General features: G+C 32.4%; 1 protein-coding gene across 2 annotated transcripts; it reads left to right on the forward strand.

Annotated features, from left to right (window-relative positions):
• The first annotated feature begins 29842 nt into the window (after positions 1–29842).
• On the forward strand, positions 29843–50651 carry LOC120139075 (UV-B-induced protein At3g17800, chloroplastic-like). 2 transcript variants are annotated; one of them, XM_039154411.1, is made up of 5 exons: positions 29843–30280; positions 30831–31642; positions 36670–36677; positions 40294–40303; positions 50640–50651. In XM_039154411.1, exons 1-2 carry the CDS (start codon positions 29883–29885, stop codon positions 31612–31614), a joined length of 1182 nt encoding a protein of 393 aa, XP_039010342.1. In that variant the 5' UTR covers positions 29843–29882; the 3' UTR covers positions 31615–31642; positions 36670–36677; positions 40294–40303; positions 50640–50651. The 2 variants fall into 2 exon arrangements, with proteins under 2 accessions (XP_039010342.1, XP_039010341.1); XM_039154410.1 differs by lacking the exons at positions 36670–36677; positions 40294–40303; positions 50640–50651 and having other exon boundaries at positions 30831–31819.
• The last annotated feature ends 21438 nt before the right edge of the window (positions 50652–72089 follow it).

Consider the following 72089-nt stretch of genomic DNA (forward strand, 5'->3'; position numbering starts at 1 on the left):
TATAATCTTGTTTACTATATGGGTTCTCCTATGTTAAACTCTTTTCATGTTGTTCCTCAAGTGAATTCTCAGGTTCAACCTCATGGATATTTTTCTGCAGTTGTTCCTCTGGTGTTTAACCCACATGCAGCCTTTACTCAGCAATATTGTTCACTCGGTTTCTCAGTCGGTGTTTGCTGCACCCACACATTCGTTTATTACCCCAACAGTCACTTCTACAGCAGCTCAAACTCTTACAGCTGCTCAACTTCCTGCTGCTTCACCAGATATTTTAGATGATAATACGTGGTACCCGGACTCTGTTGCCACTCATCATCTCACAAATGATTTTTCGAATTTGAAGGTTGGGTCTACAAGCTCCACATCAGGTACAGTTCAAGTGGGTTAATGGTCAGCTCTTACCTATTAAGTGTTCTGGACAATCTTTTTTGCTTTCCAAAACATGTGAATTTTCTTTAAATAAAGTTTTGTTTATTCATATCATTACTAAAAATTTACTCTCTGTGTCTAAGTTCACTCGGAACAATAGGGTCGCTCTTGAGTTTCTGCCACATGCGTGCTGTGTTAGTGATTTAGACAGTCGACAGGTTCTGCTACAAGGTTATGAAGAAGAGGGTTTGTATAAGCTCGATATACATACTGGTGGTGTTCGATCGAATAGTAATAAAGTTTCTGGTGTTTCCAATGAATTGTGTCATTTGTTTGTTTCTGAACCTACTTTAGAAGTTTGGCATAGGAGGTTGGGTCACCCATCGTTGGACGTCATGAATAAAGTTTTCTCAAAATGTAAGATGTCAAGTTTGATTAATAAAGCTGCTGATTCCTTTTTGCCGTGTATTGCATGTCAATTTGGTAACGTTTGTAAGTCACCATTTGATGCTTCTTCCACAGTGTATGCTAAGCCATAAGAGCTTGTGGTTGCTGATGTATAGGGACCTGCCCCAATTTTATCTAATAAATTTAAATATTATGTTACTTTCACTGATGCATATACAAGGTTTACTTGGTTATGTTTTCTTCAATTTAAGTCACAGGTGAAGGCTGCGTTCTTGCAATTTCATAAAGAAGCCGAACGGCAACTTGGTGTTAAGTTGAAAGTTTTGCAAACAAATTGTGGAGGGGAGTTTGAAGCTCTTCGAGTCCATTTGTCGGAGCAGGGAATAGTGCACCAAAAGTCATGTTCACATATCTTGAAGCAGAACGGAGTTGTCGAACGTAAGCGTTGGCAAGTAGTTGAAGTAGGATTGTCTCTCATGGCTCAAGCTTCGTTACTCTTAGGGGCGTTTGGATGGGGTAATATATGATTCTCATGGGAATGAAATTTACATTATCCCGTTTGGTTAGTTCGAGAATCCCATTCCCGATAATGTAAGATTATCAATAGTGAATTTTTTGGGTATATTATCGGGAATGAGGTATTATCGGGAATGTCATTACCTCTATTTCCTTAGGTATTGTTGGATTACCGGTGTTTTAGATTAAAATGCCCTTAATTTTTTTTTTCAAAAATATCATTATTATGTCATTGAATAATAAAAATTCTACGAATGTTAAATTACAAATTTATTCTTAAATTATTTTAGATTTACAAAAAAATCTATAATTAAAATTTTATATGAAGTTCAAGGGTTAAAATAAAATTTTACCATTTCATTAAACTTTTTTATATTTTTAATTTTGTAAAAAAGTATATAATTTTTATGAATTTAAATTTTTTAAAGAAAATATATAAATATTTTCTAACTTGTTAAAGAACAAATATATAATAAGAACAATTTGGTCAAATATATATTCCAATAATCTTTTATTACTTTAACCAAAAACGGTAATCTTACATTCCTGCTAAGCCAACCAAATACAAAATACAACATTCACAGTAATTCTATTATCTGGTTATCTTACATTCTCACTAATAATCTTACATTCCATGAACTAAACGCACCCTTAGGGTGTGTTTGGTTGGGGAAATGTGAGAATCTCATGGGAATGGAATCCACATTCCCCTGTTTGATTGGTCGATAATGTTATTCCTGGTAATCTTACATTACCAATAGTAGATTTTTTGGAGTATATTACCGGGAATGTCATTATCTCCCTTTCCTTAGTTATTGTTGGATTATCGGCGTTTTGGATTAAAATGCCTTTAATTTTTTTTAAAAAAAATATCCTTATTCTGTCATTGAATAATAAAAATTCTACAAATGTTAAATTATAAATTTATCCTTAAACTATTTTAGATTTACAAAAAAAAATCTATAATTAAAATTTTATATGAAGTTCAGGGGTTAAAATAAAATTTTACACTTTCATTAAACCTTTTTATATTTTTAATTTTGTAAAAAAATTATATAAATTTTATGAATTTAAATTTTTTAAAAAATATATATAAATATTTTTAAACTTGTTAAAAAAATAAATATATAATAAAGACAATTTAATTAAATACACATTTCAATAATCTTTTATTCTATTAACCAAACATGTTAATCTTATATTCCTGTTAAATCAACAAAACATAAAATACAATATTTATAGTAATTATATTCTCTGGTAATCTTATATTCCCACTGATAATCTTATATTTCGTGAATCAAACGTATATTTAAAGTATTTGTCTTATGCTTTCTTTAGTGCTATTTTCTTGATTAATAGAGATACTTTTGCTTTGATGGGAATTTCTCCTTATGAAAAGTTATTTAACAAAATTCATGATTATTCTATGCTAAAGGTTTTCGATTGCTTGTGTTTTACCATGCTTAGGCCTTATAATAAAAATAAACTGCAATTTAGGTATGGGGAGTATGTTTTTCTGGGCTATTCTACCATTAATAAAGGTTACAAGTGTCTTGCTAAAAGTGGTCGTGTGTATATTTCTAGGTATGTGCGTTTTAATGAGAGTGTTTTTCCATTTTTGGGTAAAAGTTTGGGGTGTCTTCGTCTAGTTCTTTATCTGCTGTGTTTTCACGTGTATGGGGTTCTTTCCCCTGTTTCTTTACCTGGTTCTGTCTTATCTGGTCATAAGGGTAGTGCGTCTACTTTTGGTAAGGATAAGTTTGCTGATTGTGACAAGTCTACGCAGCTCTGTGTCTAGATCTGGTCCTATGGAAGAGTCTTATAATACTTTGGGTTAAGATCCATCCATTTGTGATTTACGTCGTGATCCGTTGGGTCAAAGAGAGTATGGTAATCTTGGTCATCGGGTTTCGATTTCATCTCCAGCTTTACTTGGTCATTCACATTTGAATAATCTGTCATTTTTTTCACATTCCATTTCTCCGAATACATCATCTTATACTTCAACCCTTCATCGTGTAAATAGCCATCCATTTTTTTTCACCATCTAGTTCCCCGAATATTCCAGCCAGTCATCATTCATCTTCTTCTCCGTCTCTTTCACCACCATCCATCACTCCACCACATTCGCTCACTTTACCCGCTCATCATGTGAATAGTCATCCATTTTCTTCACCATCTAGTTCCCCGAATATTCCTCCCAGTCATCATTCATCTTCCTCTCCATCTCTTTCACCACCATCCATCACTCCACCACATTCGCTCACTTCATTACCATCTTCTACATAACTGTTGGCTCCGGTTCCACAGAATGTTCATCCCATGATTACAAGAGCTAAGGCTGGGTTTTTTAAGCCTAAAGCTTATCTTGTTCAAGATACTACCAAGCCATCGACTATTTTTGAAGCTCTCGAGCAGCCTACCTGGAGAGAATCTGTTCTGGTTGAGTTATCTGCTCTTGTCGATAATGGTACTTGGGAGCTTCAGCCATTGCCAACTACGCGTAAGCCAGTTGGGTGCAAGTAGCTGTTCAAAGTCAAGAGGAAACCGGATGGAACTGTTGATCGGTTTAAAGCTCAATTAGTTGCTAAGGGATACTCTCAGGTGGCTGGGAGTGATTTTCGTGAAACGTTTAGCCCAGCTGTCCGTTCTACCACCATCAGAGCTGTGCTAGCTACTGCAGTTCTTCAAAGATGGCCGATACGGCAGATTGATATTAACAACGCGTTTTTGAATGGGCGTTGAATGAAGAAATTTATATGAGTCACAGAGTCGGCCACCTGGGTTTGAACAGCATGGCCATAATGTTGATAAGCTTGTTTGTTGCCTCAAGAAAGCTATCTACGGGCTCAGGCAAGCTCCTAGAGCCTGGTATAATACTTTGAAGGCTTTTCTTACGACAAAGTTGGGGTTTCTTGGGTCGAAAGCTAATTCTTCGTTATTCATTCGAAATAGTCATAAGTCCAAGCTCTTGTTGATGGTTTATGTCGATGACATAATTATTACGGGCATCAATTCTGATGAGGTTGATAGTGTGGTTCATCATATCAATTTAGAGTTCAAATTAAAGGACGTGAGGCAAGCTTGAGTTCTTTCTCAGTATGGAGATTCAACAGTGTTTGGATGGATTGTTTCTCACCCAGCAGCGTTATGTTGTTGAATTATTGGCCAAGACAGATCTCGTTCGAGCTAATCCTACTCCTATTCCTATGGTGGTGTCTCCTAAGCCGATTGCGGATGAGGGAGATGTGTTCCCAGACATTCATTAGTATTGAAGCATTGTTTGCGGACTATAATATGTTAACTTGACGAGGCCTGACATAGCCTTTTCAGTTAATAAGATTAGTCAGTACATGAACAGTCCATGTGAAGTTCATTGGCGTCCTATCAATGATAATAAAAATCGTTGTTAAAAAATCATATTGAGTTCTTTTTCTAAATTTATGACCACATTGATTTTTTTAGAAAAGTATAAGGCCTTAGGTACCCTTTTGCATTTAATTTTATACTCTCTTTTTTTATTCAGTTAGATATCTATATTTTACTTTTTGGTTCAAAATGATAAATAAATTTTCTTTGTTAAAATTAGATTATTTAGGATTTAAATTCATGCTGATCGAATAAACTTCGACGAATTCAAAAGATTTTGAAATTTTATAAAAAAATAATATTGTTGTGCAAATGTAATAATTAATTGGACCCAAAAACTAAGTACTAACTGAACAAAGAAAACAAGTTTATGCATTATTTTTTTATAAAAAAAAGTTAAATACAAATATCTAATTAGATAAAAGAAAATCTAATACCAGATTGAACTAAGATACAGAATTAAAAATAATATTCAAATAAAGTTGTAGATGTTAGCCATTGAGAATGCCCATCATCCGAAATGCACAAGTTTCTGTTATTAACGAATGGGTCATTTAAATTTAACTCATCTCCAGGTAAGTGTTTTCTCCAACAGGCAACAGCCTTATGTAAATATTTAGTAAATCCTAGCCCCAAGATATCAAAAAAAAAAAAACTATCGCCAATAAGCTAATGACTCATCGTCAGTTGTATCCCCGCCACTCGATGGTTTCTCGTTCACTGAAACAAGCTGAGTATCAAATATTAGCGTTGCTCCACCTGGGCACATAATCACAAATATGTCTATTTTATTTGATTATTATTATTATTTATATCACGAAACCAAGCTCCAAGTATAATAGTATTTGTTTCAGACACCTGGGATGGAGGGTGGGGGGTCTTCTCCAAATCCAAGCTTTGGTAGTATTTTCAACTTGCGCCTCTCACCAACGCACATCCCCAGCAGTCCCTGGTCCCATCCTGCACACACCATATCCATTTTCAGGCATCAATATATTCCATCTCCATGCAATGTAATAATGAACAATCAATCTTGTCTAGTCGTAAACCAAATGATTCATTTTCGGTCTGATGGCAAAAGGCTGGCTAATTGTTAAGCGGAATTCACCTTCCATTACTTGTCCGCTACCAAGCTCAAATTCCATGGCATCACCCCTGTCAAAATTAGTATCAAAGACCGTTCCATCCGTGAGCTTCCCCTGCCAAAAATGGAATTATATTTTATGTGAACCAAGAAACTCATAGGTAGTTAACAATTAAATCTGAAATAACGTAAGCATAATAATAACAATGTAAAATAATCGCAAAATAAAAAATATATCAAGATTTAATGTGAAAAAATCATTTCAAAATAAATCACAGACAGGAGGAGAAAATTCATTATGTCGAAAAAGAGTACAAAAAGATTTGCCTCCAAACGCGAGTTATGATTTAATCTACTTCTAAATCTTAATCTCTAATATCTATATAGAGGGATAAGTTTCTTGTTTACAACTTGTACAAAAAGAAATCTACTCAAACTGAGTTTCTTATCTCACTCAGCGACACTTGTCATCGTAGATTCTTTTTTAACCTCTGTTTTAAGTGAGTTTCTTTCTAATTACCTCGGGACCAATCAAAAGTAACTAAGATCACACACTAATAAAATTTAACCATACAAGGTTTTGAAAGCAGTATATCCCTCTAAATTATTCAAAACCGAACTCTAAATTCCAAAATCAAAAGTAACTTGTAAATCCCATACAAGTTCGTGGACCCTAATTATAATAAAAGTAAATGAAATTATTCAAAACGGAACTCTAAATTCCAAAATCCAATGAAGGAACATGCTAGAAAGTTGAAACCAATCGACATATAGAAACCTCAAAAATGTTTGGCAGGGAGAAAATGCACAATCAAATATTCGTCATCAATGCTTAAGGGTCAAGAAATATGATACGATACTCATGATCCAGCCGAAGCTATTGAAACATAACCGATAGCGTATTTTTACTCTCTCTCCTTTATGAGCTTGAAATTCACATGATGGGGGCTTATACTGTGAGAAAGAAACATAAAATGAGATCACGAATGCAAAGAGAAAAGAAACCAAAGAAGGGGGAAAACATAAACAAGAAATAGCAGTAAACTAATTTATCTGTACATAAAATTTAACAACATGAGCCAACTTAGAATTCACGCAAAAGGTTATGAAACGACACTAAAATCACCAAATTAGAAAGCAAAAAGTAAAACCTCATTCTGTATTTGAACTCTGCATCTCAGATTTCATGAGCGAAGTAACGGTCCAAATTTGTATATAAACTGCTATGAAAAACAATCGCACATGACATACATAGAGAGGGAGAGAGGTAGGATGTAGTTATCTTGTATAAAATTAAAAAGTTTTAAATTGATTTAGGACTACTAGATGAGCGTAAATTGATGAATGAGATTAAAAATAATAGATAATTTCAATTATCAGTTTACGCTCATCCAATAATACTAAATCAACGTAAAACTCTTTAATGTTTACGTCATATATTTATACGGTAGAATCCACCTAAACCCTAGAAATAAAAAAAATTACAATGATTTTGAACCATTACAAATTGATGTATGGTATTATCCGTTTTTATTTTTTGTAAAAATCTCTAAAGTTTCAACTTTTAATTTTTATCCTCAATTTACACTCATTTGATCAAATTATTCCAAATCAGTGTAATACTATCTCCATCTCGTAGACACCTAATTTCGTCCATTTCCATTTGATTTACATTATTATGTTATATAATATAGTTACAAATTATATTATATAATATGCATATTTACATTTACTTTATTTATTGTTACAGGCCCAAAGACCATATACAAACAAGTCTCAATAGCCCACATCAGCAACCCGTTTGGCAAACCCAACAAGTGACCTGAACAAGTTGCAACCCGGTTCCAGCAATACCCGCTGGAGCAGCCTACGCGAACTGAACCAAGCCAGCAACCCGACCCGGTTTGAAACCTTAGGGTAGATTAGGGTTTCAATTGTTCTCTACAGCGGCGCAAGCCTTTGTTCGAGGAGCCCTCACGCCTCCCTTGATCGTGTTTCACGGCGCCAACGTTGACAGCCACCAATAAGAAAACAAGCACGAGCATTAGAGTTTTACTAGGATTCAAACTCCTAAAAATATGATTCACAAAACATTATAAATAGCCGTTGTAACTCACTATTGTAACACACGAATTTGATACGAAATAAAAACATAAATTACAAGCAAATCGTAGCCAAGAACCGTGATTTTCGAAGAGAAAAATAAGTAGAAAAGGTAAAAGTCTGTACCTTTCTTGCTTTAGATCCTTGCATGTGTGTTTCTTTATCATTTTGGTGTGAATCAAACCCCAAAAAAACTTTTGGCCGACGAACATGGGGGGCTTTCGAGATCTTTCGTTTTAGATCTAGCCCCATGAGGCTTGGTTTTAACAAAATCGTTTTGGTTTTCTAAAAGAAGAGAAGAAAAGGTTTTTAAAAAATAAAAAAAAAATCCGACGAGGCGGCGTGTGGCCATTTCTGGGTTTACGTGGCGGCGTGTTCTTCGTTCTTGAAGAACATGAAGAACACGCATGAATCTAGCAGAGAAAATGGGGGTTTTGGTTTTTGATTCAAATGGGGTGGGTTAAAAATGAAAAATTGTTTGTGTTAATTGAGCTATATACTCGGCCCGTGGAGCCCCAACCGACCCGACCCGACCCGTACACGCATGACCCGTGTGTTTTCAAAGAGAATGGGGTTAATCCCCAAATCGGTCCCCCATATTTTTCACAGCCTTGTTTTGACCCCAAATTCATCTTAAATCGATCTTTAATTTTGATTTTCTTATGATTTGGCCACCCAACTTGCTTTTTATTTCGATTTAATCCTCGTATTATTATTATTATTATTATTATTATTATTATTATTTCATTATTTATATTTTTTATATATATACATACATTTTTAATATTTTATTTTTACACCTATTATTAATATATATATATATATATATATATATATATATATATATATATATATTTATTTATTTCTTAAATTATTTTTTATTTAATCATTTTTTATATAGATATTATATTTCATCATTATATATATATATATTAATATATATATATATATTATTTTTAAACTCTTTTATTTTTTATTTTTTCCTTTCTTTTTATTACTCTTTTATTACTATTACTACTACTACTACTACTATTATTATTATCATTATTATTTTGCTATTTTTTATATATCTTTACTTTTTTTCATTTTATTTATTTTTCTCCTTTTATTTTATTTGTTATTTTTTATCTTTATTTTTTTCCTGTTAACTCCTTTATGTTTTATTTATTTATTTATTTATTTATATTTTCTTCCTATTTTGTCTATTTGTTCATTGTGTATATATTACTATTATTACTATTATTTTTTGTTATTTAATTCATTTTATCTTTACTTTGTTTTTATTTTTAGTATCATTTTTTATTTTCTAATTTCATTTTTTTTACTTTCTTTATTTTATTTATTTTCATTTTCCCCTATCTAACATGTTTCATGACTTCTTAAGGGTATTTCAATCAATCAGAGGTAAGTTTTAGATCAATTTTTTACTTGTTTAATTAAACTTGCAATTTTCTTAATTTAAGACAACTGGAAATTACATAGTACCGAAAGGGTAGTTCAAGAGTGCTAACCCTTCCTTGACTATAACCGACTCCCGAATCCGACACATCTTTGGTAAGACGCGGATCAGGTAAGAAATAAGGTATCCGATCAACCCATATTTTTAAAATAAATGATTGATGGTGACTCCAATTCGTTTAATCTAAGTCGAAGCCCAATTCCGGGACCACCCGAAAGACAGTTCCGACAGCTTGGCGACTCCACTGGGGACAAGTAAGTGAGTCAGGCTAAGGTAATTTCCAGTTGTCTTTTTAATAAAATGGTAAGTTTAAATTTTAAGGTAATGTTTCAATCCTTACTACTTACTTCTGATTATATTTTTTTCGAATAAATAGTTGTACTGACGGTTTTCTCAATGATTTCAGCTTGTCAAAACTGGTTTTTCATCTAAGGCTCTAAACCTGAGCTCCAAACCCGTTTTTAAGTGGGGATGAAAGCGATGCTCTCGTGGGAATTTATTCTCCGTATGGGCCTAGCAAGTAACCTTCGGGATTCATATAACTTATGCTTTCGTGTAAATTTATTATTCGTATGGGCATAAGGGAATGTTTCCTCTCAAGTTTAACTTAGTCCACACAACCTTGTAATAGGCTTAGAACTAAAGGTCTGGCAAGCCCAAGGGGGCACCAGCAAGGAGAACTCAGGTACCGTTTTTTAGAACATAAACTGGGAGACTATAGGGAATTAGAGCCCATCCCAAAACCTCATTTCAAACCCTAGGATGCCTGAATTATTTCCTGCTTTATTTTTCTGTTAAAAGCATGTGAACTAGAGATTTATGCGGTTAGGACTTGTTCGAAATCAACTTATAGGATAGTGATCATGTCCGGGTAGGAATACTAAGCATGTGGATAGATATCATGTGGGGTAGGACTTTTATTTTCATGACTGTTTTGATTATTTTTACCTCACTAACTCTTTTTATTTTTGTTCTCTTTTATTTTATTTTCATCTTTTGCATCATTCATTCAAAAGAGGTGTTGATCCATCGAAAACGTGTTCGTTAAACATAAATAATTTGTATTAATGGACAAAGGGGTTATAATACAAGAGATGAAAAGCTCAGAAGTCCAGCTATGGCCAGAAAATACTCATAATGGACCGGGATTTACACTGTACACACAAAAGTTAACTTTTTGAGCTGGCAAAATGTTGCAGGGGCAAGACGAGAAAAGGTTACTGGCATGGGGAGTCCCTTCAAAGACAACAAGAACAAGATGGCGAAACACTAGCTAAGCTGGAGACCGCTGTGGACGAATTCAAGAAACAAACAGCTAAAATTCGGATATTTCCTATCGATAGAGGGCTCCAATGGTGTTTCCGTTATGGAACATACTCGTCAGAGAGTGAAAACCAGGGATAAAACCATTCAAGACTTCTTGGGACAAGTACAAAAAAGCATCTCAGAGAGGCCGGAATGGTTTGACAAAGTATTCAATCGGTGACAGACAAAGGCGGAAGACGAATCAACCTGTTAGAAGTTGTTCGAGGTATAGAATATTATACCCTTAGAATGTTTTTGTCTCTTAAGAAATAACACTTTTGTCCCCAATAAGGATTATTTATAATAACAGACACATTTTTGGATCAATGCCTCGAACATTTCATGCATCATGCATTTTTGCATATTTCACATTATTTTTTCTTTTCCTTGTTTTCATTACATCCACATTAACTAACAAGAGTTGGACACACCTCGTCCACATAACACTCGTTCAAACAGAAAACAACGGGAATTTTACGATGAAAGTAAGAAGACTCCCGAAGCAGAAATTTGTGCATCTAAGGGTACATCAAAAGGAGCCCTGACAAGTTAAAAGGTTGAAAATAGGGAGCAAGTACAGATGAAGGCCCTAATCCTCGACATTCTAGAAATATTAGGGCATCCTATTGAGGCTTTATTCCATTTTGCAGCATCTTATTTGGACTTGTTTTTTTAACTTTCTTTGTGATGATGTTTCAAAGAATTTATGCTGAGCATTGAATCAAATTTACAACTTGAAATTCTTTGAATATCAGCTGAATTAAAAAACTTTGTAAATAATTCAGAGTTACAGATCTTTGACAAAGTAACACGATTAAAAGCCGATAAAACAAAGGACTTTGACCTTACCCAGAAGATATGCTCGAACACCATACCTTTTTCTTGCAAAAACCAATAAACAAGAGGCTTGGTATTTAGTATGCATAGGAGCAGACAACATGGGGCATCCCTTGCATATGCCCTTATTATACTTTTGTTGAAGACGTTCAATGATGATAATGATCTTCACAGATGAAATAGTCGAGTAGGTGAATCAAGTTTAGATCAGTGGCTTGGAAATTGAACTCTAAAGATGAGATTCCTTGACTTTTAACAACACCTAGACTATAACAGGTTCTTCTTGACAAACTTAAGAAATTAGATCCGTATACTCAAATCATAATATTATATATATACAATAAAGCTTGAGTTGTCCCTCTAGAGCAATTGGTTAAACGCCCCAGCTTTATGGATAATATTCAGCTAGCCTGATAAAGGTGATTATAATATACATTAAAGTTTGAGTTATCCCTCTAGAGCAATTGGTTAAACGCCCCGGCTTTATGGATATTATTCAACTAGCCTGATAAAGGTGATTATAATATCTATATAATGATATTGAGCTGTCCCACTAGAGCAATTGGTTAAACGCCCTGACTTTATAGATCCAGCTAGCCATACAATGGAAAATTAAATAAGGAGTTTAGGTAAAGATGGACTAAGGGAGTTAAGGAACACCTGTTATAGTCAATCTCACACAAGCACTTAGGAATTTCATTTTTAGACCGATATTTATGCACTACCTTTGTTAGAGGAGCCTACACAGCTTGAACAAATGAAAGGTTTCAGAGAATCAAAATAGAAAGTCTAGCAATTGATTATGCATGTTGTGTCATTTTGTCCGCATCTAGTTAAAATACCAAGCCAATAAGGGCATGTTGCAGTGTCTAAAAGAAAATACGAAAAATGACATTTTGGTGGCTGAATCCTTAGAAAATAGAAAGCCAACCTATTGTCAAAGAGCTATAACTCTGAAAGAGGTAAAGAGCTATTGATTTTATTGATATTCTTTGAACTCATGTTTATGATTTGATTTGATTGTGAGCCTAGATTGAGGGGCAATGTTTTACATAATTTTTACATTTTTTTATCTTTTTTTCCTCCTAAAATAAGAGAATGGAGAAAAATATTTTCAAACAAGACAATATCGAATGTGAAAAGTCCTGGAAGCTGTTAAGGCTCATTTTGCCTTTATTGAAGAAAGAACGAACAATGCCAAATTTCAAGCATTTTTTTATTTCTGAAAACAATTAGTCTGAGAGACCAGATAACACTTGTGATAATATCAACAACCTGAGAAGAAAATGGGGCATGGTCGATCCCAATGACAAGACCATTAGACAAAATTGAGGCTCCATCCAAGAGAAAACAGAATTAATTCATGTTGTATGCATCTTAAACGTACTTAAGAGCATCACATTTATCATTTTTAGCATACATAATTTTTTTACAGCTTTTAGAGTCAAGTTTCAACTTCAAGATAAATGATACTCGATTCAAAAACAAATTCAAAAGTTAATGGTGGTTGCTCGACTTCACAGCGAAGGAGCGTATGTTAACAAACAACTTTCCAGTTTCATTCAAAGTCAATTTCAAATTCACAGCGAAGGATATTGGACTCGAAACAACACAAGATTGGATTTCAACTTCACAACGAAGGATATCTAATTCAAATCTCAACTTCACAGCGAAGGGGCGACTGTCTGTCAACAAACAACTTTCCAGTTTCATTCAGAGTCAATTTCAACTTCACAGCGAAGGATATTGGACTTGAAACAACACAAGATTGGATTTCAACTTCACAACGAATGATATCCAATTCAAAGCTCCACTTCACAGTGAAGGGGTGACTGTCTGACGACAAAACAACTTTCCAAGTCTCTTTCAGAGTCAATTTTAATTTCACAACGAAGGATATTGAACTCGAAGCGGCACAATTTACTCGAGATTGGATTTCAAATTCATAACGAATGATATCCAACTCAAAGCCAATTTGGTGAAACAAATACTTGGATTTCAACTTCACGACGAAGGATATCAAATTCAAGGCTCAACTACACAACGAAGGGACCATCCACGATTTCAACTTAACGACAAAGGATATCATGCCCACAACCAACCATCTCAAGATTGGATTTCAACTTCACGACGAAGGATATCTAATTCAAGGCTCAACTTCACGACGAAGGGGCCATCCACGATTTCAACTTCACGACGAAGGATATCGTGCCCACAAACAACAATGCAACCCATTGGATTTCAACTTCACGATGAAGGATATCCAATTCAAGGCTTAACTTCACAACAAATGAGTCATCTACGATTTCAACTTCACGACGAAGGATATCGTGCCACAAGCAGCAATGCGACCATTGGATTTCAACTTCAAGATGAATGATATCCAATTCAAGGCTCAACTTCAAAACGTAGGGGCCATCCACGATTTCAACTTCACGACAAAGGATATCGTGGCTAGAAGGGTTGTCTACCAACAAAAGACCTTCGAGTTCGATTACATTCATCTCAAATGCACATCATTTGCAGCATAGCTCAAGGCGAGAAGAGCTATCTGCCAACAAAAGACCTTCGAGTTCGATTACACTCATCTCAAAGGAACATCATTTGCAGCATAGCTCAAGGTGAGAAGGGTTATCTGCCAACAAAAGACCTTCGATTACACTCAGCTCAAAAGCACATCATTTGTAGCATAGCTCAAGGGATATCTTCCAAAGACCTTCAAGTTCGATTACACTCAACTCAAAGGCACGTCATTTTACAGTATAGCTCAAGGCAAAAATGGTTATTTGTCAACAAAATTATCGAGTTCAATTCTATTCAGCTTGATGACACATCAATCACACTACTTTCAGGTTGTAGTTGAGGTTTTTAAGTTGAGAAGAAGACATGGGTTAGCTATGCCTTAGTGTCAAGAAACCATCTTCCATTAGCATAGCTTAAGTCGAGAAAAACTATCTATCAACGAAGATTTTTTAGTTCGATTTGGAGAGTCTATCGACCACATGGTGGAGTTGAGGTGTAATACCCCAATTTTGGTTAGTGACCAAAATGTAACTTTTGAAAGTTTGGTGGTCAAAGTATAAAACTTGGAAGAAATTTTTAGGAAATTAAGTGGTAAAGTTCTTGAAAAGAATTTTATTTCATAAATAGATAGTTTACTCTTGAGAGTGGGGTTTTATGGAAGTATATTTTGAATTTGAAATTTTGGTAAAGAAAAATTAGAAAGGGTTAAAACCGGTAAGGAATCAGCAATTTCAAATTTAATTGGAATCTTACAAAAATTTGAAGGATGTTATAAATAGTTAGAAATATTATTTTAATATTTTGGATCAGATAAATTTGGTCTGAAAATATGGAAATTTTTAGATTTAATCGAAATAGTGGAATTTAGTGACTAAAATGCATGTTTTGAAATTTCATGGGAAAATTCAAAAATTTAAAGTCAAAATATTTCATCTTTGACTTTGAATTATGATAAGGATGAGTTGTCATGGTTTTATGGTAAATAAGAAGATTCATTAAGGGTAAATTGGTCTTATCCCAATTAAGTGAATATTATATTCATTTAATTGGATTATAATGTAAAATATTATGATATGCACCCAATATATCATTGCATTTGTTCATCTTCTTCTCCCAAATCAGCCGTGGGTTTCTCCAAAGGTAAGTGAAAATTCCAACTCCATTTTCAAGTAATTTGTTTAGGATTTTGTGTAAGTTGTAAATAGAAATTTGTTGTATGTGAAAAACTCTATCTTTTGGTACCAATATGGCATGGTAATCTTGTTGGTGTTCAAAGATCCTAAATTTAAGGGTTTGTGTTCATAAAAAGGGATCATGAAATTGATGATGGACTTTGATGTTTGTGAGATAGTAGATTCATATTCAAGCATGTGTGATGATTAGAACATGTTTGATCTTTTGAGAATTTGTTCTATGAGTTTTGATCATGGATTGTTTGAGTGAGAAAAATTATGGAAAAATTATATATGAGTTGGAAATGATGAAGGAAGTATTATACAAGCCTTAGAAAAAAATTGGGGATCATTTCGTAAGTTTTGAAAGTTGAAGATCAATTCGTAAATTCTGAAAAATGGAGGGATTGTTGTGTAAGTGTTATATAATTGATGTGTTATACTGGAATTTTTGGTATTAAAGATTTAGGTGATAAAATGGTGAAGGACCATTTTGAGTAAATTGGAAAAGTTGGTTCCAATACTAAAAAGAATTAATAAATGTTAAAGTATTTTATGGTGAATAGTTTGAAGCATGATTGTGGAATATATTTTGGATATATATAATTATGTTAGTACAATACTAACATATATAAGTATGAATATATATGTTGTACATATTTTGATTTACTCGGTGTTCAAAACGATTCGAATATAAAAGAAAAGGGTTATTGTGGACAATAGTGAGGCTTATTTTGGAAAATTATAAAGTGTCAAGGTGAGTGCAATATATGCATGAAATTATACATGGATTTTTATACATCATCAGGAAGACTTGCGATAAGTCAACCTTGTTTTATCAGCATGATATTATACCGTATTTTTTATAAATTGACATGACATCGATACGTCAGAGTATAAAATTATAATGTATTGATTTTTGGAAAATGTGATAATTTACCATGAATGCTATTTCGGGTATGAACTACCCCATTGTTAAATATTGATAATATACTTTTCCATGGATGGATCAAATAAAATAGATTGTATGCCCAAGTCAGTTATTGAGGGACAGGGTATAGTTGGCATGCCATAGAGTCCAGCAGCAGGCTGCATATTCGGGAATACACTAAAGGATACCTAGTGTATATGGTGGGAACGACCTTATGTGTCATATTCAGGACTGTACTTAAGGATACCTAGTACAGATGGTGGACACGACTTTATGTGTCATATTCGGGATAGCACTATGGTGCTTATATTTGACTCGTGTACCCAGGGTCCTCAGGGTTGTATATTGGGCTATTGTCTATGGTTTATGGTTTATTGGTTAATAAATGGTAAGTTTTGTAAATAAGCTTACGAGTTATTGGAATGAATGGCAAGTATTTTGGAAAGAATATTTTTATATTCAGTTATGATATTTTGATCATGGTAAAATTATGAATATATTAATAGCATAGTTTTATGGAATTGGATTTGAAATCTAAATTCATGCATGAATTTTATTGCACTATTTATTGTTTTAATTGCCTCACTAAGTATATACTTAGCGTGTGATGATTTTCACGCGTAGGTAAAAAGCCCGTAGAAGAATAGAGAGTTCAAGGCAATATCAAGCATCAAGAATTATATTTCTTTATCAGTAAGACATCCTAAAATGTAATGTAATCTTAATTAGTGGCATGTAATTATTATGTTTTATTTGCTTTGTTGAACAAAATTGGAAATAAGAAAATGGAATTTTATGAACTTATACGTATTTTTGCAATTACTGTAGCAGTTACTGTTCATTGCTACAATGACCACGTTTTAGAAATTTCCGGATTATAAAAGGGGAACCGATTCCCCTGCTACAGGGAATCGATTCCCCACTATTCACTGTTACTGTTCATGGATACTATTCACTATTCATATAAAATAAATCTTTTGAATTAAATTGGTTATAACGAAACATGATTTATATGATATGGTATTTTTATAATATTTTTTACCATTTTAAGAAAATAAATTTGAAATCGTTTTTGAAATGATAAAATGGTTTTAGAAATTCGGGTAACATTTATAATCTGTATAGGTATAATTATACGGATTATGGGTGTTACATTTATTGGCATCAGACCTACAGGTTTAGCCGATTCTAGGACTAAACCGAGGTTGTTTTTGAGTTAAAAAGTTTATACATGTCACTAGGATGTCAAAAGTACTGATAGTAGTATATATATTGTGATGATGCTTTTTAGGAGTAAAGTTACTCTTTACTAATGGACGATGATTTTGACTGTGTTCAGATGTCAGATCATCAATAATCGAGTAGGGTAGGCAAGAATGTTACTCCTGTACAGAGTGGGAGTAACGAGGTGAATCAGAATCCACTTAATGCTCAGCCGAATGTAGAGCTGTCTAATTTGAATCAACAGGATATGCCTGTTCATGATCGGGGGTTGTTCTTACAAGCACTAGACACTATTATTAAACGTAAATGTCAGTTCCGAAAGAACTAAGAAAGATGAGAGCACCTGAATTTTGAGGTGATTCGGATGCTAATCTGATGGCTGCTGATTTTTGGTTGAATGATGTCAAGAATATGCTAAACAGGATTCCTTGTGATGATCAAGGAAAATTGGAAGGGGTTGTGTCTTTATTGATGGAGCAAGCCAGTGTATGGTGGAATACAGTTGTCGCACGAGTTTCCATTGAGCAGGTCACATGGGAATTCTTTTTGAGGGAATTCAAGGAAAAGTATATTGGGGATGTGTTTGTCAATGAGATGATGCAACAGTTCCTAAATTTAAAGCAATCTGGCAATACAATTTATGAGTACGAATGTGAATTTCACAAGCTGAGTCGATTTGTTTCGGAGCTTATTCCGACTGAGAAATCTAGAATTGATAGATTTATTTCTGGATTGGATTCTCAGTGTAAGAGAATTCTGGTTTCACATCATTTCACTGTTTTTCAAGAAGCAGTAAACAAGGTTAAAGCTATGGAAAAAGTGGATCTTGAAGATATGGAGGCGAAGAAAGCTCCGACAAACAAAAGGTTTGGAAGCTCATACTCTGCACCTGCACCCTTTTCCAAACGCAACAAGGGCCAGCAACAGAAAAATTGTGCTTCCTCAGTATCCATGGGAAGGAAGATATTTTCTGGAGGAAAGTCCAAGCAGACACAAGCATCTTCAATGGGTACTAGAGGTTCAGGAGTACGAATTGTTCCAGAATGTGAGCATTGTGGAAAGAGGCATTTGGGTCAATGTTGGTTTACTGAGGGAAAATGTTTTCATTGCAAACAACCTGGTCATTTTAAAAGGGAGTGTCCAGAGTTATACCCAGATCAGTCCGTAGCAGGACCTCAGAAGGTCAGAAATGGAAAAGGTGGTAGGCCTCGTACGAGGCTGCATCTAATCGTGAAAGCAGAACTACTACAAGAGTTTATCACATCAAGACTGATGATGACAGAGATGCTCCTGAGATTGTAGCAGGTACCTTTTATCTATATGATGAACCTGTTTTTGTATTGATTGATCCCGGTTCTACATACTCATATATAAGTAAAAAATTGGTAAGAGATAGGGGAATCTTTTTAGAACCTATTTCTAGGGATATTGTGGCAATCAATCCATTGAGCCATAGTGTGAAAATCTGTCGGATTAGTAACAAATGTCCGATAAAGATACAAGGAGTGGAATTTCCTGCAAACCTGTTAGAATTACCTTTTGAGGAATTCGAGATAATCTTAGGCATGGATTGGCTATCTTCCTACTATGGTTGGGTAGATTATCGTCTGAAGAGATTGTTTTTAAAGAATACTACGGGTTCAGAGATAATATTTGTTGGAGAAAGGTTAAATCCCTTATCTAATGTGATTTCAGCTTTTACTTCTAAGAAATTATTGTCTCGGGGATGTTAGACAATTTTAGCAAATGTGTTAGATACCAGAACTGTAGAAATTAAGTTGGAAAGTATTCCAACTGTGCGAGAATATCCAGAGGTGTTTCCGGACGAGCTACCTGGATTACCTCCAGATAGAGAGGTGGATTTTGGGATTGATGTATTCCCAGGTACAACACCTATTTCGATGGCTCCTTATCGAATGGCCCCAACAGAGTTAAGAGAATTAAAGGCCCAATTGCAAGAGCTACTAGATCGAGGATTTATAAGACCAAGTATTTCACCTTGGGGTGCACTGGTGTTGTTTGTGAAAAAGAAAGATGGATCAATGTGTTTATGCATAGATTATCGACAGTTGAACAAGGTGACTATAAAGAACAAGTATTCTCTTCCGAGGATTGATGATTTGTTTGATCAACTTAAGGGAGAAGCTATTTTCTCTAAGATTGATCTTCGATCGGGATATCATCAGTTAAAGATTAAAGAGGAAGATGTTCTAAAGATAGCTTTCAGAACACGGTATGGACACTACGAGTTCGTAGTAATGCCGTTTGGGTTGACAAATACTCCAGCAACATTCATGGATTTGATGAATCGAGTATTTCAACCATATTTAGATCAATTTGTGGTGGTCTTTATTGATGATATTCTGGTATACTCAAAGAAAAAGATAGAACATGATGTTCATCTTCGTACTGTACTCGAAATACTTAATGATAAAAAGTTATATGCCAAACTGTCAAAGTGTGAGTTTTGGTTATCTGAAGTTTCTTTTCTTGGTCATGTTATCTGAAGTTTCTTTTCTTGGTCATGTTGTCTCGGCTGAAGGCATAAGAGTTGATCCTAAGAAATTTCAAGCAATATTGGAGTGGAAACCTCCAAAGAATGTTACAGAGGTCCGAAGTTTTTTGGGACTTGCTGGTTATTATCGAAGGTTTGTGAAAAACTTTTCGATGATTGCTTCTCCTTTGACCAAGCTCTTGAGAAAGGATGTTTCATTTGTTTGGACTGAAAAATGTCAAGAGAATTTTGAAGCTCTAAAGAAGATTTTAATGGAAGCACCCATGTTGGTACAACCGGAATCGGGTAAAGAGTATGTGGTGTATAGTGATGCATCTCATAATGGTTTGAGTTGTGTACTTATGCAAGATGGTAAGCTGGTAGCCTATGCTTCTCAACAATTAAAGATGCACGAGAGGAATTATCCTACTCATGATCTTGAGTTAGCAGCGGTAGTTTTTGCTGTAAAGATTTGGCGTCATTATTTATATGGTGAGAGATGCCACATCTACACGGATCATAAGAGCTTGAAATATCTATTGACTCAAAAAGAGCTCAATTTGAGACAGAGAAGATGGATAGAACTTTTAAAGGATTATGATTTGATCATTGATTATCATCCAGGCAAAGAAAATGTTGTAGCAGATGCACTTAGTCGGAAAACTTTTGCAGCTTTGCGAGCGATGAATGTGCGACTATTGTTGAAAGAAAATGGCGCATTATTGGCTAAATTAAAAATAAAGTTGATGCTTTTAGATCGGATAATAGTGCTATAAAGGAAAGATGGCAGATGCTTGGAAAAGATTTCACTAGTGGAAAAATGTGAGACTAAAGACTTTGAAATCAAGTCAGATGGATGTCTGTATTACTGAGGAAGAATCTATATTCCGAATGATGATGAGCTAAAGAAAGATATTCTTTCTGAGGCACATTATAGTCCACTTTCTATGCATCCAGGTGGGAGAAAAATGTATCATGATGTAAAGAGTTGATTTTGGTGGCCGGGTATGAAAAGAGCCATTTCTGAATTTGTTGCAACATGTCTGACGTGTCAGCGAGTGAAAGCTGAACATCAGGTGCCTTCGGGATTGTTACAACCAATTTCTATTCTAGAATGGAAGTGGGAGAGAGTTACTATGAATTTTGTTACAGGGCTACCATTGACATCAAATAAGAAGGATTCTATTTGGGTGATAGTTGACCGATTAACTAAATCGGCACATTTTATTCTGGTGCGAATGGATTATGCCTTGGATAAATATGCAGAGTTGTATATCCAGGAAATAGTTCGGCTACATGGAGTGCCAGTATCAATCATATCTGACAGAGATCCAAGGTTTACTTCTAGATTTTGGAATTCTTTGCATAAAGCTTTGGGTACTCGATTGAATTTCAGTACGGCATTTCATCCACAGACGGATGCTCAGTCTGAGCGAACTATCCAAATTTTGGAGGATATGTTAAGGGCATGTGTGATTGAGTTCGAATAATCTTGGGAAAAGTATTTGCCTCTAGCAGAATTTGCTTACAACAACAGCTATCAATCGAGCATTAAGATGGCTCCTTACGAAGCTTTATACGGAAGAAAGTGTCAGACACCATTAAATTGGTTCGAGTTGAAAGATCGAAATCTTGTTGGTCCTGATTTATTTAAGGAGGTTGAAGATAATGTGAGAATAATCCAAGATAATCTCAAGATTGCAGCTGATCGTCAGAAGTCTTATGCAGATTTAAAGCGAAAAGATATTGAATTCCCTGAAGGCGATAAAGTTTTTCTTAAGGTATCACCTTGGAAAAAGATATTTCGATTTGGGCACAAAGGAAAATTAAGTCCAAGATTCATTGGACCTTATGAAATATTAAAGAGAGTTGGACCGGTGGCGTATCAATTAGCACTACCTCCAGAATTGGATAAGGTTCATAATGTGTTTCATGTGTCGATGCTTAGGAAGTATTGATCAGATCCTTCACATGTCATTGCACCAGAGAAAATTGAAATCTGACCATATTTGACTTATGAAGAAGAACCAATTCGGATCTTAGCTCGAGAAATCAAAGAATTACATAGCAAGACAATTCCCCTTGTTAAAGTACTTTGGCGAAATCATAAAGTCGAGGAAGCTACGTGGGAAAGAGAGGAGGACATGAGGAAGCAATATCCTCGTATGTTTTCATCATAAACGTATTAAAAATTCGATGATGAAATTTATTTAAGGAGGGGAGAATTGTAATACCCCAATTTTCGTTAGTGACCAAAATGTAACTTTTGAAAGTTTGGTGGTCAAAGTATAAAACTTGGAAGAAATTTTAGGAAATTAAGTGGTAAAGTTCTTGAAAAGAATTTTATTTCATAAATAGATAGTTTACTCTTGAGAGTGGAGTTTTATGGAAGTATATTTTGAATTTGGAATTTTGGTAAAGAAAAATTAGAAAGGGTTAAAACCGGTAAGGAATCGGTAATTTCAGATTTAATTGGAATCTTACAAAAATTTGAAGGATGTTATAAATAGTTAGAAATATTATTTTAATATTTTGGATCAGATAAATTTGGTCTGCAAATATGGAAATTTTCAGATTTAATCGAAACAGTGGAATTTAGTGACTAAAATGCATGTTTTGAAATTTCATGGGAAAATTCGGAAATTTAAAGTCAAAATATTTCATCTTTGACTTTGAATTATGATAAGGATGAGTTGTCATGGTTTTATGGTAAATAAGAAGATTCATTAAGGGTAAATTGGTCTTATCCCAATTAAGTGAATATTATATTCATTTAAGTGGATTATAATGTAAAATATTATGATATGCACCCAACATATCATTGCATTTGTTCATCTTCTTCTCCCAAATCAGCCGTGGGTTTCTCCAAAGGTAAGTGAAAATTCCAACTCCATTTTCAAGCAATTTGTTTAGGATTTTGTATAAGTTGTAAATAGAAAATTATTGTATGTGAAAAACTCTATCTTTTGGTACCAATATGGCATGGTAATCTTGTTGGTGTTCAAAGATCCTAAATTTAAGGGTTTGTGTTCATAAAAAGGGATCATGAAATTGATGATGGACTTTGATGTTTGTGAGATAGTAGATTCATATTCAAGCATGTGTGATAATTAGAACATGTTTGATCTTTTGAGAATTTGTTCTATGAGTTTTGATCATGTATTGTTTGAGTGAGAAAAATTATGGAAAAATTATATATGAGTTGGAAATGATGAAGGAAGTATTATACAAGCCTTAGAAAAAAATTGGGGATTATTTCGTAAGTTTTGAAAGTTGAAGATCAATTCGTAAATTTTGGAAAATGGAGGGATTGTTGTGTAAGTGTTATATAATTGATGTGCTATACTGGAATTTTTGGTATTAAAGATTTAGGTGATAAAATGGTAAAGGACCATTTTGAGTAAATTGGAAAAGTTGGTTCCAATACTAAAAAGAATTAATAAATGTTAAAGTATTTTGTGGTGAATAGTTTGAAGCATGATTGTGGAATATATTTTGGATATATATATTTATGTTAGTACAATACTAACATATATAAGTATGAATATATATGTTGAATATATATTTTGTACAGATTTTGATTTACTCGGTGTTCAAAACGATTTGAATATAAAAGAAATGGGTTATTGTGGACAATAGTGAGGCTTATTTTGGAAAATTATAAAGTGTCAAGGTGAGTGCAATATATGCATGAAATTATATATGGATTTTTATACATCATCAGGAAGACTTGCGATAAGTCAACCTTGTTTTATCAGCATGATATTATACCGTATTTTTTATAAATTGACATGACATCGATATGTCAGAGTATGAAATTATAATGTATTGATTTTTGGAAAATGTGATATTTTACCATGAATGCTATTTCGGGTATGAACTGCCCCAATGTTAAATACTGATAATATACTTTGCCATGGATGGATCAAATAAAATAGATTGTATGCCCAAGTCAGTTATTGAGGAACAGGGTATAGTTGGCATGCCATAGAGTCCAGTAGTAGGCTGCAAATTCGGGAATACACTAAAGGATACCTAGTGTATATGGTGGGCACGACCTTATGTGTCATATTCGGGACTGTACTTAAGGATACCTAGTACAGATGGTGGACACGACCTTATGTGTCATATTCGGGATAGCACTACGGTGCTTATATTTGACTCTTGTACCCAGGGTCCTCAGGGTTGTATATTGGGCTATTGTCTATGGTTTATGGTTTATTGGTTAATAAATGGTAAGTTTTGCAAATAAGCTTACGAGTTATTGGAATGAATGGCAAGTATTTTGGAAAGAATATTTTTATATTCAGTTATGATATTTTGATCATGGTAAAATTATGAATATGCTAATAGCATAGTTTTATGGAATTGGATTTGAAATCTAAATTCATGCATGAATTTTATTGCACTATTTATTGTTTTAATTGCCTCACTAAGTATATACTTAGCGTGTGATGATTTTCACGCGTAGGTAAAAAGCCCGTAGAAGAATAGAGAGTTCAAGGCAATATCAAGCATCAAGAATTATATTTCTTTATCAGTAAGACATCCTAAAATGTAATGTAATCTTAATTAGTGGCATGTAATTATTATGTTTTATTTGCTTTGTTGAACAAAATTGGAAATAAGAAAATGGAATTTTATGAACTTATACGTATTTTTGCAATTACTGTAGCAGTTACTGTTCATTGCTACAATGACCATGTTTTAGAAATTTCCAGATTATAAAAGGGGAACCGATTCCCCTGCTACAGGGAATCGATTCCCCACTATTCACTGTTACTGTTCATGGATACTATTCACTATTCATATAAAATAAATCTTTTGAATTAAATTGGTTATAACGAAACATGATTTATATGATATGGTATTTTTATAATATTTTTTACCATTTTAAGAAAATAAATTTTAAATCGTTTTTGAAATGATAAAATGGTTTTAGAAATTCGGGTAACATTTATAATCTGTATAGGTATAATTATACGGATTATGGGTGTTACATGAGGAACTATTTTCCAGTCGTATTTCTAAACCCAGGCCTTTAAACCGAGAAGAAAACCGAGGTAGACTGCAATTTGAAGCCACATCCTGATTCCGAACTACGGCTTCAATTCCATGTCATTTCAAGATGAACTCAACTTTGCGACGGATGAGCCATTCGTAACTCAATTCGATAGGGATTTATTCTTAATTGAACTATCAAAATCAATTGTCAACTCCATCGAATGAAAATTTGTGTCTTTTTATCTTTGTCCTATTTTTCTTTCCACGAAAAAGGACAAAGAGGGCAGATGTATACACTTAATTTCGTCCACTTCCATTCGATTTACATTATTATGATATATAATATAGTTACAAATTATATTATATAATATGCATATTTACATTTACTTTATTTATTGTTACAGGCCCAAAGACCAAATACAAACAAGTCTTAATGACCCACATCAGCAGCTCGTTTGGCAAACCCAACAAGTGACCCAAACAAGTTGCAACCCGGTACCAGCAATACCTGCTGGAGCAGCCCACGCGAACCGAACCAAGCTAGCAGCCCGACCCGATTTGAAACCCTAGGGCAAATTAGGGTTTCAAGCTATTCTCTACAGCTCCGCAAACCTTTGTTCGAGGAGCCCTCACGCCTCCCTCGGCTGCGTTTCACGACGCCAACGTCGACATCCACCAACAAGAAAACAAGCACGAGCATTAGAGTTTTACTAGGATTCAAACTCTTAAAAATAGGATTCACAAAGCATTATAAATAGCCATTGTAACTCACTATTGTAACACACGGATTTTATACGAAATAAAAGCAGAAATTACAAGCAAATCGTAGCCAAGAACCATGATTTTCGAAGAGAAAAATAAGTAGAAAAGGTAAAAGTTCTTACCTTTCTTGCTTTAGATCCTTGCATGTGTGTTTCTTCATCATTTTGGTGTGAATCAAACCCTAAAAATCTTTTGTCCGATGAACAGGGGGCTTTCGAGATCTTTCGTTTTAGATCTAGCCCTCCCGAGGCTCGGTTTTAACAAAATCGTTTTGGTTTTCTAAAAGAGAAGAAGAAAAGGTTTTTAAAAAATAAAAAAAAATCACCGTGTGGCCATTATGGGTTTACGCGGCGGCGTGTTCTTTGTTCTTGAAGAACATGTAGAACACGCATAAATCTAGCAGAGAAAATGGGGTTTTGGTTTTTGATTCAAATGGGGTGGGTTAAAAATGAAAATTTGTTTATGTTAATTGAGCTATATACTCGGCCCGTGAAGCCCCAATCGACCCGACCCGTACACGCATGACCTGCGTGTTTTCAAAGAGAATGGTGTTAATCCCTAAATCGATCCCCCATATTTTTCAAAGCCTTATTTTGACCCCAAATTCATCTTAAATCGATCTTTAATTTTGATTTTCTTTTGATTTGGCCACCCAACTTGCTTTTTATTTCGATTTAATCCTCGTATTATTATTATTATTTCATTATTTTATATTAGTTATTTTGTTTTATATATATACATATATTTTTCAATATTTTATTTTTACACCTATTATTAATATATATATATATATATATATATTATTTCTTTAATTATATTTTATTTGATCATTTTTTATCTAGGTATTATATTGCATCATTATATATATATATATATATTATTTTTAAAACTCTTTTATTTTTAATTTTTATTTTTTCCTTTCTTTTTATTACTCTTTTATTACTATTATTATTATTATTATTATCATTATTATTTTGCTATTTTTTATATATCTTTACTTTTTTTTTCATTTTATTTATTTTTTTCTCCTTTTATTTTATTTGTTATTTTTATTCTTTATCTTTATTTTTTTCCTTTTAACTCCTTTATGTTTTATTTATTTATTTATTTGTATTTTCTTCCTATTTTGTCTATTTGTTCATTGTGTATATATTAGTATTATTATTATTATTTGTTATTTAATTCATTTTATCTTTACTTTGTTTTTATTTTTAGTATCATTTTTTATTTCTTATTTCATTTGTTTTTTACTTTCTTTATTTTATTTATTTTCATTTTCCCTTATCTAACACGTTTCATGACTTCTTAAGGGTATTTCAATCAATCAGAGGTAAGTTTCAGATCAATTTTTTACCTTTTTAATTAAACTTGCAATTTTCTTAATTTAAGATAACTGAAAATTACATAGTACCGAAAGGGCAGTTAAGGGTGCTAACCCTTCCTTGACTGTAACCGACTCCCGAATCCGACACATCTTTGATAAGACACAGATCATGTAAGAAATAAGGTATCTGATCAACTCATTTGTTTTAAAATAAATGATCGGTGAAGACTCCAATTCGTTTAATCTAAGTCGAAGCCGAATTTCGGGTCCACCCGAAAGACGGTTCCGACAATCTATATATATAAATGGAAAAAAAAATACTAACAGTCAGACGTAACATTTTCCGTAATACAATATGTGATATTAAAGCTAATGAGAGAGGCATTTCACAGAATTTGATTTATCTCCGATCAAATAACTACGAACAGATACTAGTAAAAAAAGGAGAAGAAATACCGTGACACCGATCTGCAGCTCCGTCACATCGCCCGACTTGTTGGCATTCGCTGAGGAATTTAAAAATGAAACCAATGATCAATTAATGAGTAAGCAAGCTGAATTTCTTACAAATTAAGAAGATCAAATCAAAAGACGAGAAACTTCAACACAGGATCAGTCTGGAAATGATGAGACCGTAAAATTAATATTCGGATGAGGAACTTGCCTAATGTAAAAAGAACCAGCAGGAGCACAATCAGAGAAACCTTCCAGACGCAGCTCATTCTCATTCTGTTTCACTCTCAAATTCCAAACACCGAACTCAGATTGATCCCTTCTGATTTATATAAATTTTGGCTTTGTGATTTATACGAATAAGAACAATATGAAGATACGTCCAATGGGTTGAAATGGTCTTCTTCTTGGGCTCTTTCAAGGCCTCATTTTATGCTTTGAATCTACATATAAGAACATCGGCATTGAAGCTGGCTGCAAGTGAAACTTGATCTTTTTGGACCTTTCCCTTATGAACTAACGTAAATCCATTTGTTTTGTGCACATCAAGAACAAACATAGATCCAAGTAATTGATTTTCTTAATCACAATCTAACAATTTCTTTAGTGCTCTAATTGCAACACATAAATATCTATTAATGTTATAGTTTTTGAATAGTTTTGATTATAATATTATATGCTCATACTTTTTTAATCTACGACAATTCACACCTTACATAAGCATTTATTTGAATTTAAATACTCTAACAAAATTAATATTTCTTTTTATTATTATAATCACTGAATAAATTCAATAATATTAGTTAATTCTCTAGAAAATTACAACTGACATCATATTACTCATTGTGGTATATAATATATTGTACCCTTTCAATATATATATATATATATAACAACATTATGTAGTTTTGAAATTTGAGGCAAAATTAATGAAATTTCCTCTATCTCTAAGCCTTTGTTGTCTCTAAGATTTAATATGGTGGAGATATGGTTGTCTTACGGACAGAGAGTAATTTTCATTTTAGATTTACAAAACACTCATAATTAATATTTTATTTAAAGTTTAAGTATTAAAAATAATTAACATTTTCATTAGTACAACTCAATAAATTTAACAACATTCTACGTTTTATTGACCAAAATTTAATAAAATGATAATATAAACGACCAAACTTTATATTTTTTTTTAAATTTAATGAGCGAAAGTGGAAAAAAATAAACAATCTTGTAATTTATTCTAAAATTTATATATTCATCTTCCTTAAAATTTTATAATTAGATCATATACATATGTATCTATAAGAATAAATCATTTTAAAAAATCATTCTTATCATCACATAATTAACTTATTTATTACTTATAATTATTTATTATAATCATAGTTAATGGTTTGTTGTAACATTTTACCTATTCTAATTATTGAAATTTGTGAAGTTTGGGGGGGAGGGGATTACCTGGTACTTATCAACTATCACAAAAACACAAGATGGAGTAACATAGCCTAACCGAACCGTACTTATCAACCAACCTAAGACGATATTTCAAATATTTTAATACAAAGGGAACCAAACTTGATTAACTGTAAGAAAATACAATACCATAGGTGCTGATTATATATATATATAAGCTGTGGGTGCTGTGCTGGTTTGTTTCCCTGCCATAACTGTGTAAAGTCTTATCCTTTTTTGTTCCTCTGCATCTTTCTCTTTATTGGTTCTAATCTTATCCCATCAAATACACTCCATTGATTCTCTTCTCTTTTACTTCTTCACATTCATAAATGTAGAAAATTGATTGAAGCTAAAGTTTTTTAAAAGTAATAATTTGATATTTTGGATTAAATTATCATAATATCTTCTTTAACCTTTTCTCTTTTTGGGACCATTATCCAGTTATTGGCCACTGTTCTCCCGATCACAAAAAATATCTTTTATCAAACACTGGTTCATTCATTTAATCATTTGCCGCCAACCCTTTCTCCATGTGTCAAGTTGCACAAACTTATACATCCACATCAAGTAACTCTAATAATTTTACTTTTCAGTTCTAATAGAGTAGACCTTTCTTATTGCGTATACTATATACTCGGTCATTCACCTATTACTTAAATTTTATTTTGATCATTCAACTATTATTCTTTTTAAAATCATATAATATAATATTACATTTTATTTTTGTTTTAGTCATTCGATGTTAAAAATTAACTATACTATTTACGTGGTATTTTTAATTATTTTATCAATATTGATGTGAAATTATCTTATGATGATGTTTCAGTATAATAACGATTAAGTGATTAAAATAAAAATTAAATAATGAGTGTGTGACCAAATGGGTAGTATATCCTATACTTTATTTTATAAATTTGTCAGTGAGAAAAGTTGAGAGCTTTAGGCCTACAAACTACGAAGTCATCGAAATCCTATCCAAATGGCTTCTTAGGCAAACACCACAAGAGCAGGATAAGCAAATAAGGCCTCAAGCTCTCCCTTCTTACATCGCATCTCTCCCATAATATCAGCATTTTCTCATTTTTGACAGTTGATGGACCGTTCTTTCTCTCTACATAAAGCTCCTTCTCTCTCCTCCTTTTTACCATCGTCGGTAAAATTTTGTCGTGGTCCCCAGGATTTAACCCTTCTGAATTCACCTTCCAACCGCCGATCACTTAGGACTGGCTTTACTTCGACTGTTTTCAATGACCGGAAGGTGGCCTCCGTCAGAGCCAGCGCTGGGGCTAGTCACTGTGACTTTAGCAGCTTGAACGCGCCTCTTGAGCCGAGGTCGGCTCCTGGGAAGTTTTTAAGCGGCGTCCTTCAGAACCAACGACAGGTCTTCCATTTTGCCGCCGCTGATGAGCTTAAGCGGCTCGCCGATGATCGTGATGAAGCCGTGGCTCGTATGTCTGTTTGCTCGGATTCTGATGAATCATGTCTTCACAGGTTTGTACAACAGTCTGTTGCTTTAGTATGCTACAAGGATTTTTTTTTTTGATAACTAGAAGTCTATCAAGTTTCATTTGTTCTCTAAAGGTGTTTTTTTATATTGATAAGCTGCGATTTGTTTATATTTGGGATTTGGTTAAGTTTTTTTTTCTTTATTTTCTCTTATGTTTTCCCCTTTTCTGCTTTTCATTTGTATGGAGAAACTTAATCAAGCTAAGCTTAATTTTTAGAAAAGAAGTTTATTGTATTTTGTGTTTTATAGTGATATCAATTATACATTTTGGCACAAAGGCATTTGTCTTCTGCTGAAAGGGAGCTCTCCAAAATCCCTGGCTTGGCATGTTTTTGCGATGCTTCCAGGCGATGGTTGTAAATATTATTAACCACCGATGAAGTAGGTGTTATTTTAACTGCCGTTATTATCACTCTATTATATGAGCTGCCTTTGGAATACCTCAAAATTTGTATGTTGAATCCTTTGACTCTGTTGATAGATGTGATAATCTTTTTTTTTTTTGACATAATTACTTTTTTTTTTAAATTCTAGAAGGATTGCCCTACTGAAAGAACAGGAGTGTCAAGCTGCTGTGGAAGATGTGATGTACATATTAATCTTCTACAACTTCTCCGAGTACAGAGTACCATTGGTTCCGAAGCTCTCCAGCTGCATTTACAATTGTAGACTCGAGATATTGCCTTCGAAAGACTGGGAGCTAGAGTCGATGCATAGCGTTGAGGTTCTGGAAATGGTTAGGGAACATGTCAGCGCTGTTATTGGCTTGAGAACAAACTCCAGTGTCACAGACAACTGGGCTACCACCGAGATCCAACGGCCCCATCTAGGCCGACTTTATGTGGCCTCCATCGTATATGGCTATTTTCTGAAGTCTGCCTCCTCTAGACACCACCTGGAACGATGCTTAACTTTTGTTCATCAAAAGCATCTGAACCAAAGGAACTCCCCGCAGTTTCTTGATCTTTTACCTTGTGGGATTAAGAGTCTGGTATTTGGCCATGCGAGCGACATGCAATCTGTTCCATTAGGTCAAGGGCCGGGTAGACAGGAAAATGATATCGAAGAGTTAAGGTGTTACGTTATGGGATTCGACCCTGAGACACTCCAGCAATGTGCCAAACTGAGATCCAAAGAGGCTGCGAATTTGATCGAGAGACACAGCTGTGCTCTCTTTGGTGAGGAGCAGACGGAGGAGGTGATTAAGACATCTTTTTCTAGCCTGAAGAGATTAGTTCTGGAAGCTGTGGCCTTTGGTTCTTTCCTTTGGGACATTGAAGAATATGTCAACACCGTGTATAGGCTGAAGGACAACTGATTTGAGGTGAAGGGGAAGTTATAGCAGTCGAGTAAAGTCCGTTTTTGTAGAGGATTCCGGTTATGTTTTCCCTACGTTATTGCTCTGGTTTGCCGGAACTCGGCATTCGCATTGTATAGTTATAAGTTGATATAATGGAATAATGCACAGTGAAACTTTGGTTGTTCATCAATGAGATCATTTCACTTGTTTGGGGTATTTGGTTGATAACAGAATTGAAGAGATGTTAAACCAGAGGTAGTTAATGTGCTTGCCGAATGTCGTAAGCACAACCAATGAAGTTTGTAGAATTGTGATGCATTAATTCAACATTCTTCATGGTCTGAGCAACGAATGCAAATATTATGCATTGTTTGGTAAGATCCCTGAAGATTGTTTTAGCTCCTATTGTGTCCAACCAAGTATGAAATGGATCTTGGGTAAAGTGGAGAAGAATTTTAGGTGCTGTTTATATATATATATATATATATATATATATATATATTTATAAAAAATAAATTAAAAAAATACTAAATTGAGTTTAAAATTTCACTTTCAATATATATATATATCCAACTTTAAATCAACTGTTAGATTTGCTTAAATAGCTTAAGTGCTCTCAAGCTTAATTGATATGGGTAATCCTATCTCGACAACTACTTTATATTAATATTATAATTCATATTCCAAATATAAGAAGAATATAAGATTTGATATGGGGTTAGGAATTGTCCAACCCTTTCCTCAATAGCTAAGTTTGATATCTGTGCATGAACCAAGTGACCTTGGTAGCAAATGAATTGTCATTATTTATTGAGGTTTCGGGTTCGAGCACTAGGGATATTAGGAGTGTGCGTTCAATATCAAATGGTTGAGAGTCATATTTAAATAGATATTACATTATACTTATATTAAATTAATTAAAAAGAAGTTTGATATCCCTTAACCCCACTTTTCTTTAACTTTATTAATTGTATTGTCAGAATCTTGATTGACAAAATTAAAAAATTAACGATAAGATTAATATCTTTCATAATTAAGTGATTATGAATTTTCATTAGTAAATAAACCACAAGCCTAGCTCCTGGAATTTTGGTCCCGATCTAGTTTGGAGGAATGTGATGAAGAACCACACCAATCGGGTAGCCCTTAGCCAATGCAATAAGCTTGTCAGCCAAAACGTCAGTCTCTCGATGTATATGACTTATTTTATAGTCTCATTCAATCAAATGACCTAAGATATTATTCTCATTATGTAAGAAAAATAAATCTTATATTAATTAACCATAGCCTATTACATAGATCGTGATGTGTCCAATATTAATCTTTATAGTGTAATCAATTACTACACACGTTTGATTACATCAAAATATGTTACTCACAATGTTAAAACAATGGTGATCTCAAGTCTGAGAATCATACATGTAGTTATTACAATGAGTAATGTTATGACTGTTATATAATGATCCAAAAAACATACTCATAGCGTATCAATTCGATATGTTGTTCTCCAACACACATATATATTGATTTTGACATTTCCATATCAATGACAACACATTCTCATCAATCAACTACATATTAGTCTTAATAGATTATTGTAGTCCAAACCCACAATAATACTTCACCAAGGACTTTTTAAGAATAATCATATTATTCTTAATATTTTATTATAGTTCAGTTTATTTATATATACAGAAAATTAATTAAAATAAAAAAGACAATATCTTATAAATAAACAAAATAAAATAAATGTCATTACAATCATCTCATAATTAATCTTTTGGACATATTCTAACACTTAGGTCCAAGCCCCCTTCCTCAATAGGGAGTTTTACCGTATCCCATTTAACTAACGCAAGACTCCTGGAGTCTCCAAAGCCTCACAAATACCTTTTGGCAGCCAAGTGTAATGTATTGTATAGTATCGAATCGTCTACACCACTGCTTTAACAAGGATAATGCGACTCGTTAAGGATATTGGCCAACCGATTAATCTCTGCTCTATTTTCTCAATAAGATACCTTCTTAATCTTTTATTAAGCTAATATGATTATAAAGTAATATATATTCTAAATAATTTCAACCATTTGATAATGAACGCTTAATCACTTTTATTAATGTAGTTGTTGGTGTTCGAATTTAAAATCTCTAAGAATAATATAATTACTAAAACTATTAAGATAATTTAATTCATACTACTTTCTAAATATTTTTAATGTATTATTTCACTCACTCCATTTATTTTTCAACTTATTATACTGATTTAATTTTAACACTAAATATTCGATAAAAAAATTAACGCTAAAAATATTATACTTTTAGTATAAATTCTGCATATTCAGAAATGGAATATTCCTTGTGAACTTTGATTATGCTTTATTCTTTCCTACTTTATTCTCACGAATCAGGGATGATGTACGTGGCTCACTAGTAGAGTTATTACACACTTATTCTTTTGTGAAAAATATTAAATTTAGATTAATTTATTAACGATAATAAAAAAAATTACATACCCAAAATTTTTAAAATGAAGTATAAAAATTTTGAGCCACTATCTTTTAATTTCTAAATCTGCCAGTCATTAATCTTTTATTTACTTGAAATACATTTTAGAATTTCAATTCCTTCCATCTTCCCATCATTTTTGTGTTTAATGTCTAAGTTTTCTTATAATTAACAACTTATTGGAAGCTTTAGTTATGGCTCAATAAAACTTGATTCAATTTGAAAAATAGATTATTTTATCTCGACCGAAAAAATTCGAATCGAATTGACTTTGAGTTATAATTTTATAAACTCTTTTCAACTCGAAAGAATTTAAAGTTCAAATCGAGTTGTAAAATACAACTCAAATAACTCAAATAGTAACTCGAATAACTCAATTTTTTTAGTAATAAGTGAATTGATTTTCAAGTTTGAGTCGAATCTCTGACTCTGTATGATATATATATATATATATATCACATATGAAAAAACATCAAGAAATATATATGAATTATATATAGTTATAAAAAATTATTTAAACTATAATAAAATAATATCTTAATATTATAAATATTTATAATTAAATTTAAACATAAACTTGAAAATTTGACTCCACTCGAAAAAAATTTAAGTCAACTTCAAGCTATAAAATAATACTCGTCAACTCGAATAACTCAAAATTTTTAAACTCAATTTGACTCGATTCGAATTGATTAAACGCTCACCTATACTTTCAATCACAAATATATATATATATATATATATATATATATATATATATATATATATATATATATATATTACCGCTTAAATTTGTTTTCAATAAATTTTGGATTAAGATGTCATTTTGTCATGAAATAAATTTAAATCAATAGCGTTGTTTTTGTTTTTTAATCGTACTAATTTTATTCTCAAAATTATTTTATTATATTAATTTTACCTTTTGATCAGTATGGATTATTATGATGCTAACATGATAACTAAATATGTTGACAATTAAAATATTTTTTTCCAAATCGACTCAAATTTTATCCACTCTAATTATATATTCTTTTTACAAGTTTAATTTTTTATGTTTCATATATATTTGCGCCAATATATTTACTCTCCTAGTTTACACTTGTTTCTTCTCTATCTTTGTGCCAATAATTTTTTTTTTCAATCTTTGCATTGAAGGTGGTGTCATCAACCTTAGTGCCAGTCGCGTACCACCAGTAATCATTAGTTTTATTTTATTTTATTTTTTTTATTTTTAAATAATTTTATTTTTATATTATATTTTCTCTGTCTTTGTGATACGTTTTTTTATCTTTTATGGCACGTTTTCGGTCGTTTGAATGTTGTTTTAGTTTATATTTTTTCTTATGATTGGATTTGACATCGCCGTAACTAATCGTGATGGCATTTATTTGTTATCATGTTGATTTTTCCTGCTTTGGACTCTCATATTGGATTTAGATATGTCATTTGCTCTTGTGACTATTTTATTTACTTCGCTTGATTCTGATTTGTAGTTTATCGGTAGTCTTTCAATAGTTTTATCTAATTTTGTGGTTCGTTTGCTGATGCATTCAAATTTGTTTGTATTTATATTTTGTTTGAGTTTTTTGGTTAGGTTTTTAACATTTTCTTGTATGATATTTGTGTGATTTTAAGTGACTAATTTTTTTATTAATGATTATAGCAAATGTCCTAGTTACGCAATTAGTTTACATTTGTAATATTAAACATTCATTTTAATTTTGGATATTTTATCTTTTTAATAAAATTAGCAAATTCTATAAAAAAAATACTGTATATGAATTTATATAATAAAAATTGGAAAAAGTATAAAATTTATTTATTTATAAATTTATGATATTTTAATTATATATTTTTATATATTTTTTTGTTTGTAAGTGTTTTTATTTTTGGTAAATTTTATAAATATATTAATACTTTATTTATTATTTTTCAAATTTTTATTTTTTTACTTAAAAAATAAATAAATGTTTTAACTTTCAATTAAAGTCAATTATATTCTTAAACTCGATCAAAAAAGTAATTATACCTTCCTGACTATGAGTTGGGTCATCTGCCATGGTTTTTTCTCTGAAATTTTAAAAAGAAAAAAGGTTATTATCGGCATCACATATATTTAAGTATTCTTGACACTCTAGAGGCATGCACACACATAAATTCTGACCAACTCTAACTCATATGTCCTAGGAATGATTAAACCTAACACTCTGATACCACTAAATGTAACATTCTAACTCAGTCCGATCTGAAGATCGAATGGTTAAAGTATCACATAGGACCACTGAAGTGGCTTGCAACATCCTCAATATCGGGTTAGTGACTAGATTGAAAATTTTTGGAAATTGGTCATTAAAGTAGGATAATTGAATAGTTCAATGATTTATTGCAAATATATGATGAAAGTTATTTAGTAATTATGGAATGAATTAAAGGGTAAAATAGTCAATTGACAAGTAAGATTTTTATTCTTCCTTTATAAGAAAAAGGAACCATGTGGAAAGGGAGAGATTTCTCCAGAGTTCTTTTCTTCTCATTTCTTCTTCTTCATGTGGAAGCCAAGAGCAAAGGTAAGTTTGATTTAGCTGTTGATTTCTTGAATTTTTAAGTTGGATTTGAGTCATTAGGGGTTATATAAGCTAAGGGAAAGCTTATATAAGTTTAAAACACCAAGAAGAGAGAATTAGAAAGGAATTTCTATTAAGAGTTTATAAATGAACTTTTATGATAAAAAGGTTTTTGAAGTTCTAAGGATGAATTTGACTTGTCAAGGGTCTAATTAAGAAGTTAGAAGCAATAAAATTGAATTTGGAACATGTTGAAAATTTAGTGTAATTCTTGAATTACATATGGAGAATAGGATTTTGATGTTAAGGAGGTGATTAATGAATAGAAATGAGTTTGAATATGAGTATGTAAGTTAATAATAAGAAAGGGGATGATATATGAAGTTATTAAGCTGAAAAGAGTGGATTTTTGGGCATAAAAATGAATTTTGGGCTATGTGCATCGATGCATATTCAATGTGTACCAATGCATCAAGGGTATTTTCAGAAATTGTTCAGTGTGTATCGATGCACAGGAAGTGCATCGATGTACCCATTAAAATGGAAACATCGAATACAATTAGTGTATCGATGCATAAGAAGTGCATCGATGCACCCCCTTAAAATGAAAACATCGAAGGTGATTTGTGTATCGATGCATGGTTAGTGCATCGATGCACATATTAAAGAATGCATCGATGCACTGTAGAATGTATCGATGCACTTCAAGGGGAAATAGAAATAGACATTTCTTTTGGTTTAAGAAATGATAGATTAGAGTATATCAATGAGATATTGATATGTATCAATGTATGATTATGTAGATATCGAACATGAACAAGTTCCCGAACGATTATCAAGTTAAGATTCGATTGAAAGAAAGGAAATCATAAAAGCGGTATTGACTAGTGAGGCCATGTGAGTGCGCATTATTTTATATATGATGTTTAATGGGAAATAAGACTTACGACAAGTCTATTTTCTATAGTATTGTGCATGAAGTATGAAGTATGAACATGTATTGTTATGAGTGTCTGAGTTATATGTTATGGTATGTGTGGACATGTTATTGCATATGTATTTCATGGTTGATGTGAATATATGCTATGTTACGATGATATAAACTATATGATATGATAAGAAATTATATGAATATAAAAGAGTGTGATAAGATCTTTGAGATATATAGAAATGGAATATAAGACTACGCGAATACATGATATGGGATACATTAGGTAATAATATGAGAATATGGTAAAAAACGAGTTTAGAAGAAATGATATGAATGAAGTAATAAAATGTAAAGGTTATATAAACAATAAGAATGTAAGTTGGGCAAGTACATAGTAGTATGATCATTTATGTGAAATAGTAAAATAGAATTATATCATTGAATGAGAATTGAAACAAGATAGATAATAATGACCTATATGATGATATGAGAATAGTATATCAAATAGGAGACTTGAACATAAGTGATAATAGGAACATATACGATGAGCTAAATGGGAAAGATACATATACTTAAATAAAATTATGATATATGGGTTGTATGATAGAAATCTACGGAGTCATATTAAAAAGTTATAGGTACTATATGAATTGAATTAGGTAAATAGATTAGATTAGTGTATAAATGAATAATAGAAGTGATTTATGTTTATAAGTATGACAGAGGTGATATGATCTAGGTGAATATCATAGAAGGAGGTATAAGCTATATGATATGATATAAGTTATTTTATACATATATGATATAAGTTATTAATTAGGACATATGAGATTATGAGAAGGAGAATATAAATGATGTGAATACAAGTATAGGAAAGATGATATATATATAGGAAGATGAATTATATGAATACACATTTAGGTGATGAAATGATGAATTATATGAACATGTGAATATATATATATATATATATAAGACATAAAAATAAGATATAAGCAATGTGACAAGAAATGTGAAATAACATGAAAAGTTGATATGAGCTACGTGACATGTGAAAGTGATCTACGTGATTATACGTATATGTGATTCAACTTATGTGACATCATCTACGTGCTATGTGAAAGTGAACTACGTGTTTATGTGAAAATGTGAAATGACATAAATGATAACACCCATGTTATGTGTCATGAGAGCTAGGGTATAGTTGGCATGCCAAGAGTCGAGGGTCTACGCGGTCCTTCGTGACATATATGTATTCTTTGGAACATGTGTGAGGTCTTTTGAGACATATACTTGATCCTTGGCATATGTATATGATTCTTAAGGAATTTTCTACGTGGTCCTTAGGGACAACCTTATATGGCACTTCGATGCATTTTTACGCGGCACTACGGTGCTATTATACGTGGAACTTCAGTGCACTTATACGAGCTGTGGTGACAGCATTAGGGCACAACCTCTATAGACTCACATATCTATAGTTCTCACATGTGTACATGGTCTAATAAAGAAATAACAACAAACATATAATACATGTGACTTGTATGCTTTTGTGCTATGAATGATATTATATGATATTATATGATGATATGTGAATTGTATGATTAAATGAGTCAAATGTTGGTTAAAAGGCTAGGTATAAGAGGATATGTATTAAGTGATATAAACGATAATAATATTGATAACAAAATAAGGCTAATGATGGAAATGATGGGTGATGAGTATATGTGTATGTATATGTTCTTACATGTAATGATATATTGCATAGATGTTATATGGATTTGTTACATGAATAAGGGTATGAGTGATAGCAGTAATTGTTCATGCATGATTACAAGCTATAGTTTATATTATATGCTTATTTGCCTCACTAAGTCATAGACTTTGCGTGTGATTGTTTCACACGTAGGTTACAGAAGTGAGAAGAGTAAAGGGCAAAGTGGAGCAAGACATGTCAGTTACTTCTTACCGAAGATCATATCAGAAAAGATGTTTTGAATTAGATGTATTTTGTACATTGAAAATAATTGGCATGTAATTAATGTTTTGAATTGTATATGCTCTGATCGGTTTTGCAAAAACATTTAAGCTCTGAATAGTTTTGAAAATCTTTTGAATAAGTTACATGTATAAATATTTTAAATTACTCACTATTTTATACAAGTAAATATTTTGAAAAGTCAATGTGATACCTCAGACTCAAATCCAGGTCGGGTACGGGTTGGGTGTGTTACATTTAATGGTATCAGAGCTAAGGTTTAGCCGATTCTAGGCTTAAACTGAAGTTAAATGAGGTTTAAAAATGTGTACATACCAACTAAAAGTGAAAATTTCTGATCTGATAGTGTAAGGAGTATGCTGTCTTGTTAATAGAATAAGATTTGTATGATATAGTAGGAATTGATTATAGAAATTGCCTAAGTAAAATAAATCGATAGCTGACAAATCTGATGGTGATAGCAATTCACCTGCCCTGGCCAGGCAAGATGAAGAGCGAAAACCTCAGAAAGTGTCTTATAAGATTAAAGGTTGATTTTAGAAAGTTGAAATCATATTAGAATAGTGATAGAAGATCTTCATTGTTTTAAATCGAAAAAGCGATATGGATTAGTTTTGTTAGTATGTGGATAAAATAGAATATGGTGAACAAGTGTCACAATAAGAACATTAAAAAGATCAAATGGCGTGATGAGTACTTATAGAAGAGCTCAAGAATAAGTGCATCAGTGACAAGCGTATAAGATATATAAAGCCAGAGTTTATGAGTTTGAAATAAAGGAATAGTACCGTGTAGAAGAAAAAATATGGATAGAATAAGGGTTTGCATTTTAGATGGAAAGAGCTAGCGTTTTCTAACCAGATTATGTGAGGGAAAATGTATAGAAATTTAATATTTTGAGATGTTGTCAGGATAAGACAACCAAGATGAGGTGGATCGGGATACAGTTGTATATTTTTTTATCATAATAATGTGACATAGTGAAGAAGGAGAGGATTCGTTTGTTTGAGTAAAACTGAGGATTGATAAGAAGAATTCAAGAATGAGTATATCAATGATCAGATTATAAGACAAAGGAAGTCAGAATGTTGAGTTTGAGCAACGAAAATTACAGGATGTATGAGAATAGAGGTGAAATTAATAAGCTAAATAAACTAATTTTGAGATAATTTTGATTGGAAAGGATGTATATGATTGGTTGACTAGGGCTTGTGCCCTAGATTGAACAGATGTTATTGACTAGTTGTCAGAGTAAAGGTGTTAGAGTTATAAGATTGGAGGAAAAGATAAAGTTGAGTTAATTGATTATGAAGTTCAGATAGCTATGATGTAGAAAAGGAGATAAGTAATTGCATGGAACCTTAAGGAAGAAAAATACAAGTATAAGAAATGATAAAGAATGAAGTTCTATATAGGTAAATGGGTTATCAAAGTTATGAGGATGCAATGAAGATTGATACATAGAGATGAGAATAGATGATAAGACAGGAGTATGTGAACAAGAAAGGAAAAATATGATTTGGGTATAAGGAATAAATAAAGGAATAATGGAATAAAGAAATGAAAGGGATGAGTTAAAGGATCAGATATGATAAAGGTTATATGGAAGTTTAGATGACAATTTTGATATAGAAGTAAGAAAAATGTGCAAGGTGATGTGAAAAGATTCTTTAAAGTGTATGTTAATTATATTTAAAGAAGATCTAATGTTGTGTTCTCGGTCAAATGATGTTGGAAAACGAGTTGGTTATTGTTATAAGATAATTAAAGATGGATTTAAGAGGTTAAGTGATGAAAATGGATGTTACTACCTACGTGATTAGTGATATTATATGAAATTTCAGAAATAGTCGAAGGAAAATGCATAATGGAAGGAGAGAAAAGACAGGAATGGATTAAAATTACTAGTTACTGTTTATATGATAAGTGACAGTAGATGAATATATAAGGGAAAATGGTAGTTGAAGAACTAAAGGAATGAAAGATTAAGTAAAGTAGGTAACATGAGAACATTAGAAGATATGTTCTTATTAATATGTTCAGTGAAAATTTGAGGACGAATTTTCTTAAAAGGAGGGGAGATTTGTAACATCCTCAATATCAGGTTAGTGACTAGATTGAAAAATTTTAGAAATTGGTGATTAAAGTAGGATAATTGAATAGTTCAATGATTTATTGCAAATATATGATGAAGGTTATTTAGTAATTATGGAATGAATTAAAGGATAAAATGGTCAATTGACAAGTAAGATTTTTATTCTTCCTTTATAAGAAAAGGGAACCACATGGAAAGGGAGAGATTTCTCCAGAGTTCTCTTCTTCTCCTTTACGTGGAATCCAAGAGAAAAGGTAAGTTTGATTTAGTTGATGATTTCTTGAATTTTTAAGTTGGATTTGATTCATTGGGGGTTATATAAGCTTAGGGAAAGCTTATATAAGTTTAAAACACCAAGAAGAGAGAATTAGAAAGGAATTTCTATTAAGAGTTTATAAATGAACTTTTATGATAAAAAGGTTTTTGAAGTTCTAAGGATGAATTTGACTTGTCATGGGTCTAATTAAGAAGTTAGAAGCAATGGAATTGAATTTAGAACATGTTGAAAATTTAGTGTAATTCTTGAATTACATATGGAGAATATGATTTTGATGTTAAAGAGGTGATTAATGAATAGAAATGAGTTTGAATATGAGTATGTAAATTAAGAATAAGAAAGGGGATGATATATGAAGTTATTAAGCTGAAAAGAGTGGATTTTCGGGCATAAAAATGAATTTTGGGCTATGTGCATCGATGCACATTCAATGTGTACCGATACATCAAGGGTATTTCCAGAAATTGTTCAGTGTGTATCGATGCACCCATTAAAAATGGAAACATCGAATGCAATTAGTGCATCGATGCACCCCCTTAAAATGAAAACATCGAAGGTGATTTGTGTATCGATGCATGGGTAGTGCATCGATGCACATGTTAAAGAATACATCGATGCACTGTAGAATGTATCGATGCACTTTAAGGGGAAATAGAAAAAGACATTTATTTTGGTTTAAGAAATGATAGATTAGAGTATATCAATGAGATACTTATATGTATCAATGTATTATTATGTAGATATAAAACATGAACAAGTTCCCGAATGATTATCAAGTTAAGATTCGATTGAAAATGAAATCATAAAAGCGGTATTGACTAGTGAGGCCAGGTGAGTTCGCATTATTTTATATATGATGTTTAATGGGAAATAAGACTTGTGACAAGTTTATTTTCTATAGTATTGTGCATGAAGTATGAACATGAACATGTGTTTGTTATGAGTGTTTGAGTTATATGTTATGGTATGTGTGGATATGTTATTGTATATGTATTTCATGGTTGATGTGAATATATGCTATGTTATGATGATATAAACTATATGATATGATAAGAAATTATATGAATATAAAAGAGAAGTTATGTGATAAGATCTTTGAGATATATAGAAATGGAATATAAGACTACACGAATACATGATATGGGATACATTAGGTAATAATATGAGAATATGGTAAAAAGCAAGTTTAGAAGAAATAATATGAATGAAGTAATCAAATGTAAAGGTTATATAAACAATAAGAATGTGAGTTGGGCAAGTACATAATAGTATGATCATTTATATGAAATAGTAAAATAGAATTATATCATTGAATGAGAATTGAAACAAGATAGATAATATTGACCTATATGATGATATGAGAATAATATATCAAATAGGAGACTTGAACATAAGTGATAATATGAACATATAAGATGAGCTAAATGGGAAAGATACATATACTTAAATAAAATTATGATATATAGGTTGTATGATAGAAATCTATGGAGTCATATTAAAAAGTTATAGGTAATACATGAATTGAATTAGGTAAATAGATTAGATTAGTATATAATTGAAATAATAGAAGTGATATATGTTTATTAGTATGACAGAGGTGATATGATCGAGGTGAATATCATAGAAAGAGGTATAAGCTATATGATATGATATAAGTTATTTTATACATATATGATATAAGTTATTAATCAGGACATATGAGATTATGAGAAGGAAGAATATAAATGATGTGAATACAAGTATATGAAATATGATATATATATATATATATATATAGAAAGATGAATTATATGAATATACATTTAGGTGATGAAATGATGGATTATATGAACATGTGAATATCTATATATATATATATATATATATGATAAGACATAAAAATAAGATATAAGCAATGTGACAAGAAATGTGAAATAGCATGAAAAATTGATATGAGCTACGTGATATGTGAAAGTGATATACGTGATTATACATATATGTGATTCAACTTATGTGACATAATCTACATGCTATGTGAAAGTGAACTATATGTTTATGTGATAATGTGAAATGACATAAATGATAACGCCCATGTTATGTGTCATGAGAGCTAGGGTATAGTTGGCATGCCAAGAGTCGAGGGTCTACGCGGTCCTTTGGGACATATATTTATTCTTTGGAATATGTTTGAGGTCTTTTGAGACACATACTTGATCCTTGGCATATTTATATGATTCTTAAGGAATTTTCTATGTGGTCCTTAGGGACAACCTTATATGGTACTTCGGTGCATTTCTATGCGGCACTACGATGCAATTTTACGTGGAACTTCGGTGCATTTATACGAGCTGTGGTGACAACATTAGTGCACAACCTCTATAGACTCACATATCTATAGTTCTCACATGTGTACATGGGCTAATAAAGAAATAACAAAAAACATATAGTACATGTAACTTGTATGCTTTTGTGCTATGAATGATATTATATGATTTATATGATGATATGTGGATTGTATGATTAAATGAGTCAAATGTTGGTTAAAAGGCTAGGTATAAGAGGATATGTATTAAGTGATATAAACGATAATAATATTGATAACGAAATAAGGCTAATGATGGAAATGATGGGTGATGAGTATATGTGTGTGTGTATATGTTCTTACATGTAATGATATATTGCATAGATGTTATAGGGATTTGTTACATGAATAAGGGTATGAGTGATAGCAGTAATTGTTCATGCATTATTACAAGCTATAGTTTATATTATATGCTTATTTTCCTCACTAAGTCATAGACTTAGAGTGTGATTGTTTCACACGTAGGTTACAGAAGTGAGAAGAGTAAAGAGCAAAGTGGAGCAAGACAGGTCATTTACTTCTTATCGAAGATCAAATCAGAAAAGATGTTTTGAATTAGATGTATTTTGTACATTGAAAATAGTTTGCATGTAATTAATGTTTTGAATTGTATATGCTCTGATCGGTTTTGCAAAAACATTTAAGCTCTGAATAGTTCTGGAAATCTTTTGAATAAGTTACATGTATAAAAATTTTAAATTATTCACTATTTTATAGAAGTAAATGTTTTGAAAAGTCAATGTGACACCTCGGGACTCGAATCCAGGTCGGGTACGGGTTGGGGGTGTTACATGGCTAACCCAAATTTTTTCTTTAAAAACAACAATTTTTAAAGTATCATATGAAATCATCCATCGAAGTTATAAAATAAAAGCATAATACTCAAGTTTACAAATGCAGGGAGCTCCCAAAATACATTCGAATAATAATATAATGTTTAAACCAAAATAGTGTTACGATTGAATACAAAGGGTATATGAATAATACATGCCCTCTTTATCAAACTCAATACGTACTTTGAAGCCTCAATTGATTTGGAATCACTAGTGACAATAATGCTCCTCAATTGGTGTCCTAAGAACCTACGCACGAACCATATTACGAACTTTGAACTTACAAACTCAGTGCTATACTAATACTTGTACGATACTATGTGTATTCACTACATGAGCATGCTATTGGCACATGTAGAAACATATAAGAATGTTTTCATGTAAGCTTATGTAAGCATGATGGTGTAGTTGATGGCTCTGGATCAAGAAACGCACACGCCTCTAGCCTACCTAAGATACCATTAGGTATCTAGGGTGAGATCTGGAACTGCATCGGAAACGTATACCCAACCAACTTACTTTATCGAGTCTTGGGGCATATACGCCCTATCGAAAACTGAAGTGCTTTGGATCTAGTTGATATATATCTGAATATTTCTAACAAACAAGAAAATTGTCAACTGCTAAAGTAACTCGAGTGTCCTGGATGTTTTCTCGATCATCATTCAAGGGTTAGTTTTATGTTATCCTAGTTGATATTGTTTCTAGCTGTAACTACGTTTATCACTCATCTCATATATAGTTTATTTTGGTGTTGATCTAGTGTTATTAGCCATTCTTTTCCAACCCTTTAATCAATTGAGTTACTTTCCCAAAACTATATGCTGATACCAATATTGTTCTCTTCAGTATGACACTACCCCTTGAGTATTGATACCTACACTTGGTACCGATACTGAAATTGGCTACTGAAATTTGAGAAGAATGAATAATATCGATACTTTTAAATACAATATCGATACTTCTAAACTAAGGTATCGATACTAAAATTTATTTCGATGTTTCAAAGATTAACTCAATATCAATACCTCTACTAAAAGTATCGATACTCTGCCCTCAGTATCGATACTCCCATAAGTACTGTTAGGAATATCGAAACTCGATCGATCAACCGAAAAAGAGCCAAGAGGGGGTGATTGGCTTTTGAAATTTTAGGGATATAAAGAGAAATGATAGGAAATATTTGTACAATGATTTATAGTGGTTTAACTTCCTCAATAAAGTTTACATCCACTACCTTAGCTCTTCACTAAAGATTTCTAACAAATTCACTAATTTTTTCTTTCTTTTTCTAAAAGTGACCTTTACAATTTCTCTATAGTATCAGTACCAAATTTGCATTATGGAACTTGAACATATTTAAAATCAATAGGCAGTATCGGTACTGCCATAGAAGTATCGATATTTCTCTTACTTTGGGTATCAGTACTACAAGAACAATATCGGTATTGTTCATGTGGTATCGATACTGTAAGAATAATATCTATACTTTTTGTCTTGGAAATCATTTTTGTGTTTAAATTCAAGTTTTACGGGCTTTGAATTATTTTTGAAAACTTTGAATAAATTTAATTTAGTAAAAAAACATTTTTCCATTTAATTTGTTATATCAAAATAAGTTTAACAAGTATCGATACCAAAATGGGTTATTGAAATCTACAAAGTAAACTCGGTATCGATACCCCTCATGTGAGTATCGATATCCAACCAGTAGTATCGATACCTGATGAACATGCATTGATACCCCTAGCCCAAAATTCCCTTATTTTAGGCTATTTGATGAACACTATCGATACTATTCTTCCAGTAGCAATACTCAAACCCAAAAATACCATGTTTAGGCTCGAAAATGACTTCCTATTTCTCTTAAAAGCCCCACTACGGTTCCCAAGTTTTATGTATATTAAGAGAGGCCATGATAGGCCAATAAACATGTTGAAATATAACATAATCATGCTTTTATGCTTCATATCTGATGCAAGCTAACAACACACACCTAGTGATATAACGGTGGTAAAGATGAGTTACAAGTGTGTTACCTTGGATCCTAAGCTTCTAAAAACACCCAAGGCTCAACCAAGTGTTAGCGTTTCCTTTCCTTTATTCTTAGAGATTTTTTCAACTTCTCTCACTAGACAAGGAATCAAATACAAGAGTTATTAACTTGTTTGAAAGCTTAAAAAAGGATTTAAAATATTTCTTGAGGCTTAAATCTCTCAAAATTGAGCTAGTTACACTTGGGTTTCTAATCCCCCACTAAACCCCCTCTAAGGGCCACCATGGCCAAAACTTGATTTTATGGTATCAAATGAAAGATCTAAGGATGGTGATTTCATTTCTTACCTTTGTAAAACTGGACTAGAGATGAAAATTAACGAAGTTTGCACCTTTGTCTAAGGTACCAAAGAAAGCAGATGAAGCTTAAAGGAAGAGGAATGTGACAAAGAAGATTAGAAAGGAAAAGAGGTCTACCGTGACCTCACCAACATTAAAAGGAAATTAGCCTTTCAAACTTAAAATAGTACAATTACACCCTTGTTCCTCCCAGTTTTGGTCGCTACACAAAAATGCCATTTTTAACTCTAATTGGGCTCAATCCAACTCCATTTGGACCAAGCTTACCTATGAGGCTAATAGACTTATCTAAAACCCTCTTGGGTTAGCCCAAAACTACTAACACAATATTTGGGGCATTACATAAACCACCATCAACACTATTATCCGTCACAACAATATTATAACAATAAATGTTAGTCAAAGAATAAAATTAATAAAATTAAATAATTTTAGGGTAAAGTAAACAAATGGTCCTCCGATTATAGGGTATTGGTTTATTAGGTTCCACAACTATTAATAGCAAGTTGGTCCTCTAACTATAGAGTGTTGCTTTGTTGAGTCCATCAACTATTAAAAGTTACAAAATAATACCTGAATATATATAATGTTCAAAACTCATCCTTTTTTTTGTTAAAAATTGACGGTATTCTGAGTTGAACGTTAACATGCCAATTGTTATATGATAAAATGTGATCCCAAAATCTCAAACGACTATCCTATATCAATCATCATGTTAGCATTCATCTTTAAAATAACCAATTTTAACAGAAATGGACGAGTTTAGAACATAATAAATAATCAAGTATTCATTTTATAACTCTTAATAATCGAGTGACTTAACAAAGCAAAATTCTACAGTATGAGGATCAATTTATAATTTTTAATAGTCGAAGGAATTAATAAAATAATACCCTATAATCGATGGATCATTTGTGTACTTTACCCATGATTTTAATAACAAGATTAATACAATTAAAATACATTAACAATTAAAATACAATTAAAATGTCAAGTCTGAATTTTTATTAGAAGTTAGGTTGCATTAACATTTTTATTAAAAGGCAAAGCCAAAGGAAATTGCTTTTACATTTATGGATTTAACTTAAATTTTAATATTTATATAACTTTGATATGAAATTTGAGAAACTCTACATGATAAAGAAATTATTATTATTTTATGAAGTTTTTTTAGTATCATGAATGTTAAGGCTATGAATGTTTAATGTTAAATAATTTAGAATTCTCTTTAAATAGATACTATCTTGTACTTACCCAAAATTAATAAAAAAAAGCCTCACTTTCCTTTTGTTCAGGTTTTACTACTTAGTGTTGTTCTCATTTCATTTGATTGGTTGGTAAATGACTATCTTAATTTTAATATTGATCGTCTATTGTCAGTATTACTTATTTTTTTACATCTATTTTTTATTTATAATTTTTAATAATTTGACTTTATGGCATATTTTCATATGCTTATATGATACATTTTCATATGCTTTTATGACACACTATTTTTTCTGCCTTTTGACATTTTTATTTTCTATCAATTGTTTGATTATTTTTAATTTATTTTCTCATTATTAAATTTGATATCGTCTTGACTGATCAAGATGATATTATCTGCTTTGGACTCTTGGATTAAATTTGGATACACTATTTGTGTTCGTAGATAATTTTCTCACAACGATGGACTCTGATTTATAATTGTTGTTGGTCTTTAGTAGTTTGATCTATTGTTGTAGTTTGGAATTTAGTACTTTGATCTACTGTTGTAGTTTGTTTTACTGCTCCAGTAAAATATGTTTGTATCTATATTTTGTTCGAGTTTTTTTGGATTATTTATTAACTTTCTTTGTTTAATCCTTGTAAGATCTCAAGTGACTAATTTCTATATAAATAATTATAGGAAAATATCCTAATTTTATGTTTAGTCTTATTTGTAATTTTATATATTTCTTTTTTGTTATAAAACTAACTGTTTTTATATATAAAAAAGTTAATACTTAGATATATCTTATACATTCTTTTTTCTGATGAATGAAAATATGAGATCATAAATAAGAATATTTATCTTTATTTTTAATAAATTTAACGGTAAATTTGTGAGCTTTAAGTTTACTTTTTGTTTTAGATTATTTTTATTTTAAATTAGATTAACCATTGTGTATTATATGGTTCTGTTATAAAAATCTGTACATATAGAAGGAATAATTATTCTTAGGGTAAAGTATAGTAATGGTTACTAAACTTTTCTGACACTTACATTTAGGTACCACAACTTTTAAAACTTGCAATACAATATTCCAACATTTAGTCCGTTTGCAATATGGTTCCCGACGTAACCGGCTATTTGACGTCGTTACACTGCCGTTAGTACATTTTCAATATGGTCGCTGAACTTTTCAAGCGCTTGCATTTAGGTCCTCCAACTTATCAAAATTACAACACAATCCTTAATTTCATTCTAAACCCCAAATTCCTTTTTGATCTCAAATTTCCTTTTTCGCTTCTCTCTTCTTATTTCCAGTGTAACTTTTCAGTCGGGGATGCATGAAAATTCTAATCTAACTTTGAATTTTGTGGAGGTGTTGACTTGAATAAGGGTCAATTGAGAGAAGACCTGACCAAGGGACTATCGGACCATCAACGATTCAAGGTGTAATATTAGATACATGTCATCTCAGGTGAAGCATAGATGTTTGATGAAATGCTTGTGAGAAAAAAATAGGGCAGAGTTGAAAAATACTATTAAGATGAACTAAGTATCATTGTTAAAAATCACCAACAAAGATGGAATTATTTTGTATAAATGACATATAATAATTTATTCGTTTAATCATTGTGAATATTTTCCAACAGATGATCAAATTTAATGAAATCCCAAACAACGCATTCTCCTCTCTGTCTCTTTCTCTTATATGCACTCTCGTTTGGTTTTTGTTCTTCAATTTTCCGCCATGTAAAATTGTAAGCCCAAGCAGTGCTCTGTCTTTCAGTTTTTTATTTACAAAGAAAAAATAGAGGAAGAATTGTTGAATTGCAACATCAATTGTGTTTATTTATTAGCATCTCCCCTCACTTTCAAGAAGGTATTTATTTTCTCTTTTGAGCTCTCCGGAAGTAAGTTTTTCCTCTTTCGCACTTTCCCATTTTCAGCTCACATTATATGTTTTTTGTTGAAATTTTTATGTTTATGGAATTGCATGTCAAGGATATGGATATTCAGTGTTAGTTTTGAACCAAAACCATCTAATTTTCTTTCTTTATTCTTAATCAAAACTTTTAGTACTCCTTGTGAAAGATATTTAGTCCATTAGAATAGAAGTGAAAGAGGGTCCTAGGCTAAATTTTTTTGATCTTCTTGTTTGGGTTTTCTTTAAATCAGGGAAATGGTTGTGAGTATCGACATAGTGAAATCGCCAGGCTCAATCCGAGAGACTGGTGGTACTAGTTTACTGGGAATTGTATTGATCCGACATGTGGTTTTCGACGTCCTATGAGCTCATATTCTTTTTAATAAGTTCATGTTGATTATGGGACTGATATATTGTGAATGAAATAGATTTTTTTACATGTTTTTTGAAAATTTCACAGTTGAATCTATATTGAATTATAGATTTAGAAGACAATTATGCATACACACAACTCGAAAGACATCATGATAGGGTAATATCTTTGGAGAAATTACTTGATATGTTGCCTGGTCATTGCACATTTGCACATTCATTTCTGGCATATATATGTTTGTTGCAATGTCCTCTATGTTTTACAATGCTTTTATTATTGACATACCATGAATTTACAAGAATTATGGGGTCCTATGATTTTAGTTCTGCTATCTACTTTAGATTCTCATCATGTTTGGCTATTGAGGAACATTAAACATGGAACGTTAGAAGTAATTGTATGTTAAAAGGGTAGGCCATTAATGTATTTGCAATTGGTAATGTTGTATTTGGCATCTAATGTCTATCTTAAACAACCCATTTGACGCCTTAGCTTTTGGAGTGACTATGAGTAAACCTCTTTCCCTTTATTTATTAAGTCATCCTTTTGAATGAGTTATTAATTGATATTCTTGGTTTATTTTAGTTATTGCTTAGTTGTATGTTATAGTCCTTTGCACTAAAACTCTTTACTATTTTCGCAGTCGTTGGATGTGCATGCTCAAGTTCCATGTAACATCCCAAACTAGGGGTTAGTGACTAAATTGTAAAGTTTAAGAATTTTATGAATTAAGTAGAAGAATGGAATAATTCAATGATTTATTTGGAAATAATTCCTAAAAGTTGTTAGTAATTATTAAAGTAGATGAAGGGCAAAATGGTCATTGAACAAAGATAATATTAAATATTAATAAATGGGTATTATAATACATGAGATTTATGATTGAAGAGATAAGTTTTAGACTTATCTTCTTCATCTTCATCTTCTCTCAAACGTGAAGAGCCAAGCTTGCAAAGGTGAGTTTCTTTGTTAGTTGGTTATTTGCTAAATTTATGGTTGGGTTTTGATCATTAGATAATAACTAAGCTTAAGGAAAGCTTAAGTTATCTTAAGATTGAAAGATAAAGAAGTTATGAAAGATTAAAGAAAATGGGTTTTTAAAGGAAATTCTGGAAAAGAGTTAATAAGAGATTTTTAAGATGGAATTTGACTTGTCATCAATAAGAATAAGAGATTTATGAAGTTAGAAAAGATTTATAACAAATTTGAAAGTTTAGTAAGATTCTTAATTTTAAGAATCTTGATGAAATATGGAAGATAAATATGATTTATATGGACATAAGTTGGTTTCAATAATGATAGTTGAGTTTAAAGACATGATAGGGGATTAAAATAGAAGAATTGAATGAAGAATTGATGAATTTCGGGCTTGAAATATAATTTCTGGACAAGGTGCATCGATGCACATTCATAAGTGCATCGATGCATTCCTTTAAAAGAAGAACATCGAATGCCTTTGATGCATCGATGCATAGATAATGCATCGATGCATCCTTTTAAAATAATAACATCGAATGCATTTTATGCACTGATGCACAAGTAGTGCATCGATGCATACCTTCATTGAAAGAGGAAATTGGCTTTTCTCTTAGCCTAAGAAGTGACAGTTTAGAATATATCAATTGGAATATTGATCCGTTTCGGGACAATTGAGGAATTAGAATCGAATCAAAGCAAAGCTAAGGTGAGTGCAATTTATTTTGTACTTATTTTATTGAATTAACACTGGCTTGTGATGAGCCAGTGATGGAGTTACTATGGTAAGAAGTAACTTCTAAATTGTTATGTGATTACCATGTATGCATTAATACATAGAAATAGATTGATGCTATGTTATATGATTTATATGCTTAAGTGAAAATGCAACATATGATATATGTTATTTGACATGACATGCATGGTTACATGAAAGAAAGCTATGTGACTACATGTATATGTGAAAGAAGCTATAAGCTTATATGCACATGTGATATATGTGATGTGAATTACATGAAATGATTTACGTGAATACATGTATATATAATACATGTGATATGATATGAGATATATGGTTACACATACATGTGGTATGTGAAAGAAGAGAAAGAACAAGTGATACGAAATGTATAAATAAATGCCCATAGTATATGATACGAGAGCTATAGGTATAGTTGGCATGCCAAGAGTCGAGGGTTTACCTATGTTGAAAGGAACATATGGATAGTTGTCGAGGATCTTTATGACCTCTGGATAGTTACCGGGGTTCTTTGTAACCTCTGGACAGGTCCTTCGGGACGAATACTGAACGAATGTTCGGTGCCCCATGAGGGAATTTATACGAGCTGTGGTGACAGCATTAGTGCACAACCTCAATGTACTCACATACCTCTATTCTCAATAATATACATGGGCAATGAAATTGAAAGACAAATGAAAGTGAAAGTGATCCAAGAAGGTAAGTTGCATGTGTGCATGACCTGATTGTATATTGTTATCATACAATAGATCCATGCATATTGATATGTCATGATTCAATGATATGAATGCACTTACATGAATTATACGATGTTATGTGTGTTTCTGGGTATAGTGATATATGTGTTATATGATGAGTATATGGTAAGTGGAAAGGATTATTGATAGTGTTTGCATATGTATGTCTTTTATTTATATGAAATGATATATGGTTATATTATATGTTTTATATGCCTCACTAAGTCTATGACTTAGCGTGTAAGTGATTTACACGTAGGTATCAAGAAACGAGAAGTGAAAGAATAGAAGTGGCAAAGACAGTATCACTACTAAAAGATCCGATCAGAAGTATTTGACAAAGTATGTATTTGGTTATGTATAAAGTGTTGGCATGTAATAAGTCATTAAGTACGAGCACTCTGATCAAGTCTGTATTTTGTTTTAAATAAAGTTTTAAATTTCCCGGGATTTTTCTTAAGAGTCAAGGTTTGAAAAGTCAATGTGACACATCAGACTCTTATCCGGGTCGGGTACGGGTTTGGGTGTTACATTTAATGGTATCAGAGCTACGGTTTAGTCGATTCTAGGCTAAAAACGAAGTCAAAAGTGTTTTAAAAAGTATACATGCCAACGAAATAGTGAAAACTTCTGATCTGATAGAAAGTAAGTATACTATTTTGCTAATAGAATGATATGATTGTATTTTATTAGATGTCTGGACAAGACAACTCCCGAGACGTAGCGGGACATGATAGATTAGCTGAAGGTAGTAATTCACCTGCCCTGGCCAGGCAAGGTGAATGACAGACACTTTCTGGAGTGCCTGTGCAAGACCAAGACGTTTTCTTTAGAACGTTAGACACAGTGTTGATGCGTTTCAAATCTCCTGCTCCTTCCACTCCGAGAAGGAATATAGTAAAAGATTTAAAAGGATTAGGAGCTCCTGAATTCAAAGGTGAAGTTGAGGAGAGTCCTGTTGAAGCAGACTTTTAGCTCAATGACGTAAAGATTATGCTAGATGGACTTCATTGTTCTGATATGGAAAAGTTAGACGGAGTAGTCTCCTTGCTTCGTGGACAAGCGAGAATATGGTGGACGAACGATACTCTAAGAATGACAAGTGACCAAGTGACCTGGTCCTTGTTTTTAGAAGAGTTCAAACACAAGTATATAGGAGACCAGTTCATCAAGCAAATGAAACAAGAATTCTTGAATCTGAAGCAATTGGATCACACTATATATGAATATGAGTGTGAATTCAATAAGTTGAGTCATTTTGCGGCTGAGTTAGTTCCAACAGAAAAAGATGCATGCGAATGGTTTGTGGAGGGCTTACGCCCGAGATTAAAGGAGATGCTGATTGTGTTAAATCTGTCCTCGTTTCAAGAGGTAGTGAATCGTGCAAAAGCTCTTGAAAGAGCTTAGAATGAACGTTATGGGGATCAAAGAGTTCAATCTTTTAAAAGAACGGGGCCTTCATTGAGTTTAGTATCACCCAAAAGAAGTAGAGATTCTGGTTTTCGATCTCAAGCACGGTGAGAGTCGATGACATCCTCAGCTAGAGGATCAAGTCAGATGAGAGATAGAAAGACTTAATTTGTAGAGTCTGGTGATGGAAGAGCACAATTGAGACATTGTCAGAATTGTGGAAGATATCATGGTGGGATGTGTAGAATTAAATCTGGAGCTTGTTTCCGATGTGGGGAAATAGGACATTTCATGAGAGATTGTCCATTGAAGGACAGAGAGCTTGCACAATCAGAACGATCTGTTTTGATGTCTCAAAGAGGTAGGGGTAGAGGTAGAGAAAGAAATCAAACAGAATCTTCTACTCAACAGGAGATGCGCTCCACTGCTAGAATATATAATCTTAATGCTAATGAAGACTGTGAGGACCCAGAATTATTAGCAGGTATCTTTCGGTTGTATAGTAAATGCGTTATGATATTGGTTGATTTAGGCTAGCATAATTACATTTGAACAGTAAATTGATGAGAGAAGTACTAATTTTAGTTATAAGTTAATTGTAGTAGTTTTATTGATATAAACCCATTAAGGTATAGTGTTCAGGTAAATAAGATTTTTGGTTACTTGAGTGGATTAAATAGCGTATGAGAACATGAGAAAATATATGGTTTAGTTATGCTATAAGGAAATCTTGATAATGAGGAATAAATAGAGAAAGAAATGAGAATGATAGAGTTTAAAGAATCAAGTAAGATAAGTGTTATAAGTTATGTTAGATTGTTTATAGTATGAGTGAAAGAGATATGTATTGAGTAATAAAAGAGGACTGTATATAAGGATTGCTTCATATTGTTATAAAGTGAAAATTCGAGGATGAATTTTCTTAAGGAGGGGAGAATTGTAACATCCTAAACTAGGGGTTAGTGACTAAATTGTAAAGTTTAAGAATTTGATGAATTAAGTAGAAGAATGGAATAATTCAATGATTTATTTGGAAATAATTCCTAAAAGTTGTTAGTAATTATTAAAGTAGATGAAGGGCAAAATGGTCATTAAACAAAGATAATATTAAATATTAATAAATGGGTATTATAATACATGAGATGTATGATTGAAGAGATAAGTTTTAGACTTATCTTCTTCATATTCATCTTCTCTCAAACGTGAAGAGCCAAGCTTGCAAAGGTGAGTTTCTTTGTTAGTTGGTTATTTGCTAAATTTATGGTTGGGTTTTGATCATTAGATAATAACTAAGCTTAAGGAAAGCTTAAGTTATCTTAAGATTGAAAGATAAAGAAGTTATGAAAGATTAAAGAAAATGGGGTTTTAAAGGAAATTCTGGAAAAGAGTTAATAAGAGATTTTTAAGATGGAATTTGACTTGTCATCAATAAGAATAAGAGATTTATGAAGTTAGAAAAGATTTATAACAAATTTGAAAGTTTAGTAAGATTCTTAATTTTAAGAATCTTGATGAAATATGGAAGATAAATATGATTTATATGGACATAAGTTGGTTTCAATAATGATAGTTGAGTTTAAAGACATGATAGGGGATTAAAATAGAAGAATTGAATGAAGAATTGATGAATTTTGGGCTTGAAATACAATTTCTGGACAAGGTGCATCGATGCACATTCATAAGTGCATCGATGCATTCCTTTAAAAGAAGAACATCGAATGTCTTTGATGCATCGATGCATAGATAATGCATCGATGCATAGATAATGTATCGATGCATCCTTTTAAAATAATAACACCGAATGCATTTTATGCACCGATGCACAAGTAGTGCATCGATGCATACCTTCATTGAAAGAGGAAATTGGCTTTTCTCTTAGCCTAAGAAGTGTCAGTTTAGAATATATCAATTGGAATATTGATATGAATCTGTGTATTGTTATGTAGAGATAGAAAGTGATCCGTTTCGGGACAATTGAGGAATTAGAATCGAATCAAAGCAAAGCTAAGGTGAGTGCAATTTATTTTGTACTTATTTTATTGAATTAACATTGGCTTGTGATGAGCCAATGATGGAGTTACTATGGTAAGAAGTAACTTCTAAATTGTTATGTGATTACCATGTATGCATTAATACATAGAAATAGATGGATGCTATGTTATATGATTTATATGCTTAAGTGAAAATGCAACATATGATATATGTTATTTGACATGACATGCATGGTTACATGAAAGAAAGCTATGTGACTACATGTATATGTGAAAGAAGCTATAAGCTTATATGCACATGTGATATATGTGATGTGAATTACATGAAATGATTTACGTGAATACATGTATATATAATACATGTGATATGATATGAGATATATGGTTACACATACATGTGGTATGTGAAAGAAGAGAAAGAACAAGTGATACGAAATGTATAAATAAATGCCCATAGTATATGATACGAGAGCTATAGGTATAGTTGGCATGCCAAGAGTCGAGGGTTTACCTATGTTGAAAGGAACATATGGATAGTTGTCGAGGATCTTTATGACCTCTGGATAGTTACCGGGGTTCTTTGTAACCTCTGGACAGGTCCTTCGGGACGAATACTGAACGAATGTTCGGTGCCCCATGAGGGAATTTATACGAGCTGTGGTGACAGCATTAGTGCACAACCTCAATGTACTCACATACCTCTATTCTCAATAATATACATGGGCAATGAAATTGAAAGACAAATGAAAGTGAAAGTGATACAAGAAGGTAAGTTGCATGTGTGCATGACCTGATTGTATATTGTTATCATACAATAGATCCATGCATATTGATATGTCATGATTCAATGATATGAATGCACTTACATGAATTATACGATGTTATGTGTGTTTCTGGGTATAGTGATATATGTGTTATATGATGAGTATATGGTAAGTGGAAAGGATTATTGATAGTGTTTGCATATGTATGTCTTTTATTTATATGAAATGATATATGGTTATATTATATGTTTTATATGCCTCACTAAGTCTATGACTTAGCGTGTAAGTGATTTACACGTAGGTATCAAGAAACGAGAAGTGAAAGAATAGAAGTGGCAAAGAGAGTATCACTACTAAAAGATCCGATCAGAAGTATTTGACAAAGTATGTATTTGGTTATGTATAAAGTGTTGGCATGTAATAAGTCATTAAGTACGAGCACTCTGATCAAGTCTGTATTTTGTTTTAAATAATGTTTTAAATTTCCCGGGATTTTTCTTAAGAGTCTAGGTTTGAAAAGTCAATGTGACACGTCGGACTCGTATCCGGGTCGGGTACGGGTTTGGGTGTTACATTTAATTGTATTTTATTAGATGTCTGGACAAGACAACTCCCGGGACGTAGCGGGAAATGATAGATTAGCTGAAGGTAGTAATTCACCTGCCCTGGCCAGGCAAGGTGAAGGACAGACACTTTCTGGAGTGCCTGTGCAAGACCAAGACATTTTCTTTAGAACGTTAGACGCGGTGTTGATGCGTTTCCAATCTCCTGCTCCTTCCACTCCGAGAAGGAATATAGCAAAAGATTTAAAAGGATTAGGAGCTCCTGAATTCAAAGGTGAAGTTGAGGAGAGTCCTGTTGAAGCGGACTTTTGGCTCAATGACGTAAAGATTATGCTAGATGGACTTCATTGTTCTGATATGGAAAAGTTAGACGGAGTAGTCTCCTTGCTTCGTGGACAAGCGAGAATATGGTGGACGAACGTTACTCTGAGAATGACAAGTGACCAAGTGACCTGGTCCTTGTTTTTAGAAGAGTTCAAACACAAGTATATAGGAGTCCAGTTCATCAAGCAAATGAAACAAGAATTCTTGAATCTGAAGCAATTGGATCACACTATATATGAATATGAGTGTGAATTCAATAAGTTGAGTCATTTTGCGGCTGAGTTAGTTCCAACAGAAAAAGATGCATGCGAATGGTTTGCGGAGGGCTTACGCCCGAGATTAAAGGAGATGTTGATTGTGTTAAATCTGTCCTCGTTTCAAGAGGTAATGAATCGTGCAAAAGCTCTTGAAAGAGCTCAGAATGAATGTTATGGGGATCAAAGAGTTCAATCTTTTAAAAGAACGGGGCCTTCATCGAGTTTAGTATCACCCAAAAGAAGTAGAGATTCTGGTTTTCGATCTCAAGCACGGTCAGAGTCGATGACATCCTCCGCTAGAGGATCAAGTCAGATGAGAGATAGACAGACTCAATTTGTAGAGTTTGGTGATGGAAGAGCACAATTGAGACATTGTCAGAATTGTGGAAGATATCATGGTGGGATGTGTAGAATTAAATCTGGAGCTTGTTTCCGATGTGGGGACATAGGACATTTCATGAGAGATTGTCCATTGAAGGACAGAGAGCTTGCACAATCAGAACGATCTGTTTTGATGTCTCAAAGAGGTAGGGGTAGAGGTAGAGAAAGAAATCAAACAGAATCTTCTACTCAACAGGAGATGCGCTCCACTGCTAGAATATATAATCTTAATGCTAATGATGACTGTGAGGACCCAGAATTATTAGCAGGTATCTTTCGGTTGTATAGTAAATGCGTTATGATATTGGTTGATTTAGGCTAGCATAATTACATTTGAACAGTAAATTGATGAGAGAAGTACTAATTTTAGTTATAAGTTAATTGTAGTAGTTTTATTGATATAAACCCATTAAGGTATAGTGTTCAGGTAAATAAGATTTTTGGTTACTTGAGTGGATTAAATAGCGTATGAGAACATGAGAAAATATATGGTTTAGTTATGCTATAAGGAAATCTTGATAATGAGGAATAAATAGAGAAAGAAATGAGAATGATAGAGTTTAAAGAATCAAGTAAGATAAGTGTTATAAGTTATGTTAGATTGTTTATAGTATGAGTGAAAGAGATATGTATTGAGTAATAAAAGAGGACTGTATATAAGGATTGCTTCATATTGTTATAAAGTGAAAATTCGAGGACGAATTTTCTTAAGGAGGGGAGAATTGTAACATCCCAAACTAGGGGTTAGTGACTAAATTGTAAAGTTTAAGAATTTGATGAATTAAGTAGAAGAATGGAATAATTCAATGATTTATTTGGAAATAATTCCTAAAAGTTGTTAGTAATTATTAAAGTAGATGAAGGGCAAAATGGTTATTGATCAAAGATAATATTAAATATTAATAAATGGGTATTATAATGCATGAGATGTATGATTGAAGAGATAAGTTTTAGACTTATCTTATTCATCTTCATCTTCTCTCAAACGTGAAGAGCCAAGCTTGCAAAGGTGAGTTTCTTTGTTAGTTGGTTATTTGCTAAATTTATGGTTGGGTTTTGATCATTAGATAATAACTAAGCTTAAGGAAAGCTTAAGTTATCTTAAGATTGAAAGATAAAGAAGTTATGAAAGATTAAAGAAAATGGGTTTTTAAAGGAAATTCTGGAAAAGAGTTAATAAGAGATTTTTAAGATGGAATTTGACTTGTCATCAATAAGAATAAGAGATTTATGAAGTTAGAAAAGATTTATAACAAATTTGAAAGTTTAGTAAGATTCTTAATTTTAAGAATCTTGATGAAATATGGAAGATAAATATGATTTATATGGACATAAGTTGGTTTCAATAATGATAGTTGAGTTTAAAGACATGATAGAGGATTAAAATAGAAGAATTGAACGAAGAATTGATGAATTTCAGGCTTGAAATACAATTTCTGGACAAGGTGCATCGATGCACATTCATAAGTGCATCGATGCATTCCTTTAAAAGAAGAACATCGAATGCCTTTGATGCATCGATGCATAGATAATGCATCGATGCATCCTTTTAAAATAATAACATCGAATGCATTTTATGCACCGATTCACAAGTAGTGCATCGATGCATACCTTCATTGAAAGAGGAAATTGGCTTTTCTCTTAGCCTAAAAAGTGACAGTTTAGAATATATCAATTGGAATATTGATATGAATCTGTGTATTGTTATGTAGAGATAGAAAGTGATCCGTTTTGGGACAATTGAGGAATTAGAATCGAATCAAAGCAAAACTAAGGTGAGTGCAATTTATTTTGTACTTATTTTTTTGAATTAACATTGGCTTGTGATGAGCCAGTGATGGAGTTACTATGGTAAGAAGTAACTTCTAAATTGTTATGTGATTACCATGTATGCATTAATACATAGAAATAGATGGATGCTATGTTATATGATTTATATGCTTAAGTGAAAATGCAACATATGATATATGTTATTTGACATGACATGCATGGTTACATGAAAGAAAGCTATGTGACTACATGTATATGTGAAAGAAGCTATAAGCTTATATGCACATGTGATATATGTGATGTGAATTACATGAAATAATTTACGTGAATACATGTATATATAATACATGTGATATGATATGAGATATATGGTTATACATACATGTGGTATGTGACAGAAGAGAAAGAACAAGTAATACGAAATGTATAAATAAATGCCCATAGTATATGATACGAGAGCTATAGGTATAGTTGGCATGCCAAGAGTCGAGGGTTTACCTATGTTGAAAGGAACATGTGGATAGTTGCTGAGGATCTTTATGACCTCTGGATAGTTACCGGGGTTTTTTGTAACCTCTGGACAGGTCCTTCGGGACGAATACTGAACGAATGTTCGGTGCCCCATGAGGGAATTTATACGAGCTGTGATGACAGCATTAGTGCACAACCTCAATGTACTCACATACCTCTATTCTCAATAATATACATGGGCAATGAAATTGAAAGACAAATGAAAGTGAAAGTGATACAAGAAGGTAAGTTGCATGTGTGCATGACCTGATTGTATATTGTTATCATACAATAGATTCATGCATATTGATATGTCATGATTCAATGATATGAATGCACTTACATGAATTATACGATGTTATGTGTGTTTCTGGGTATAGTGATATATGTGTTATATGATGAGTATATGGTAAGTGGAAAGGATTATTGATAGTGTTTGCATATGTATGTCTTTTATTTATATGAAATGATATATGGTTATATTATATGTTTTATATGCCTCACTAAGTCTATGACTTAGCGTGTAAGTGATTTACACGTAGGTATCAAGAAACGAGAAGTGAAAGAATAGAAGTGGCAAAGACAGTATCACTACTAAAAGATCCGATCAGAAGTATTTGACAAAGTATGTATTTGGTTATGTATAAAGTGTTGGTATGTAATAAGTCATTAAGTACGAGCACTCTGATCAAGTCTGTATTTTGTTTTAAATAAAGTTTTAAATTTCCCGGGATTTTTCTTAAGAGTCAAGGTTTAAAAAGTCAATGTGACACGTCGAACTTGTATCCGGGTCGGGTACGGGTTTGGGTGTTACATTCCATCCAAACCTATTGGATTATGATACCAAAGTGCGACAGCTACGAACAAGACATATTGGCCTTGTTACTTTTACTCCAACGGTTTATGCAATAAACGTGATAGGTGCACTTTTCATGTTCAAAGTGCGGCAGCAGTTGGATGTGCATGCAACAAACCTTAAATTTATATTGAAGAAAACACTGTCAAATAGCAAATTCATGTTCAAAATTCGAAAACACTTCAATTACATTCTAAACCTCAAATTCCAAAATACTTTAATTATATTTTGAACCTTAAATTAAAGTATTTTAGAATTTAAGGTTTAAAATGTACTTGAATTATTTTGGAATTCAGGGTTTATAATGAAATTGAGGACTGTGTTGCAAGTTTTAAAAGTTGAGGGACCTAAATACAAGAACCTGAAAAGTTTAGTGACCATATTGAAAATGAACTAAATGTTAGAGGACTGCCATGTCATCTTCTTCTAACGACAGTGTAACAATGTCAAATGGCCGGTTACGTCAGGGACCATATTGCAAACATACTAAATGTTGGAGGACTGTATTATATGTTTTAAAAGTTTGGGGACCTAAATACAAGCTTCAGAAAAGTTCAGTGACATTATTATACTTTACCCATATTCTTATTTAATTAGTAGACTTATTCAAGCGTTACTCCTCGACCTGGGCAGGCCAGACCCAGTCTATACTAGTTTGAACTAGGGGTGTAAACGAGTCAAGTTGAGCTCGAGTATTTCTAAGCTCGACTCGACACGAAAACTCTAAAATGGAGTTCGACTCGAAAATTTGTGAGCTTAAAATTTTCAAGTTCGACTCAAACTCGAAATCATGAATTGAAGTTCGTAAAAACTAGAAAAAACTCAAAGTAAAAAAAATCTTAAACTTAATTCGATTGAAGCCTCAAACTCGAACCTAAACCTTATTGTATTTTTTAAAAGAAATCAGCACATAAATGTTAATATTATTACTAATTTATTTTAAAAAATAAAATCTTAATATATTATATTTTTGAGCTGCTCACGAACTTTTCGAGTCGAGTATCGAGTAGCTCGTTTCGGCTCGTTAAGAACCCGAGTCCGAGTCGAGTCCATTCGATTCAAGTATTTATCGAGTCTTGATCGAGTCAATCTCTAGTAGATCGCGATTTGTTTCATCTCATTTACAACCATAGTTCCAACTTCCAAGGATATTCTTTTTCCTTTTTTTTTCCTTTTGTTTTGCTAAAATATCTTCAATGGAAACAAGTAAGATGCTTAAAAAATAACTAAAGGAGGGGCTTGATTAGGGATGACCATGGTACCCGAACCCGATGGGTTCCGACCCGATCGTGTCGGGGTTTTTTAAAAAAAAGTTTAGGTTCAGGTCAAGTCGGGTTGGGTTTTTTAAAGGTGATATTCGGGTTGGGTCAGATTCAAGTTTAGGGTGAAAAATGCCCGACCTAATCTGACCTAGAAAAAAATATAATTTTACCTTTTATATTTAGGAATAATTACAATAATACCCCTCTATATATTATTTTTTTTCAATTAAATCATCGTTTTATTTAATAAAAATAATTTTTTTTTTATTTCGGGTTAGGTTGGATCGGGTTCGAATTTTATCTCAAAAAATTGGATCGGGTTCGGGTCGGGTAGAGGGTATATGTAACATTCCAAAATACGGGTTAGTGACCAAAATTGTAAAATTTCAGAATATGGTGATTAAAGTAGAATAGTTGAATAGTTTAATGATTTTTGTGGAGATATTTCCTGAAAGTTGTTAGTAATTATTAAAAGAATTAATGGGCAAAATGGTCATTTGACTTGGAAATTATAATTAAATGATATATAGGCATGTGGGATAAGGATGAGGAGATATTTTCTCCACTTCATCTCCTTTGTTCTTCCATACGAGAGAGAGAGACGTCAAAGGTGAGTTTGCTATTTTGTTAATTATTTGTTGTTTTAAAAGTTGGGTTATGATCACTAGATGATAACTAAGTTTAAGGAAAGCTTAAGTTGTCTTATAGTCAAAAGATGAAGAAGTTATAAGAGATTTAAGAAAACGGGTTTTTATATGAAATCATGGAATAAAGTTGATAAGTTGAATTTTAAGTTGAATTTGACTTGTCATCTATGAGAATAAGAAGATAGAAGTGTTAGAATTGTATTTAGAACATATTGAAATTTGAGTATGATTCTTGAATTACATATTAAGGATAGGATTTTGAAGTTATAGATGATTTTCATGGATATAAGTTGGTTTAAGTAATGGTAGTTGAGTTTAATGACATGATAGGAGTTTAAAATAGAAGAATTAAGTGAAGAATTGATGATTTTCGGGGTTAAAATACAATTTCTAGGTAGAGGGAACCGATACCCTATGAAAGGAATCGATTCCCCCTCTTGGACGAAAATTTCCAGAATGTCCAAGGGGTACAGATTCCCCTGGGGGTATCGATTCCCCGGGAACAGATTCCCCTGGGGGTATCGATTCCCCGGGAACAGATTCCCCTGGGGGTATCGATTCCCCCCTAAATAAAAAAAATGGAATTTGATTCATTAAACCGGTTTAAGTTATTAACATCAAGTTTAAAGTTTAGGCTTCTGATTGTTGTTTTGAAATGATATATTTATGTAGATATTGAGCCTAAACAAGTTCCGGAATAATCAAAGGATTATAATTGAATCAAAGCAAGGCTAAGGTGAGTGCAATTTAATTTGTACTTATATTATTGAATAAACATTGGCTTGTGATGAGCTAGTGATGGAGTTAATATGGTAAGAAGTAACTCCTAAAATGTGATTTGATTGGTAATCTATGTGATGATTTGTGTGATTATGGGATATGTCTTAAAAGACAATGATCTAAATGACTACATGAATCATGTGGTATAAGTTATATGATTACATGTATGTATTAATACATATTGCTTGCATTACATGTTAATGTGATTATGAATAGGTAGAAAGGAAACAAATGATGATATAAGAATCTATTATAAGATATATGATATCAAAATATGATAGTGAGCTATGTGAAAGAACTATGAGATATATGAGTTATATGGAAAATATATGCGAACAAGATATGACATCTATGTTTATATGAAACAATGCAAGGTGATACGATCTATGTGATTACATGCACATATGATATATGTTATATGAAATGTCATATGAATAGACAATACGTGATACATGTGATATGATATGGAATACATGGTTACACATACATGTGGTATGTGACAGAAGAGAAATGACAAGTAATGTGAACTATTAAATGATAATGCCCATGTTATGTGATATGAGAGCTAGGGTATAGTTGGCATGCCAAGGGTCGAGGGTTTACCTATGTTCTTCGGGACATATGGACTGTTTACCTATGTTATTCGGGACATATGGACTGTTTACCTATGTTCTTCGAGACATATGGACTGTTTACCTATGTTCTTCGGGACATATGGACTGTTTACCTATGTTCTTCGGGACATATGGACTGATTACCTAGGTTCTTCAGAATCTATGAACTGGTCCTTCGGGACGTTGATCGAGCTGTGGTGACAACATATGTGTGCACAACCTCAATGTACTCACATACCTTAAGTTCTCACTAGTGTACATGGGCTAATAAAGTGATTAAACAAGTATACTGAATGTGATATGTATACGATTATAGTCAAAAGATGAAGAAGTTATAAGAGATTTAAGAAAACGAGTTTTTATATGAAATCATGGAATAGAGTTGATAAGTTAAATTTTAAGTTGAATTTGACTTGTCATCTATGAGAATAAGAAGATAGAAGTGTTAGAATTGTATTTAGAACATATTGGAATTTGAGTATGATTCTTGAATTACATATGAAGGATAGGATTTTGAAGTTATAGATGATTTTCATGGATATAAGTTGGTTTAAGTAATGGTAGTTGAGTTTAATGACATGATAGGGGTTTAAAATAGAAGAATTAAGTGAAGAATTAAGTGAAGAATTGATGATTTTCGGGGTTAAAATACAATTTCTGGGTAGAGGGAACCGATACCCTATGAAAGGAATCGATTCCCCCTCTTGGACGAAAATTTCCAGAATGTCCAGGGGGTACAGATTCCCCTGGGGGGTATCGATTCCCCGGGAACAGATTCCCCCTAAATAAAAAAATGGAATTTGATTCATTAAACCGGTTTAAGTTATTAACATCAAGTTTAAAGTTTAGGCTTCTGATAGTTGTTTTGAAATGATATATTTATGTAGATATTGAGCCTAAACAAGTTCCAGAATAATCAAAGGATTATAATCGAATCAAAGCAAGGCTAAGGTGAGTGCAATTTAATTTGTACTTATATTATTGAATAAACATTGGCTTGCGATGAGCTAGCGATGGAGTTAATATGGTAAGAAGTAACTCCTAAAATGTGATTTGATTGGTAATCTATGTGATGATTTGTTTGATTATGGGATATGTGTTAAAAGACAATGATCTAAATGACTACATGAATCATGTGGTATAAGTTATGTGATTACATGTATGTATTAATACATATTGCTTGCATTACATGTTAATGTGATTATGAATAGGTAGAAAGGAAACAAATGATGATATAAGAATCTATTATAAGATATATGATATCAAAATATGATAGTGAGCTATGTGAAAGAACTATGAGATATATGAGTTATATGGAAAATATATGCGAACAAGATATGACATCTATGTTTATATGAAACAATGCAAGGTGATACGATCTATATGATTACATGCACATATGATATATGTTATATGAAATGACATATGAATAGAAAATACGTGATACATGTGATATGATATGGAATACATGGTTACACATACATGTGGTATATGACAGAAGAGAAATGACAAGTAATGTGAACTGTTAAATGATAATGCCCATGTTATGTGATATGAGAGCTAGGGTATAGTTGGCATGCCAAGGGTCGAGGGTTTACCTATGTTCTTCGGGACATATGGACTGTTTACCTATGTTCTTCGGGACATATGGACTGTTTACCTATGTTCTTCGGGACATATGAACTGTTTATCTATGTTCTTCGGGACATATGGACTGTTTACCTATGTTCTTCGGGACATATGGACTGTTTACCTATGTTCTTCGGGACATATGGACTGATTACCTAGGTTCTTCGGAATCTATGGACTGGTCCTTCGGGACATTGATCGAGCTGTGGTGACAACATATGTGTGCACAACCTCAATGTACTCACATACCTTAAGTTCTCACTAGTGTACATGGGCTAATAAAGTGATTAAACAAGCATACTGAATGTGATATGTATACGATGGGTTTATAAATGGTTATCAAAGGTAAGTGGTTTGAAATGTGTTACATGAACCATATGATGTTATGTGTGTTTCTTAATGATAATGATAGAGATTATGATAATGATGGTATATGTTTATGTATGCTTTATGTTATATGAAATATTATATGTTTTATATGCCTCACTAAGTCATCGACTTAGCGTGTGATTGTTTCACACGTAGGTTTGGAAAGCGAAAAGAAAAGTAAAGAGGAACAAGACAGGTCAGTTCTCCTTACCGAATGTTAGATCAGAAGAGAGGTGAATAATATGTATTTTTGTATATAAAATTCTAGTTGGCATGTAATCAAAAGAATATATTGTATAAGCTCTGAATAATTTTGTAAATGTTTTGAATAATTTAAATGTTATAAAAGTTTTTAAATTACTCACTATTTTATACGAATAAATTTTTGAAAAGTCAATGTGACACTTCGAACTCGTATCCTGGTCGGATACGGGTTGGGGGTGTTACATTTAATGGTATCAGAGCTACGGTTTAGCCGATTCTAGGCTAAAAACGAAGTCAAAAGTGTTTTAAAAAGTGTACATGCCAACACAAAGTGAAAAATTTTCTGATCTGATAGGGTAAGGAGTGTGCTGTCTTGTTAATAGAGTTAAATTATTATGTTATATAAGATAAATGAATACTGAGAATGAGTTATGAGATATATATATGTTTATATAATATGATAGATGATATGTGAACATATACAAATGACATATGTTATATGATATGAATTGGATGATCATATGCACACGTGATATGTGATAGAAGTAAGGATATGAGCACATGAATATATGAGACGATTTATTAAGGCATGTTTGGTTTTTTTATTGGGAAAGTGGTCCTCCATGTTCATGCATCCATTTTTTGTTTTTTATTGCGAAATAAAAGGCAAGCCAACTATCTTTCTTGGGCTCAGTTTTTTCAGATGATGATGATTTCTGGGTTTTTGTTTGATTCAGTGTTGTTTCATAGTTTTATGATAGATCAGTTCCTTTATACAATTAGTTTTAGATACTAGTATTTTTTGGTATTTATATATTTAGCAGTGAAAAATCAAAAATCAAAATCACAAAGAGATTTTTGTCTGTTCGTTTGAAGATTTTTGATGTTTGGGTGGGAACAATTTAATGTTTTTTGTAACACCCCAAACCGATGCGGGTAGCCCGATCCGATTCGGGAAGTCACATTAGAGTCACCGGAGCGACCCACCGTAAAAATAGCGGAAATTTTAAAACTTTTATCAGAACATGTAAACTTATAAAATCATTTATCACTATTTAAAAATAAAACAGATTTCCAAACTCGTATATAAATCAAAATACAATTACATGCCCCCTAATCACAAATACCATACTCTGCAACCACACCGGAAGAACTCCCTTACTGAAGTCGATAGATGCACTGGTACAATTGTTTTAACCTGAAAAGGTGAGTAATAGAGTGAGCTTTGGAAAGCTCAGTAATACAGAACTACCAGATGATGCTACATGACATGTAGATAAATAGAAAGCCATATAATTTCCTTATTGAATCATATGTATACCAGCTTGTAGAATAATTTGGGGTTCCCTTAGAAGTTCATCGAGTAGAAGCCATGAATCTCAGTTCATAAGAAACCTTTCAAAGTATGACATTTTCAGGAGATCGAATAGGATGTCTAGTGTGTTCCAACAGTATAATAAAATCATAATAGGTACAAATCATAGTCCAGTAAATATCACAATTTCGTAAAAGAGTTTAACTTTGAAAATCATAGTTTAAACCCTTTTCTGGTACACCATCAGTAGTTGCCAAAATTATTTTCCATATAGCTTACTTTATGCACATAGCAAAAAGAAAGCCGACTTAAGGATAGGCTCTGAAGCTTGTATCCTTAAGCCCAAGTCAATAAGTCCATATAGCTTACCCTAAGCACACAGCAAAGGAAAGCCGACCTAATGAAACATCTTGGGGCCCTCAAGAGTCACATTAGGCCCAGTTAGCTTGATCAGAGCTATTCCATCGTAATTCAATTCCAAAATTCAATTGCACCGTGACATAAATTCCATAAATCCAAAAACATGGTAATCATATACCATTTCAAAACAAAATTAGATAGCAGCCATATTCCATAAATTGTCACATTAAATTGGTGCATCCATAAAACAATAACCAATGAATTCGGTGTACCACATATTAAAACCAATAAAATAGTTCAATAATAAGTAGGGAACACACTAGAGAATCCCAGTATTTCCAGAGGCCATTGTAGTTATCATTTTGGATAACATGAAACTTATGAAATTTGATCGAATTCCTGGAACAAGGTCCTATTGAGGAGAATCGATTACTAACCGATCTAGCCAGACATTTAATGTTGATACATTAGAATCCCACTATATTTTCGTGTGCTTTAGGAAAACGTTCAGGAACCTTTATACATAATAATTCTAAATTCAGATTTACTGCGAGTGATTCCATTACCCAAACAATCAGGGGTATTCAGGAATATACTTTAAATTCATAGGATTTTAGCCCAATTGAACCAAATGAGATATTCAGAATCTTTTCCATCTGCGTTACTTGTTTTTTTTTTTTTTCAAACATGACCGAAGTGATTTTAGATGAAATATAGAATCGAAGATTCAAGTCATTTACAATCTACGACTATCGATCATATTATCAAACAACTCGAGTTACACAAGTCTCAAACTGATGCATGTCAACAAGTCAATTCATTATCCTTCCAGTGTATTCACTCTTTAATACCATAGTGCAGATCCATAGATCATCCCCATAATCATCACTGAATAAATCTTCCAACGGTCTTTATTTCATTTCCACGTTTCAACAATATCAGGAAATACTGACGTACTTGATCCATGGCTCATAACCCATAATGACAATTCATCATGTAAGTTCAACAGTGTTTCCAAACTCATCAAATCACCTATTAATCCTTACTCATTGATGTTACTTAGTTCGTTTGGTAAGCAAGTCTATCTCGATTACTTTAAAGTTTTCCAGAATAATTCAGACATTTCTGAATTTCAAATACACGTTGTACTACATTTCATTTCAATTTATTCATATAATAAAGTCATTCTGGTATTCGTGGTTGATTTGACTAACGACTACTCACTTATTAGTACTGTATGCGCTCTAGAGTTGAGCTGCGCCAAGTACTTCCAGAATTATCATCGATCCAAATTTGAGCTGATGAACAAACATTCAAGTGATACTTATATCATTCAGGTAATGATATAGTACTAACGTTGGTTAATCACTTAAGTTGCGTTTCACAACTTTTACTGGTAGCACAACATCCATGTTTATTTGGATTTCTTAATTAATCCAAGACATTTACTTATTCTAGGTCATAAGGGCATTTTGGTCATTTTGGTGCTTAACATTTTTTTTCTATTCATTTCAAAGCTTGAGTATATCCATTCATTCCTGAGCTTGGTGACATTCTTGAGTTATTTCCATTCCAGGGGTAATTTGGTCATTTTATAATTCTAGAATATTTCAATCATTTCCTTCCATCCGGTCTTATTATTTAATTCAATCTTATCATTTACTTCAGTCCTTTCGAACAATTCTGTCAGCAGAATACCTCCAATAAATTACTCTTCAAGTATTTACCCCTTATTCGAATATTTCGGGTCAAGTGTCTTCTCAGATTTTACAAACGGAATATTATAAATTTTTTCTGTACAAAGACAGGATCTTAACAATTAAATTCGTACTTAATCGAGTTAAGTACAAATCCTCAAAGTACTCTCTCATTCAGGGTCAATTCAGACTATTTTATCTCTCAAGGGCATTTTCGTAATTTCTTAACCAAATAATTTCAATATTAGCACTTAACGAAAATAATTATAATTTAGAGATCCTATGATCAATTGCTTTCCCGAACATTCTTTGATTTTGAAATGATTCCTTCACAAACTCTCATAGGATTAAAACCGGTTATCCATAATTTCCAAATAAAACTAACATTTCTTATGCACATCAGTAGTTATATCGGATCAATATGTCTTTTCAGAGTTATTAACCAACTTCCAGGGGCAATTCTTATCATTTTCCAACATAAGGGTAATTTCGTAATTTTTACCATATCGGAGTATTCTCATAATTTTTCATCCAAGTATCTTTAACATTTAACCCTTGATGATATAAAATATAAGTTACAAATCCAGAGCTGATTTCTTTATCACCAATCACAAACTTGTAATTTAATTCTAACAATTATCAATCTCTTATCTTAGTCATTCGATCCGTATTCAGTTACAGAATTTCTACCACATTCATATCGAGTGAATAAATTATTCAACTCCACAAAAGTGACCAACATTATCTTATTCATGCATTTACCAATATCAACATGTTCCATAAAGCATAAAGAGGTAGTAAAGTATTACCTCGATTTCCGTGTAATACTGATCGACCATAAAAATTCCATTCGAACGCCTTTGATCTTCAATTCAACTTCCAATAATTCCTCAGATACATATCAGCATAAATTATATCAGAAACGGAGC

This window comes from Hibiscus syriacus, unplaced genomic scaffold, assembly GCF_006381635.1.
Source record: "Hibiscus syriacus cultivar Baekdansim isolate YM2019G1 unplaced genomic scaffold, ASM638163v2 tig00110721_pilon, whole genome shotgun sequence".
Lineage (NCBI taxonomy): Eukaryota > Viridiplantae > Streptophyta > Magnoliopsida > Malvales > Malvaceae > Hibiscus > Hibiscus syriacus.

Coding starts and splice junctions, on each gene's coding strand:
- LOC120139075 (XM_039154411.1), top strand. CDS start 29,883: ATGGACCGTTCTTTCTCTCTACATAAAGCTCCTTCTCTCTCCTCCTTT. Junction 30,281..30,830: donor GATGAATCATGTCTTCACAG/GTTTGTACAACA, acceptor TTTAAATTCTAG/AAGGATTGCCCTACTGAAAG.